General features: G+C 41.9%; 5 protein-coding genes across 5 annotated transcripts in view; 4 read left to right on the plus strand and 1 right to left on the minus strand.

Moving 5' to 3' along the window:
• The window catches only part of LOC308283650 (sarcalumenin-like), a 7,650-nt gene extending 6,925 nt beyond the window's left edge, over positions 1-725 (plus strand). Inside the window, exon 6 of the mRNA XM_080724118.1 lies at positions 1-725. This exon is cut by the window's left edge and continues 113 nt beyond it. Coding sequence (XP_080580244.1) covers positions 1-720 — 720 coding nt within the window. The 3' untranslated portion in view covers positions 721-725.
• Positions 726-4,351: 3,626 nt separating this feature from the next.
• Positions 4,352-16,280, plus strand: LOC308283651 (sarcalumenin-like). The gene is made up of 6 exons (XM_080724119.1): positions 4,352-4,563; positions 6,249-6,344; positions 7,016-7,102; positions 7,798-7,917; positions 14,667-14,900; positions 15,373-16,280. Exons 1-6 carry the CDS (start codon positions 4,506-4,508, stop codon positions 16,203-16,205), a joined length of 1,428 nt encoding a protein of 475 aa, XP_080580245.1. The 5' UTR covers positions 4,352-4,505; the 3' UTR covers positions 16,206-16,280.
• Positions 16,281-25,870: 9,590 nt separating this feature from the next.
• LOC308284101 (sarcalumenin-like) lies at positions 25,871-34,274 on the plus strand (the record flags this gene model as incomplete). Its single annotated transcript, XM_080724640.1, has 4 exons — positions 25,871-25,913; positions 27,782-27,901; positions 28,341-28,574; positions 33,466-34,274. 4 exons carry the CDS (start codon positions 25,871-25,873, stop codon positions 34,272-34,274), a joined length of 1,206 nt encoding a protein of 401 aa, XP_080580766.1.
• Positions 34,275-43,566: 9,292 nt separating this feature from the next.
• Positions 43,567-48,289, plus strand: LOC308282749 (sarcalumenin-like; the record flags this gene model as incomplete). The annotated part of the gene is made up of 6 exons (XM_080723137.1): positions 43,567-43,624; positions 44,494-44,589; positions 44,848-44,934; positions 45,963-46,082; positions 46,544-46,777; positions 47,457-48,289. 6 exons carry the CDS (start codon positions 43,567-43,569, stop codon positions 48,287-48,289), a joined length of 1,428 nt encoding a protein of 475 aa, XP_080579263.1.
• A 2,589-nt stretch (positions 48,290-50,878) lies between these two features.
• On the minus strand, positions 50,879-58,524 carry LOC308283694 (plasma kallikrein-like). The gene is made up of 9 exons (XM_080724162.1): positions 58,414-58,524; positions 58,048-58,204; positions 54,907-55,016; positions 54,046-54,208; positions 53,437-53,551; positions 53,096-53,239; positions 52,618-52,718; positions 52,017-52,176; positions 50,879-51,001 (listed from the first exon to the last, which is right to left on the minus strand). Exons 1-5 carry the CDS (start codon positions 58,472-58,474, stop codon positions 53,500-53,502), a joined length of 543 nt encoding a protein of 180 aa, XP_080580288.1. The 5' UTR covers positions 58,475-58,524; the 3' UTR covers positions 50,879-51,001; positions 52,017-52,176; positions 52,618-52,718; positions 53,096-53,239; positions 53,437-53,499.
• Between the last annotated feature and the right edge of the window lie 13,565 nt (positions 58,525-72,089).

A 72,089-nucleotide genomic window follows, 5' to 3' on the forward strand; every position in this document is an offset into this window, starting at 1 on the left:
AAGCAGCTGAAGGGCCACGAGTCCCAGATCCGCATCATCCTCAACAAGGCTGACACACTGGACACACAGGAATTGATGAGGGTTTATGGAGCCCTGTTCTGGAGCTTATCTCCCCACATCAAGGTGGTAGAGCCTCCCCGAGTCTACGTCGGCTCCTTCTGGCAGTACGCCTACCAACCTAACCCCAGCTCTGAGCTCTTCAAGCGGGAAGAAATCTCCCTGCTGGAGGACCTCAACAAGGTGATTGTAAACCGCCTGGAGAACAAGATCGCCTTCATCCGCCAGCATGGCATCCGCGTGCGCATCCATGCCCTCCTTGTCGACTGTTATATTAAAGCATTCAAAGAGAATAAGCCTGGTTTCTTTCGGAGTTTCTTCAGTGATCCCATGCTGGTCTTCAAGGAGATAGTGGATGACCCAGACAAGTTCTACATCTTCAAATCCATCCTGAGCATGACCAGTGTTAACCAATATGACCTACCCAACCGCAATACTTACCGTGATTTCTTCAGCATCAATCAGATCACTGATTTCAAAGCACTGAAGTCTCACTGCTCCTACTTTGGGGGAGACTGTCTAATGGAAAAGCTTGAGAAGGCAATCGCACATGAGCTACCTGACCTCCTCAGCAGCATCAAGGCTGACAAGCATTCTGGCCTGGGCTCCTGTGAGGTTAGCGGCTGTGGTGAGAAACTAAAGAACCACTATCAAAAAGGCTGAGCTGCTGACCAGATGCTTGCAATATCTTTGGTTCTAGCTGGAGTTATTGCACAGACGCGTTACCGCATCTTTGCCTTTAGCTCTATTATCTAACATATAATTTAGCGAATGTCTGTCTGAGTGAGTGTCTGAGTGAGTGTCTGTCTGTCACAGCGTTTCTCCTCAGTGGCTGGAGCAATTGATCTGAAATCGCATCACCAATAGCATATGAACACACCTGACATAACTGTGAAGCCCGTTTGTCACTTTCACAAATCATATGCTGTATATTAGCATTTTTATGGTGTATCTATATCTATTTAGCCTACAGTACCTTTTGTGACCACACATGTTAAGGGAGGGGCGCTGTTGTTCAGGCCATGCACAATCACACACAAACCCACACACACACACACACACACACACACACACACACACACACACACACACACACACACACACACACGGGGGGGGGGGGGGAGTGTGTGTGTGTGTGCAGGCGGTGGGGGGGGGGGGGGGGGGGGGGGGTTCTGGCCCTGTTACAGATGTTGTCCAAAAATCATGCAGATCGGTACACAGTATCTCTGTAGCCGTTAAATGGAACGGGTATTTCTTACATTGATGCTCCTACATATTAGCATGCAAGCACCTGTTAAAGTTACTTTCCATCCCTCATATACTGTGTGCACAGTGCACATCCCATAACCCACACACTGCACATCATTTCGGAGCTCATATCTTTGAACGGGTAAGGGCTAGTCTCTATTTATTTAGTCAAATCTGTGGGGAGTGTATTTGTTATGTTAGCTATCTTTTGAATACTAGATTCTCAGGACACCTTCCAATCTAGTCCTATATTGAGCTGATCAGTGCAATGGTCACCGAGTTAAGTTAAACACTGCTTTAATACTGCTGTAGTGCCCCATATGTGTGCAATTTAGATTTCTTTGGTGTGACAATTCTCATGTCAGAAGCTTGAACAGTGTTTCTGCCAAGATTGTTCACGGATTAGAGCATCCGTGCTTGGGACCCCCTTGAGGTCCTTGGGGGCCACACATGGCCACTTTGGCTCACCTGATTGGGCCCCTGGTGGCCACACATGGCCCCTGGTGTGGCTATTATCATGGCAGACCCCTGAACAGTGTTTGTGCCAAGTTCGGTGAGGCTCACAAACACGTTTGTGGCGTCGACCGTCGACCATCAGGCAATTTTAAAATAGGACGGTAATGCATGAATGAAAGATGAGGCAACTCAATGCTTAAGGATTAATATGAAGAGTGTGAAATGATTTGATGATATTTGATCTGCAGTATTTGACAGTCAACGACCAGCTTCTCCTGAAGATACGGCGAGCTCGAAAACCGGCATCGGCATAAGCTACGGCCGGCATCGACATATGCCACGGAATTCCAAAGAATAAGGCCTATTTACAACAGTGTATGTCAACTATCTTGACATGCAAACATGTTTGCCTACAACCTTCAACCTATTAGCTTATGTTACATTAATTACATTCATTTTAAGATTTTGCCTGGAAAACGACTATGTTGCAGTCTCAAAGCTACAAGCAACAGATTGCAAAAAAATTATAATAATCTTTCCACGCAAAATCAGGCACATGAACGAACTGTCAAGAACGAGAACGATCCAGGGAAAGGGGAACCGCTAGACCCCACCCACCCCACCCGTCCCTTTCTTGCACTAGTGTGCTTGAACTGCACATAGAATATACTGTGAAGTTGAATGTACTAACCTTTTGAACACAGAATACATTGTGAAGTTGTTTAGACAAAGTTAGGTAGTAACTGCTGGGGGGTAGAAAAATGGCCAAACATTTATACACATTTTATTATATTGTTATTCTTATTTGTTTCTGCTGTTGTTATTATTGTTATTATACATACTGCTACATTGCCTGAAGGAAGCCAAAAAGGTTTTACTCTTATGTACCTGTACACAAGATGTAACCATAAAGACTACCTTGAACCTTGAATGTTGTCTAATATAATGTCAGAATCTTAATGTTAATCAAGTCAGCAGAGACTTGCATACAGATACCTAGATGTAAGATACGTGTTGGTCTACCAGGTTGTTAACACATGCTGGGCTCACCACTGCACTCTTGCTTCTTAACAACACCCCCAAAAAGTTGATTTTAACATGTTTTATCTATGTCCCTAATTGTTTGTTTGATGTGGATTGCTCTGGAAAGCCTATCTGGAAAATATTATAAACAAAAGTAAACAAATATATGACAACCACAAGCTCACAAATGGTCTATTTTTTTCATGTGCTATATGGTTAATGATGTGCTTAAAATGTGGAACAAGAAACACTGTCTTCTAGCTCATTCATAGCCAGGCCCCCAGACTGCCATGGCCCAAGTTTCCCAAGTTTTCCTGCTTAAAAAATAAAAAATAATAAAAACATTTGCATGTTTAGCCCCATAACAAACACATCTTTCAAAATGGCAGCCATGTTTGTTTACATTTGAAGACTTTGAAGGCTTCTATCTCATGAATGCCTGAATTTCCAAGCAGATTTTTTTGTTTGAAAGCTGTGAAAATGTACTACACATATGGTGCATGATCTAGGCATGGGTGTGCACAATCCGTGAACTAGAAATTGATCCGTGCACTAGAAATTTAGGAACGTGGCAGTGAGGAACTTGGGGGCCATTTTGAAAAGGCAATGAATGAGCTGAACAGTGGTTCTCAACCTTTTCAGGCTGTGACCCCCAAAATAATCATATTTTAACTGGGGACCCCTCCACACTGACGAGCACTAAGGCTTTACATTTTGTATAACACGGCTCTATTGTGAAAATAGCAGATCTACATGCTCACAACGCCTCGCGTTCTGCCTCTAATATTGGACAATTTGGCCAAGGTTTAATTTGTCATTTTAGAGGTATTAAAAAGTCACTTTAGAAATGTGCATATACCTTCTATACACTTAATTTGTATGGTGGTTTGTTTACTGTTGAGTGAGAAAACACTGTTTCACATTAAGCTAATCATTTGGTTTTCTTTTGGTTTTGTGTATTTATGTCATTTCGATTGTCTTATTTGCTGTGTAGGATTAGGTTAGACTCTAACTCTAACCTAATCCTACACAGCACATAAGAACATCTAAATCTAAATAAAGGGCTTTAACGTTAGAGGCCCTTCATTAGGCCCTGAAGCCTAATCGCCTGCTAGACCCTTGGTCCCATTTTAGGATCTTGACTTCCCCTTTGTCTTCTTCTTACGTGTATCATCGTCCTTGATTGGTTGGCGACATTTTGTTTCACAAAATCTCTTGTATAATTAATAACCCCTCTTTCCCTTTGTATTTTAACCTGACTGAGTCCCTAGTATATGTTGAATAAACTTGACACTTTTGATTCGTCACATCAGCTTCTGGTTCTGTTCATTCTGTAGTGAACCTGTACCTAATTGGGGAACCTTTGTTCAGTTACATTGTCCAGAAAAGAACATTGTCTTCCTCCCCTCCTCCTCCTCCTCCCCCTTCTGTACATCATATAAACATGCTGAGCTTTACCGGAAATCAGGCCATTTCTCAGAAACGATCCCTGCACAACTGAAAGTGAAAGTATGCTGCAGTCTGATAACAGTGTCTCTGATGCTCAGAAGGCAGACTCAAAGCTGGTGGTAGACATCGACTAGCCTATGTGTTCATGTTCTGTGCATTAGTACGTCACACTGCCAGTATCAGAGGTTAATCTCTTTAGCTTTACAGCAGTATATTAGTCTGCGTCTGACAAGGCATACATACATGTCACAGTTCTCCTGAACTCAGCCATCATGAAAGGTTTCGTTTCAATCTGCTTTGTCTCCATGATGCTCTTGCAGGCCACAGAAGGTAAGGGGGCTGAAGTGTTTTAAGTTACCTGGGTTGGTATCTCTAGATTCTTTCTCACTACAGTGGACATCTGCACTCTACTTGCATTTATTGTATGTGTACTTACAGTAGATGGTGATATTGTAGAGACAGTGGCATGATATGTATCTTTATGGTTGGGTTAATATTAGTCTGGGATCACTTCACTTTCGTGAAGTGATACCAAAAATCGTTTGGTATATGCATTTTTTAGTCCAACTCGTAGCAACTGGCAAGACTACACTAGGATACTCAAGCATTTTAAGGGATTGGGGAAACAAAAGGAGGGAACCAAATCAAAGCGACGCCGCTTCTTCTAGTAGTTTCCGCGCTAGGCGGAAACCAACCGGCCTGTTGTGAACGAACACCAGGCTGGCGAGGTTAGGTTAATATAATACTGTACTGTGCTCAGGGATAGCAGTATTTCAGATCTGTTATTTGATAGTGTACAAAAGTGTCAGATTTGTTGCACAGGCATGGTTCAAAAATAATAATAAATTACAGTTTATCTAAACGTTACTAAACTAGTTTATCTTGAATTAAGCTGAAACATGTCATGTCTGCAAAAGGTTGAAATTGAATAGCAAAGGGTGATGGTATTGCCAAGCATCCGTCCGTATCAATTGTCTTTAATACAGATATTTGAAAAAGGTCATAAGCTTTCAACTTTTAACATTTTAATTGTCTCCACCAGCCGAAGGCAGGGGGAGAGTATGTTTTCGCCCCTGTCCGTCCGTGCGTCCATCCGTCCGTGCGTGTGTGCGTCCGTCCTCCGAGTTTGTTACCAGCTAATCTCCGGCGCCGTTGGCCCAGTCGCTGCCAAAATGAGCACACACTCTCCCTGGATGCCAATTCAGAACCTCTGCCCCACATTTTTCAAATGGCCCCGTTCTGCAAAACACATTTCTGTACACTACTCCTACAGATTTTGTCCAAAAATCACGCAAATCGGTAGACAGTATCTCTACAGTCATGTGATCAAAACGGATCTGTCTGATTGTCCATATTCCATCCTGATTGGCTGAGATTGGCTTTCAAAGTTGTAAGATTGGTCCATTTTGGACAAAATGCCTCAAATCACAAACGCAGAGTGTAATTAACATGAAATCGCGCACACACGTTCCCACTAGGCCGAGGAAGAAATGCCACTTCAAATTTTTTAAATCAGCCTCATGGTGGCGCTATAACAGGCCGATTCGTGCTTTTACCTATAACTCCACCGATCAGTTTCAAACTTTGTAAGCGCACTCCCTATAGGCCAAGGAAAAACCCTTTCCTTGCATTTTTCACATCAGCCTTTTATAGCGCCACCAGGAGGCCGACTTATGTAAGACACATTTTTGGATATTACCCCTTCAGATTTTACCCAAAATTAACACAAATCAGTACACAGTATATCTACAGTCATATGATCAAGACAGATCTGTCCCATATTAAATATTCCATCCTGATTGGCTAAGATTGGCCTCCAAACTTTGCAGGATTGATCTGTTTCGAACAAAATGCCTCAAATCAAACACACCGTGCAGTTGTAATGAAATTGTGCACGCACATTTGCAAAAGGCCAAGGAAGAAATTACACTACAAAATGTTCAAATCAGCCTCATGCCAAGCCTATTATAGCACCACCAGTTTCTAATGTGTTTTTTTTTCTTTTTTTTTAACAGAGAAGGAAAAAGATGCCCCCTCCATCCTCAGAGACAGATCTCACATTGATGAAATGCTGCAGTTGGATTATAAGGAGGACACACAATTCCATACAGGTTAGAATGAGATGTCTGAGTGTCTGAGATAGTGACCCTCCTGGGGGTCCCGGCCCACAGGTTGAGAACCACTGAGTTAGAGGGCCTGAACTGTTTGTTTATCTGATGGGTAGCAAACAGAATTTGTTATTATAATAATAATTATATCACACTTATATAGCGCTTTTCATAGGTTTAAGGTTCAAGGATGTACTTTATTGTTACGTCTTTTGTACAGGTACTGGTACATAAGAGTGAAATTCGTTTTTATTTGGCATCCTTCAGACAATGCAGTCGTATATCAAAAAACTATATAATAACAGGAAACCACATCTAAAAATAATAATAAAATAATCTAATGAGGTGTAAATAGTAGTAAGATGTAAAAAAAGATGACAAAATAAAGGAGTTCAAAAGGAAAAGAAAGGAGCATCCTCAGATGTACATGTGCAAAAGGTTTGGCATATTCTATACGCCAACAGCATATTTTTCCAGTAGTTGCTATTGTACTGTACTGTATCTTCACAGTGTGTTCTATGTGCAACAGATTAATAGGACCCAGTTGCTTTACAAAAGAGATCAAAATAAACAACTTTATTTTGCAGAAAGAAATAATAATAAAAACATATTCCAGCTGCCTCTTTCGGTCTCTAACATAATCGTATTTTCACTGCTTTTTCATTGTCATTTAGCCCTGGAGAAGTTGAAGGACATCTACGGCTCATCCATCTTGCCCCTGGAGCTGGCCTACAAGTACAACAATCAGGGACGGATCTCAGGTATGCTGGGGGTGCATTCTGCTTTTTATAAACACATCCTCAAGATAGATAGATAGATACCTTTAGTATCCCAAGGGGGAAAATCAGTTGCCCAGAGGCAGCACAGCAGTATAAGGTTATTTACAAAGTTACAGAGAAGTATGAAAAAGATAAAAGAAAAAACAAGAACAGAGTACAGAGTACAGTAAGAGCAAGTACAGTAAGAGCAAGGTACAACAAGAAAGGGAACAAATAATATATATAAATATATATACACAAAGTAAGCACAACTATCAATATAATACAGTGCCCAAATCAAAGTGACCATAACAGTCAATGCTAACTTGTTGCACTACAATGTTAGTGCAACAAGTATCTCTACATCATGTCAAACACAAGCAGAAATACAAAAAAAAACTACTAACACAACCTAATAGTACAGTGTCCAAAGTCAGAGCGATAAAAACAACTAGCAAAAGAAAAAAACAAGTGGGTGGAGTTAGCTGGTTTTACCAACTCCAGGCTCCACCCCCTTTTGACCTCCAACCTAATTGTGAGCTTGGAGGGAGGTCCATTCAGCTGTTCTTATCAATGATGGACAAAACTTCTTTTCCCCATTTCCAGAAAAATTAACATGAAGATAGCTGGTTTCTGCCCCACAGCTTATGCTTTTGTTAACTGGTTTTATTACAATTACTCCTGTTCTTGCCTTACAGAAAAGGTGATTACCTCCACCAAGCCCATGGTGCTCTTCCTGGGATCCTGGAGTGTAGGAAAGTCCTCAATGATCAACTATCTCCTGGGCCTGCAAGACGGTCCCTACCAGCTCCCCATAGGTTAGCCAACAGCTGATCTCCACCCTTTCTCCAGCAAGAGCCGTTGGCCGCCGCGTCCACGTCCATGGACGCGGCCGTGGACGCGTCCGTGGACGCGGACGCGAAAAAAACGTCCGTGGACGCGAGGCCGCGTCCACGGACGCAAACGGCCGGCCGTCCCGGCCGTGGACGCGGCCGTGGACGAGGCCGTGGACGCAGACGGCCGGGGACGCGGCCGTGGACGAGGCCGCGGACGTGGACGCAAACGGCCGGCCGTGGACGAGTCCATGGACGAGGCCGCGAAAAAAAGGCAGCGAAGAAAAAAAAAAAAAAAAGTGTCTATTGTATGTATTTTTTGATGGAGAATTCAAATATGACCTTCTTTTTTGCATAGGACAACTCTAACCTGCATCAATTGGTATTTTATAATTGCCAATTGTACCCTATCCATCTGAAAAACAAATTGGATGTCTATTGTATGTATTTTTTGATGGAGAATTCAAATATTACCTTCTTTTTGGGATAGGACAACTCTAACCTGCATCAATTGGTATTTTATAATTGCCAATTGTACCCTATCCATCTCAAAAACAAATTGGATGTCTATTGTATGTATTTTTTGATGGGGAATTCAAATGTTACCTTCTTTTTTAGATAGGACAACTCTAACCTGCATCAATTGGTGCATCAACCTACTATCTATCTATCTATCTATCTATCTATCTATCTATCCATCTATCCATCTATCCATCTATCTATCCATCTATCCATCTATTTATTTATACTTCACCTTTAGTCCAGAAGAGAGTTCAGCATCAGGAACTTGCACACATGTAACTGTGTCATGACTGTGTCATGGAGCTAAAACAGGGCTATGTTAAATACTCAAAATGACTCTGATGGACCAATCAGGGTGGTGGTGGGGGGAGGGATCAACAATAGACAGAAACTGGATAATGCTTTGTTAACTGTCCCACCTAAGTCCCTGCTAGTCTGAACAAACATCACCTTCCCTCTCATAACACTACTACTACTACATTTATATAAAGCTGCTCTTGCATTTGAATTCAAGTCTGACACAAGTTAAGGTTAACGTAGGTAGTATTTCATTTTGCTGGCTTTTAGGGTCTGTGTGTGAGTGTGTAGGCTCACAAATTATTATAATTGTCATTAAGTGACTCTATCTATCTATCTATCTATCTATCTATCTATCTATCTATCTATCTATCTATCTATCTATCTATCTATCTATCTATCTATCCATCTATCTATCTATCTATCCATCTATCCATCTATTTATTTATACTTACGGTTTACATTTTCTATAAATATTTATTTCTATATAAAACTCAGTTGTGTGGAGTTATTGTGTGCCTTTTCTTGTAGCTAAAGAGTCCATTTGTTCACTAGACATTAAGTCAAGGTTACTATTTTGAGTTGAAGCTAAGTGTTTTATTGCTTTGTGGTTTAACATGATTTAAAAGGCAAATTCATTGTTATGGTTACTTTAGAAGACTGCTTTTGCATTCATGAGTTAAAAAGAGAGCCAAGCTAATTCAAAGAGTTAAGTTAAAGGAACACAAAACATGACCTAACTCGCTGCCATTGGACAGACAGTTACAACATAGGCCTACTCTTATCTTTCACAGAACAGACAATTATCATTTGTTTTATCTATTTGAGACTATGTAGCTGCTCTATGGGAAATAGAGCATTATATCAGCCTATTCAATTGATAATGACCAATGGGTGCCAGTTTCTAAGTAGTTAACCATATTAACATAACAATATATGTGGCATAGACATGGATATTGCCCAATCAACTCGTAATCTACAGAAATGTCCACCACATCACACAGTATAAAACTTAGTAGGCTCAGTGGATTCACCTATGTTAAATCATGTCAGGTTAGTTTGGTTCAAGGTTCAAGTATAATAATTTATGAGACAAAAATGTAAACAGCACAAATGTACAATCACATCTCGGCTAGAATGATAACATAAAGTCCTGACTACTCCTTGTTATTGTGGTCCTAAATACTACAATGATTAGTTTGGATGCATTGCTTCTATCATGTCCAATTAAAAATAAATACATTACATACATACAGAAATCTGCCTTCTCCTGTATTGTATTAGTGACATTCATTATAAATAGTAAAATAACAGGACAGAGCAAAAAAGGCCTCTGTTGTGTCTTTATCTGATCACATGCAATCAGACACTCACACTGCACAGCAATATATAAACTTTATTACAGGCTCAAGGCCCACAGGGTAAGAAGACAATACATTACAAAGATAATAATAAAAAAAAAACAACAACAGAGAGTACATTCACAAAGCCCCACCGGAGCTAAAGAGGCACTCATGCCAGTGTCCTCTAACGGTAGACGTGTACCTGACAGAGCTTTCCCCACATTGGTTACAGATATAAGGTTTCTCTCCGGTGTGAATTTGTTGGTGTATTTTGATATGTTCCAGTCTAGGAAAGCTCTTTCCACACTGGTCACAGCAATAAGGTTTCTTTCCAGTGTGATTTTTCTGGTGTGCTTTGAGATGATGCATATCACTGAACCTTTTCTCACACTGGACACAGCAGTATATGGCTTCTCACCAGTGTGGATTTTCAGGTGTCTTTTCAGAGCCGTCTTCAGAGTGAACCTTTTCCCACATTGGTGACAGCAGTAAGGTCTCTCTCAAGTGTGAATCTTCTTGTGTTGTACGAGGCTAGATTTTACAGTGAAACGTTTGCCACAGTGTTCACAGCAGTAAGGCTTTTCTTCGGTGTGAAATCTCTGGTGTACTTTCAGAGCAGCCATTAAACTGAACTTTTCCCCACATTGGACACAGCTGTATGGTTTCTCTCCTGTGTGAATTCGTTCATGTATTTTGAGATAAGACAATCGAGTAAAGCTTTTCCCACACTGGTCACAGCAATAGGGCTTCTCTCTAGTGTGAATTCTCTGGTGTTCTTTTAAAATCCCCTTTTGAACAAATCTTTTCCCACACTGGTCACAACAATAAGGTTTCTCTCCAGTATGTGAACGCTTATGATCTTTTAATTGTCCAGACCGAGCAAAATACTTCCCACATTGTTCACAGCTGAATGGCTTCACTCCGGTATGAATTCTCTGGTCTACTTTGAGATAATAAATTGAGCTGAAGGCTTTTTCCACATTGGTCACAACAGCACTGTCTTGGTTTAACTGAGGACAGCACAGGACAGGGAGAGAAAACACACACCTGATAAGAGCCAGATTCACACATTGATCAGCATTTAAGTAACATCATCATTATTATTGTTGAGTCTGAAAAGAACAATACAATGTGATAGATCTTTACACATCTGACCCATAACATTATTAGCAATTCACATGGTTACTATAATAGGTGAGTCTTCTAGCTTTTTAAAAATGTAATATTTCATTAATTCTTTCTCTTACTAAGTGTAACATCCCACTTCTTAATTGTATATTATTTGGAAAGGGTTAGCAAAATGTTTGCCATAAATTCAATGCTGAGTTGCATTTGTTTTCCTACATTTTCCCCTTCAATGTATTATTACAATGTATTTACTATTTCTTACTTAGGTCTACTTAACTTTGTATTTTTACATTATTATATTGATCAACATTAACACATAGTGTGTGTTAGGTTAGGTTAGTTGCAGAGTGTCCACAACTGTCCAGAATACACTGTACATAATAGACTCCAGACTTCAAGTGAAGATGAAATCTCTAGACGGCACCAGCGGCAATTCTGATGAACGGGTGGAACCCAAAGACCATCAAGATCTCTGTAAGTCACAGACTGAGTAAGTCTCCAGATAAACTCACACACATCAAAGTGTTTAAACATTACTTTTATCATTCATGACATAATATCATGTTACTGTTACCTACATGCCTTTATATGGGGAGAACCAAGCAACTTTGACCCAGTTATGATTTTGCTTTTAATAGAAAGGAATCCCTTACATTGTTGTATGTTAAATTACTTTCTGATCTGTTTGTGTTCATTATAACAGCCACAGGAAAGATACATTGTTTCAGATTGTTCCAGAGACTGATGACAGACCCTGGATGTAGCTCTGTCAGGTACACGTCTACCATTAGTGGACACTGGCATGAGTGGCATGAGTGCCTCTTTAGCTCCGGTGGGGCTTTGTGAATGTACTCTCTGTTGTTCTTTTTTTAAATTATTATCTTTGTAATGTATTGTCTTCTTACCCTGTGGGCCTTGAGCCTGTAATAAAGTTTATATATTGCTGTGCAGTGTGAGTGTCTGATTGCATGTGATCAGATAAAGACACAACAGAGGCCTTTTTTGCTCTGTCCTGTTATTTTACTATTTATAATGAATGTCACTAATACAATACAGGAGAAGGCAGATTTCTGTATGTATGTAATGTATTTATTTTTAATTGGACATGATAGAAGCAATGCATCCAAACTAATCATTGTAGTATTTAGGACCACAATAACAAGGAGTAGTCAGGACTTTATGTTATCATTCTAGCCGAGATGTGATTGTACATTTGTGCTGTTTACATTTTTGTCTCATAAATTATTATACTTGAACCTTGAACCAAACTAACCTGACATGATTTAACATAGGTGAATCCACTGAGCCTACTAAGTTTTATACTGTGTGATGTGGTGGACATTTCTGTAGATTACGAGTTGATTGGGCAATATCCATGTCTAGGCCACATATATTGTTATGTTAATATGGTTAACTACTTAGAAACTGGCACCCATTGGTCATTATCAATTGAATAGGCTGATATAATGCTCTATTTCCCATAGAGCAGCTACATAGTCTCAAATAGATAAAACAAATGATAATTGTCTGTTCTGTGAAAGATAAGAGTAGGCCTATGTTGTAACTGTCTGTCCAATGGCAGCGAGTTAGGTCATGTTTTGTGTTCCTTTAACTTAACTCTTTAAATTAGCTTGGCTCTCTTTTTAACTCATGAATGCAAAAGCAGTCTTCTAAAGTAACCATAACAATGAATTTGCCTTTTAAATCATGTTAAACCACAAAGCAATAAAACACTTAGCTTCAACTCAAAATAGTAACCTTGACTTAATGTCTAGTGAACAAATGGACTCTTTAGCTACAAGAAAAGGCACACAATAACTCCACACAACTGAGTTTTATATAGAAATAAATATTTATAGAAAATGTAAACAGTAAGTATAAATAAATAGATGGATAGATGGATAGATGGATAGATAGATAGATAGATAGATAGATAGAGTCACTTAATGACAATTATAATAATTTGTGAGCCTACACACTCACACACAGACCCTAAAAGCCAGCAAAAGGAAATACTACCTAAGTTAACCTTAACTTGTGTCAGACTTGAATTCAAATGCAAGAGCAGCTTTATATAAATGTAGTAGTAGTAGTGTTATGAGAGGGAAGGTGATGTTTGTTCAGACTAGCAGGGACTTAGGTGGGACAGTTAACAAAGCATTATCCAGTTTCTGTCTATTGTTGATCCCTCCCCCCACCACCACCACCCTGATTGGTCCATCAGAGTCATTTTGAGTATTTAACATAGCCCTGTTTTAGCTCCATGACACAGTCATGACACAGTTCCATGTGTGCAAGTTCCTGATGCTGAACTCTCTTCTGGACTAAAGGTGAAGTATAAATAAATAGATGGATAGATAGATGGATAGATGGATAGATAGATAGATAGATAGATAGTAGGTTGATGCACCAATTGATGCAGGTTAGAGTTGTCCTATCTAGAAAAGAAGGTAACGTTTGAATTCCCCATCAAAAAATACATACAATAGACATCCAATTTGTTTTTGAGATGGATAGGGTACAATTGGCAATTATAAAATACCAATTGATGCAGGTTAGAGTTGTCCTATTCCAAAAAGAAGGTAATATTTGAATTCTCCATCAAAAAATACATACAATAGACATCCAATTTGTTTTTCAGATGGATAGGGTACAATTGGCAATTATAAAATACCAATTGATGCAGGTTAGAGTTGTCCTATGCAAAAAAGAAGGTCATATTTGAATTCTCCATCAAAAAATACATACAATAGACACCTTTTTTTTCTTTTTTCGCTGCCTTTTTTTCGCGGCCTCGTCCATGGACCGTCCGGCCGTTTGCGTCCACGTCCGCGGCCTCGTCCACGGCCGCGTCCCCGGCCGTCTGCGTCCACGGCCGCGTCCACGGCCGGGACGGCCGGCCGTTTGCGTCCGTGGACGCGGCCTCGCGTCCACGGACGTTTTTTTCGCGTCCGCGTCCATGGACGCGTCCACGGCCGCGTCCATGGACGTGGACGCGGCGGCCAGCGGCTGTCTCTCCCTTTCTGACCCAACCAGCTCCATGTCTCTGGTTTCCCTCATATTGTAATTAGTCAGGGACCCACAAGCCCAAAAGCTAAATTTCGGCATCCCAAAACTGTGAAAAGTGATATCACTTTTTTTCACTTTTCTTTTGATGACTCATCACTTTTCACAGTTTTGGGGGGCAGACATTTAGCCCAAGGGATGTTTTTCATGCAAAACAAATGCTTGCAATGGATTCAGAGTCAAGGGGACAGCGAATATACAAATGGTCATAACTTTTTTTCACAATGTTTTCAGGCAGAGCAGGCCTCTCATTCTGTGGACCTTAATGACAAAACGAATAGATAAAATAGAAATAAAAAGTACGGCAAGAAATCACAGGTCATCTCACATTTTGTGTGACTGGGTCCCCGGCTAAATTTGTTCAACATGTGTCCTCAGGTGCTCAACCCACTACCTCTGACTTTACTATAATCATGCACGGGGAGAAGGCCGGCAAAGTGGAGGGTATGGTCATGGCAGCAGACAGTTCCCGTCCTTTCTCGCATCTAGAGAAGTTTGGCCAGAACTTTCTGAAAAGGCTGACAGGTATTGAGCTGCCCCACAAGCTGCTGGAACATGTCACCTTTGTAGACACACCTGGAATTATAGAAAACCGCAAGCAGCAAGAGAGAGGTGAGACTCAATTTGAATTTGATTTTATTAAGGCCTTTGTCATTTGGGCCCTTGCGACCCCCCAATATACTGTAGACAACTAAAGCAGCTCATTTTAAAGAATGATGTTACTGTTAGTTATTTCTTCCCATTCTCTCTGTAGAGCCTTGCTTGCAGTCGTGAGTAGAGTATCATCCATACTAAGCAGATAGTAATTGTCTTCCTACCTTAACAATGGTGTTAGATCAGGCCCTCGCTGATGTGAACCAAGAGGAAGCTGAAGCAGGCGGCACCTCACCTTCCTGTGGCTATAATCCGTGGCTATAATCTGGGTCAGAATTGTATGCAAATTGAAAGGGGAAAGTAACCTGTTCACAGACCAGACCCATGAGAGATATGGCAATTGGATTACTGGCGTGCTGTGAGAACGTACAAACTCACAGGGCTCTCCAGTTCTAGCAGTGATATAGACTATTTCTCTTTGTTCATCCAGGCTACCCCTTCAACGATGTCTGCCAGTGGTTCATTGACCGTGCTGACCTGATCTTTATATTGTTTGACCCAACCAAGCTGGACGTGGGGCTGGAGCTGGAGATGCTCTTGGAGAAGCAGCTGAAGGGCCACGAGTCCCAGATCCGCATCATCCTCAACAAGGCTGACACACTGGACACACAGGAATTGATGAGGGTTTATGGAGCCCTGTTCTGGAGCTTATCTCCCCACATCAAGGTGGTAGAGCCTCCCCGAGTCTACGTCAGCTCCTTCTGGCAGTACGCCTACCAACCTAACACCAGCTCTGAGCTCTTCAAGCGGGAAGAAATCTCCCTGCTGGAGGACCTCAACAAGGTGATTGTAAACCGCCTGGAGAACAAGATCGCCTTCATCCGCCAGCATGGCATCCGTGTGCGCATCCATGCCCTCCTTGTTGACCGTTATATTAAAGCATTCGAAGATTATAAGCCTGGTTTCATTCTGAGTTTCTTCAGTGATCCCATGCTGGTCTTCAAGGAGATAGTGGATGACCCAGACAGGTTCGACATATTCAAATCCATCCTGAGAATGACCAATGTTAACCAATATGACCTACCCAACCACAATACTTACCGTGATTTCTTCAGCATCAATCAGATCACTGATTTCAAAGTACTGAAGTCTCACTGCTCCTACTTTGGGGGAGACTGTCTAATGGAAAAGCTTGAGAATGCAATCGCACATGAGCTATCTGACCTCCTCAGCAGCATCAAGGCTGACAAGCATTCCGGCCTGGGCTCCTGTGAGGTTACCGGCTGTGGTGAGAAACTAAAGAACCACTATCAAAAAAGCTGAGCTGCTGACCAGATGCTTGCAATATCTTTGGTTCTAGCTGGAGTTATTGCACAAACGCGTTACCGCATCTTTGCCTTTAGCTGGGGCGGCATAGCCCAGGGGTAGAGAAACCGTTATTACAGCACGAAGGGTTCCCGAAGGGTTCCCAGTTCGAATCCGGGCTCCCCCTGAGTTAATGTCGAAGGGTCCTTGGGCAAGACTCTGAACCCCACATTGCTCCCGGTGAGCTGGTTGGTGCCTTGCATGTTTTCCTCTGCCACCGGTGTATGAATGTGTGCGTGAATGGGTGAATGTAATGCACAATCTATGTAAAGCGCTTTGGATAAAAGCGCTATATAAATTTACCATTTACCATTTTAGCTCTATTATCTCTATTTATTTAGTCAAATCTGAGTAACATTTGAAATAGTGTGAAGTGGGGAGGAGTGTATTTGTTATGTTAGCTATCTTTTGAATACTAGATTCTCAGGACACCTTCCAATCTAGTCCTATATTGAGCTGATCAGTGCAATGGTCACCGAGCTAAGTTAAACGCTTTAATACTGCTGTAGTGCCCCATATGTGTGCAATTTAGATTTCTTTGGTGTGACAATTCTCATGTCAGAAGCCTGAACAGTGTTTCTGCCAAGATTGGTCACGGATTAGAGCATCCGTGCTTGGGACCCCCTTGAGGTCCTTGGGGGCCACACATGGCCACTTTGGCTCACCTGATTGGGCCCCTGGTGGCCACACATGGCCCCTGGTGTGGCTATTCTCATGGCAGACCCCTGAACAGTGTTTATGCCAAGTTCGGTGGGGCTCACAAACAGTCACGTTTGTGGCGTCGACCGTCGACCATCAGGCAATTTTAAAATAGGACGGTAATGCATGAATGAAAGATGAGGCAACTCAATGCTTAAGGATTGTGAAATGATTTGATGATATTTGATCTGCAGTATTTGACAGTCAATGACCAGCTTCTCCTGAAGATACAGCGAGCTCGAAAAACCGGCATTGGCATAAGCCACGGAATTCCAAGGAATAAGGCCTATTTACAACAGTGTATGTCAACTATCTTGACATGCAAACATGTATGCCTACAACCTTCAACCTACATTAGCTTATGTTACATTAATTACATTCATTTTAAGATTTTGCCTGGAAAACCACTATGTCGCAGCTACTAGCAACAGAATGCAAAAAAAAATCTTTCCACGCACAATCAGGCACATGAACGAACTGTCAAGAACGAGAACGATCCAGGGAAAGGGGAACTGCTACACCCCACCCGTCCCTTTCTTGCACTAGTGTGCTTGAACAGCACATATACTCTACATAGAATATCTAACATATAATTTAGCGAATGTCTGTCTGAGTGAGTGTCTGAGTGAGTGTCTGTCTGTCACAGCGTTTCTCCTCAGTGGCTGGAGCAATTGATCTGAAATCGCATCACCAATAGCATATGAACACACCTGACATAACTGTGAAGCCCGTTTGTCACTTTCACAAATCATATGCTGTATATTAGCATTTTTATGGTGTATCTATATCTATTTAGCCTACAGTACCTTTTGTGACCACACATGTTAAGGGAGGGGCGCTGTTGTTCAGGCCATGCACAATCACACACAAACCCACACACACACACACACACACACACACACACACACACACACACACACACACACACACACACACACGGGGGGGGGGGGAGTGTGTGTGTGTGTGTGTGCAGGGGGGGGGGGGGGGGGGGGGGGGTTCTGGCCCTGTACAGATGTTGTCCAAAAATCATGCAGATCGGTACACAGTATCTCTGTAGCCGTTAAATGGAACGGGTATTTCTTACATTGATGCTCCTACATATTAGCATGCAAGCACCAGTTAAAGTTACTTTCCATCCCTCATATACTGTGTGCACAGTGCACATCCCATAACCCACACACTGCACATCATTTCGGAGCTCATATCTTTGAACGGGTAAGGGCTAGTACTGTGAAGTTGAATGTACTAACCTGTTGAACACAGAATACACTGTGAAGTTGTTTAGACAAAGTTAGGTAGTAACTGCTGGGGGTAGAAAAATGCTATTTTTATGCACATTTTATTATATTGTTATTCTTATTTGTTTCTGCTGTTGTTATTATTGTTATTATACATACTGCTACATTGCCTGATGGAAGCCAAAAAGGTTTTACTCTTATGTACCTGTACACAAGATGTAACCATAAAGACTACCTTGAACCTTGAATGTTGTCTAATATAATGTGAGAATCGTAATGTTAATCATGTCAGCAGAGACTTGCATACAGATACCTGGTAGACCTGGTAGATGTAAGATACATGTTCTGTGGTCTACCAGGTTGTTAACACATGCTGGGCTCACCACTGCACTCTTGCTTCTTAACAACACCCCCAAAAAGTAGATTTTAACATGTTTTATCTATGTCCCTAATTGTTTGTTTGATGTGGATTGCTCTGAAAAGCCTATCTGTAAAATATTATAAACAAAAGTAAACAAATATATGACAACCACAAGCTCACAAATGGCCTATTGTTTTCATGTGCTCTATGGTTAATGATGTGCTTAAAATGTGGAACAAGAAAACACTGTCTTCTAGAACAGTGGTTCTCAACCTTTTCAGGCTGTGACCCCCAAAATAATCATATTTTAACTGGGGACCCCTCCACCCTGACAAGCACTAAGGCATTACATTTTGTATAACACGGCTCTATTGTGAAAATAGCAGATCTACATGCTCACAACGCCTCGCGTTCTGCCTCTAATATTGGACAATTTGGCCAAGGTTTAATTTGTCATTCTAGAGGTATTAAAAAGTCACTTTAGAAATGTGCATACCTTCTATACACTTAATTTGTATGGTGGTTTGTTTACTGTTGAGTGAGAAAACACCGTTTCACATTAAGCTAATCATTTGATTTTCTTTTGGTTTTGCGTCTTTATGTCATTTCAATTTTCTTATTTGCTGTGTAGGATTAGGTTAGACTCCAACCTAATCCTACACAGCAAATAAGACCATCTAAATAAAGGGCCTTTAACGTTAGAGGCCCTTTATTAGGCCCTGAAGCCTTATCGCCTGTTAGACCCTTGGTCCCATTTTAGGATCTTGACTTCCCGTTTATCTTCTTCTTTCGTGTATCATCGTCCTTGATGATTGGTTGGCGACATTTTATTTCACAAGATTTCTTGTAAAATAACCCCTCTTTCCCTTTGTATTTTTTTTTTTTTTTTTAAGATTTTTTTTTGGGCTTTTTATGCCTTTATTTGATAGAATAGTAGACTGACAAGAAATGGGGAGAGAGATGGGAATGACATGTGGCGATCTAGATCGGGAATCGAACCGGCGACACCAGCAGGCATCATAGCCTAGTATGTGGTATGCGCCTTGACCACTAGGCCAGCGGGCACCCTTTCCCTTTGTATTTTAACCTGACTGAGTCCCTAGTATATGTTGAATAAACTTGACACTTTTGATTCGTCACATCTGGTTCTGTTCATTCTGCAGTGAACCTGTACCTATTGGGGAACCTTTGTTCAGTTACATTGTCCAGAAAAGAACATTGTCTTCCTCCCCTCCTCCTCCTCCCCCTTTCTCAGAAACGATCCCTGCACAATAAATTGAAAGTGAAAGTATGCTGCGGTTCTCTGATGCTCAGAAGGCAGACTCAAAGCTGGTGGTAGACATGTTTTTCCTGTTCTGTGCATTAGTACGTCACACTGCTGGTATCAGAGGTTAATCTCTTTAGCTTTACAGCAGTATAATAGTCTGCGTCTGACAAGGCATACATACATGTCACAGTTCTCCTGAACTCAGCCATCATGAAAGGTTTCGTTTCAATCTGCTTTGTCTCCATGATGCTCTTGCAGGCCACAGAAGGTAAGTGTTTTAAGTTACCTGGGTTGGTATCTCTAGATGCTTTCTCACTACAGTGACATCTGCACTCTACTTGCATTTATTGTATGTGTACTTACAGTAGATGGTGATATTGTAGAGACAGTGGCATGATATGTATCTTTATGGTTGGGTTAATATTAGTCTGGGTCCTCTGGGATCACTTCACTTTCGTGAAGTGATACCAAAAATCGTTTGGTATATGCATCTTTTAGTCCAACTCGTAGCAACTGGCAAGACTACACTAGGATACTCGAGCATTTTAATAGGGATTGGGGAAACAAAAGGAGGGAACCAAATCAAAGCAACGTCGCTTCTTCTAGTAGTTTCCGCGCTAGGCGGAAACCAAACGGCCTGTTGTGAACACCAGGCTGGCGAGGTTAGGTTAAAGTTATACCATGTAACTTTTTTTATAAAACAAATCTTAAAATTGTCCTAACTATTAAATCGCTAAAGTTTTAGAACACCCACTCCGTTATTTTCAGCTTCTAAAGCCTTCTCTTTGTTTTCTATGATCCTGGCCGGGGTCCGGTTTTCGCGGAAAAATAACGTCACGTATACATTGTGTATACGTTGGCCAATCACATCGCGGATCATACACACATGATACACTACCGGCCAATCACAGCTTATCTGCTGTGTCTTCAGGAAGTAGCCTCGCTCAGCTACAGTGTTTACCATGGTGAAGGATTCTTAACCTCTTAATCCCCAAATCCTGGCCAGAAAATTACTTTCTACCATGCATTCTACCCCTCCACGGATTTGTATCGGTCGCGGTGGTTTGCGGCGCCGCTCCGGTGGTCCGCGGCGGTGGTCTGCGACGACTCCGGGCGAAAAACGGCTGAAAAAAGCAATACCGCTACTGACCACTAGTTTAGCAACTTACACAGTATAGCTTTAATATAATACTGTACTGTGCTCAGGGATAGCAGTATTTCAGATCTAGTATTTGATAGTGTACAAAAGTGTCAGATTTGTTGCACAGGCCTGGTTCAAAAAGAATAATAAATTACAGTTTATCTAAACGTTACTAAACTAGTTTATCTTGAATTAAGCTGAAACATGTCATGTCTGCAAAAAGGTTGAAATTGAATAGCAAAGGGTGATGGTATTGCCAAGCATCCGTCCGTATCAATTGTCTTTGATACAGATATTTGAAAAAGGTCATAAGCTTTCAACTTTTAACAAATTAATTGTCTCCACCAGCCGAAGGCAGGGGGAGAGTATGTTTTCGCCCCTGTCCGTCCGTCCGTCCGTGCGTCCGCCGTCCGTGCGTGCGTGCGTGCGTGCGTCCGTCCTCCGAGTTTGTTACCAGCTAATCTCCGGCGCCGTTGGCCTGGTCGCTGCCAAAATGAGCACACACACTCCCTGGATGCCAATTCAGAACCTCTGCCCCACATTTTTCAAATGGCCCTGTTCTAGCGCCACCATGAGGCCGATGTTTGCAAAACACATTTCTGTACACTACTCCTACAGATTTTGTCCAAAAATCACGCAAATCGGTAGACAGTATCTCTACAGTCATGTGATTGAAACAGATCTGTCTGATTGTCCATATTCCATCTTGATTGGCTGAGATTGGCTTTCAAAGTTGTAAGATTGGTCCATTTTGGACAAAATGCCTCAAATCACAAACGCAGAGTGCAATTAACATGAAATCGCGCACACGCGTTCCCACTAGCCCGAGGAAGAAATGCCACTTAAATTTTTAAATCAGCCTCATGGTGGCGCTATAACAGGCCGATTCGTACTTTTACCTATAACTCCACCGATCAGTTTCAAACTTTTTAAGCGCACTCCCTATAGACCAAGGAAAAACCCTTTCCTTGCATTTTTCACATCAGCCTTTTATAGCGCCACCAGGAGGCCGACTTATGTAGGACACATTTTTGGATATTACCCCTTCAGATTTTACCCAAAATTAACACAAATCAGTACACAGTATGTCTACAATCATATCATATGATCAAGACAGATCTGTCCCATATTAAATATTCCATCCTGATTGGCTAAGATTGGCCTCCAAACTTTGCAGGATTGATCCGTTTCGAACAAAATGCCTCAAATCAAACACAGAGTGCAGTTGTAATGAAATTGTGCACGCACATTCGCAAAAGGCCAAGGAAGAAATTACACTACAAAATGTTCAAATCAGCCTCATGCCAAGCCTATTATAGCACCACCAGGACGCCTGGCCTGGTGGAGACCTGTGCTCGGAAGAGCACTGCTTCTAGTTTCTAATGTGTTTTTTTTTTTTTCTTTTTTTTTTACAGAGAAGGAAAAAGATGCCCCCTCCATCCTCAGAGACAGATCTCACATTGATGAAATGCTGCAGTTGGATTATAAGGAGGACACACCATTCCATACAGGTTAGAATGAGATAGTGTCTGAGATAGTGACCCTCCTGGGGGTCCCGACCCACAGGTTGAGAACCACTGAGTTAGAGGGCCTGAACTGTTTGTTTATCTGATGGGTAGCTAACAGCATTTTTTATTATAATAATAATTACAGCACACTTATATAGCGCTTTTCATAGGTTCAAGGTTCAAGGTTGTACTTTATTGTTACGTCTTTTGTACAGGTAGGTACATAAGAGTAAAATTAGTTTTTGTTTGGCATCCTTCAGACAATGCAGTCGTATATAAAAAAACTATATAATAACAGCAAACCACATCTAAAAATAATAATAAAAATATAGTACATTTTACAAGCAAAAACAGCAGCACAAGATTTTCGTTTTTTTGTTATTCACTTTTATATACAATTCTGGCTGGTGACAAAAGTCGTGCAGGTTTTGTGCGGAGAACTTTTAACCCAAAGTCCACAGGGGTATTGTCAATGCAAAAATGCATTGAATGAGTAGTGCCCAGACGTGGGAACGAAATTCATTTTCTAAGCACTTTTCCTTATAATGCAATACGGCCTAACTGTTACCAAAGTTATTCACACTTATTTTTTAAAGATTATATTGTGAAATTATTATTGTGAACCAAATTATAGACAATATAAAATGTGCCACGGACACAGACAGGTCTTGCCACAGACATGTTTGTCCATGTACGGACATGTTGATGACCCCTGAACATCACACCCATGGGTTGCGGGCTGAAGGCTTGACATTATTGGACAGATTACCAAGGTGTGACTGAAAGCGGATGGTGGAAGGGGCAGAATAAAATGATCTCAGTTTTAGGGGACTTTTAAACAAGTTGCTCTGACTCCGCTAAACTATATACAGCGATATTGACTCACAGAGACGCGTATTTATGACCCAGTCCGCATCTTTTTTGGATACAGGTCCCAGGTTGAATGAATATCTGCATTTTCATATTGAGTTCGCAGCTGTGTAAAAAGACTAGAACGGAAAATAAAATAAAAAGTCAGCTTGTCAGCTTGTCAGAAGCTTGTCAAACTGACCGTGGTACGGGGCCGCTCACGGAAAATAGGCTAGGGGGCAGTCCTGAGACAGAGACAGGCATTAAATGTGGCATGGTCCAAGTATATTACATGTTTGGGATTTCAATAATTCAATAATTGAGTTTTATCAGTACCGACAGTGCTTCCATCTTACATTGCAGGAGCAAAAGGGCCACTTAGCTGCAAAGGGTATTATACTGCATATGTTTATTATTATTATATACAGTAGACAGGTGGCTTGGCTTTTCAGAGGACAGAGTTACTTGAGGACACACAGACATTAAGTTCTACCAGATAAACTAGTTTGTCAACGTATCTTTAATAGTTGTGGTTACGATGAAGGTGAACAGGTACATGTCGATGAGAACGAAGGTGTGCCAACAATGGAAAAGGCGTGTCAAAACAGATAATTATGTGCATGATGAGTGATTAATGAAGGGCATGACCGGACATGACAGGATTGAAAGGAATGCAGTGTCACAAAGTTTAATGCAGAGGAGGTCTGATGGAGAGGCTGCAGATCATGGATTATGATTAGTGTTATTATAATTTTGTTGTTATTGTTTTGTTACTATTGGACACTTTGAAACACTTTCTCTCAACTGACATAAGCTTTACTTGTCCAGTTCTGCCTTCCTTGGTTCTCTTTCTCAACAGATGCTATGTTTTTGCTCTTTTCCACAGGTCATGCTGTTGAGTTGACTCATATAGCCTAAATGGTACATGTATCACGTACAATACCACAAATCTCCTGCAACATATTAATGAGCATGTCACCCCAATACTGTTACCAAAGTCATTCAAACTTATTTTTTAAAGATTATATTGTGAAATTATTATTGTGAACGAAATTATAGACAATACTATCAGCAGTGCTCTTCCGAGCACAGGTCTCCACCAGGCCGTGCATCCTGGTGGTGCTACTGTATAATAGGCCAATGTAAAAAGGGTGGCATATGTTCTTCACCTTAGAGACCTTTCATGGCAATCGGACGCTGCATGCATGATTTGAAGCATTGTGTTCCAAAAAATGTATTTTGCTAAAGTCTACCTGCTGGTGGCGCTATAACAGGCCAATGTGAAAAGGGTAGCATTTGTTCCTTGACATAGTGGGAATATGTGTGGCAAATTTCACGGTAATTGCAAGCTGCGTTGATGATTTGAGGCATTTTGTTCAAAAACGGAGTAATCCTGCAAACTTTGGAAGCTAATATTAGCCAATCAGGATGGAATATGAAATATCAGATGGATCAGACTTGATCACATGACTATAGAGATACTGTGTACTGATTTGTGTTATTTTTGGAGAAAATCTGAAGGAGTAATATCCAAAAATGTGTTTTACATAAGTCGGCCCAAAGGTGGCGCTATAAAAGGCTGATGTGAGAAATGCAGGGCAAAGGTTTATCCTTGGCCTCTAGGGAGTGCGCTTACAAAGTTTGAAACTGATCGGTGGAGTTATAGGTAAAACCACAAATCGGCCTGTTATAGCGCCACCATGAGGCTGATTTCAAAAATTTGAAGTGGCATTTCTTCCTCGACCTAGTGGGAACGTGTGTGTGCAATTTCATGATAATTGCACTTTGCGTTTGGGATTTGAGACATTTTGTTCAAAACGGCTCAATCCTACAAATTTTGGAAGCCAATCTTGGCCAATCAGGATGGAATATGCAAAATTGGACAGATCCGTGTCAATCACATGACTGTCGAGATACTGCCTAACGATTTGTAGGATTTTTGGACAAAATCTGTAAGAGTAGTGCACAGAAATGTGTTTTGTGAACATCGGCCACTAGGTGGCGCTAGAAAAGGCCTATTTGAAAAAATTAAGGCAGAGGTTCTAGATTGGCAACCAGGGAATGTGTGTGCTCACTTTGGCAGCGACCGGGCCAACGGCGACTGAGATTTGGTGCACACAAACTGCGAGGACGCACGCACGGACGCACGGACGGACGCACGGACGGACGGACGCACGGACGGACGAAGGGGAAAACATACTCTCCCCCATGCCTTCGGCTGGTGGAGACAATAAAGGAGTTCAAAAGGCAAAAGAGCAACAGGAAAAGAAAGGAGCATCCCAGATGTACATGTGCAAAAAGTTTGGCATATTCTATACGCCAACAGCATATTTTTCCAGTAGTTGCTACTGTACTGTACTGTATCTTCACAGTGTGTCCGACCCAGTTGCTTTACAAAAGAGATCAAAATAAACAACTTTATTTTCCAGAAAGAAATAATAATAAAAACATATTCCAGCTGCCTCTTTCGGTCTCTGACATAATCGTATTTTCACTGCTTTTTCATTGTCATTTAGCCCTGGAGAAGTTGCAGGACATCTACCGCTCATCCATCTTGCCCATGGAGCTGGCCTACAAGTACAACGATCTGGGACGGATCTCAGGTATATATGCTGGGGGTGCATTCTGCATTTTATACACACATCCTCAAGATAGATAGATAGATACTTTTATTATCCCAAGGGGGAAAATCAGTTGCCCAGAGGCAGCACAGCAGTATAAAGTTATTTACAAAGTTACAGAGAAGTATGAACAAGATAAAAGAAAAAACAAGAACAGAGTACAGAGTACAGTAAGTACAGTAAGAGCAAGGTACAACAAGAAAGGGAACAAATAATATATATATATATATATATATATATATATATATATATATATACCAGTAAGACTCCCTAATCGGGAGATAAGCGACCGTTGGTCGCTTATATCCTGTCACACTGCTGACATCAGTATGACATCACACTGTACACAAATGACCCTTATATAAGACCGGCATTATCTACCGACAGATTAGTAACAAGATGTCAAAATCGTTGAAGGTTGAATCTCCAGATATGGAGATAACCAACACATCACTCCATATATGGAGATAACTGACGAATCTCACTAAGTCTGACCTCACAAGCCCCATATTTGGACACAAACAACATATAACTCCATATATAGAGACATAGCTGCTGACATCAGTATGACATCACACTGCTGACATCAGTATGACATCACACCGTACACAAATAACCCTTATATAAGACCGGCATTATCTACCGACAGATTAGATGCAAGCAGGATCTCGACTCTGACACAACTCATCGGCTCATAAGCTGGTTCTCCCTCCATATATGGAGATAACCGACGAATCTCACTAAGTCTGACCTCACAAGCCCCATATTTGGACACGAACAACATATAACTCCATATATAGAGACTGTTTACCCTAGCAACCAACTGTTTACCATAGCAACCATGTTTTTTACCTTAGCAACCAACTGGTTACCATAGCAACCACTGTTTTAGACCACTGTTTCTTGCCGGTCTTATATAAGGGTCATTTGTGTACGGTGTGATGTCATACTGATGTCAGCAGTGTGATGTCATACTGATGCGGAGATATGAGCAGGGCAAAGGTGTGACGTGTGACGGACGGACGGACGGACGGACGGCTGGTGGAGGTTTTGATACTAAACTGCGACCTAACGGTCGCAATAAATATATATACATAAAGTGTCTGATGCCGCAAGACGCACAAGAGCACCCTCCCTGGAAGGTCCTTGGAGGTCAGAGTCAGTGCAGATATAGTTCCAGAAACTTTTGTATACACACATATACTCACACCATGCTTTTGTATACACACTTTCCTTTTGTGTATACTTTTGTATACACACATATACTCACACAATGCTGCCAATTAACTAATATATGAAGCTGTTGGGGGGGGGGGGCGCTCTCCATTCCGACATGTCGCCACTCCGGCAGTGACTTCTTATTGTCGGAGTGGCAACACTTCCATAGAGGTTAGGTTTAGGGTTAGGGTAAGAGATAGGGTTAGTGTCGGAATGGAGACATGTCGTTAAGGAGACATGTCAGAATGGAGAGATGCACTCAAGCTGTTGTGTGTTTGTTTGTTTCTCAAAAGTCCTGCTTAAAATTTTAAGACTTCTGATGAAACCAGTTAACTCCATTGGATCCTCTCGAACTACCTGCTAAACCAGCTAACTCCACCAAAGGGGGGGGGGGGGGGGGGGGGGGGGGGGTGGAGTTAGCTGGTTTTACCAACTCCAGGCTCCACCCCCTTTTGACCTCCAACCTAATTGTGAGCTTGGAGGTCCATTCAGCTGTTCTTATCAATGATGGACAAAACCTCTTTTCCCCATTTCCAGAAAAATGAACATTTTGAAGATAGCTGGTTTCTGCCCCACAGCTTATGCTTTTGTTAACTGGTTTTATTACAATTACTCCTGTTCTTGCCTTACAGAAATGGTGATTGACTCCACCAAGCCCATGGTGCTTTTCCTGGGATCCTGGAGTGTAGGAAAGTCCTCAATGATCAACTATCTCCTGGGCCTGCAAGACAGTCCCTACCAGCTCCCCATAGGTTAGCCAACAGCTGATCTCCACCCCTTTCTGACCCAACCAGCTCCATGTCTCTGGTTTCCCTCATATTGTAATTAGTCAGGGACCCACAAGCCCAAAAGCTAAATTTCGGCCTCCCAAAACTGTGAAAAGTTATATCACTTTTTTCACTTTTCTTTTGATGACTCATCATCACTTTTCACAGTTTTGTGGGGCAGACATTTAGCCCAAGGGATGTTTTTCATGCAAAACAAATGCTTGCAATGGATTCAGAGTCAATGGGACAGCGAATATACAAATGGTCATAACATTTTCCGGCAGAGCAGGCCTCTCATTCTGTGGACCTTAATGTCAAAACGAATAGATAAAACAGAAATAAAAAGTACGGCAAGAAATCACAGGTCATCTCACATTTTGGGTGACTGGGTCCCCGGCTAAATTTGTTCAACATGTGTCCTCAGGTGCTCAACCCACTACCTGTGAGTTTACTATAATCACGCACGGGGAGAAGGCCGGCAAAGTGGAGGGTATGGTCATGGCAGCAGACAGTTCCCGTCCTTTCTCGCATCTAGAGAAGTTTGGCCAGAACTTTCTGAAAAGGCTGACGGGCATTGAGCTGCCCCACAAGCTGCTGGAACATGTCACCTTTGTAGACACACCTGGAATTATAGAAAACCGCAAGCAGCAAGAGAGAGGTGAGACTCAATTTGAATTTGATCTTATAAAGGCCTTTGTCATTTGGGCCCTTGCGACCCCCCCATATACTGTAGACATCTAAAGCAGCTCATTTTAAAGAATGCTGTTACTGTTAGTTTAGGCAGGAACATTCACGTCAAGAAGATTTAACCATTTATTGCATAAATTGAATACAGTCAAGCAGATTTAACCATTTATTGCATAAATGGAATACAGTTAATCTTGGCGTTTGAAGGGCTCCGCGTTCGGAGATGCTCCCTGAATTTTGTGCAGGCTTTTCTGAGCATGCTAAGCAAAATCAGGGAACGCATAACAATACCCCCCCCCCCATAGGGATAGAATAGCAAAATAATAGCAATAACCATGACGACATGTAACATAGTCAAATCACAGTATTGAGCTTAACAACATTGACATGAACTTAGAAAAAATCACAGTATTGAGCTGAACAACATTGACATGAACTTAGTCAAGATCACGGTACTTGCTTAACCACATTGACATGTAACTTAATCAGACAATCACAAGTATTTGAGCTTAGCCAGACTGATCGTGCAAAGGTGGAGGCTGGGGTGTATGGAGGACGAAAAATGACTTTATTCAAAATAAATACATTAATAAATAAATTAAATTATAAATAAAGAAATGCTAAAATAAATAAATAAATATGCAAAGAAATTTAAAAAAATATAGATAAATATATATATTTATGTGAAAATGTATTTATTTATATATATATTTATGTATTTGTGTATTTATTTATTCATTTATTTATTTATAATTTTATTTATTTATTTATTTGTGTATATATTTTATTATTTCTTTTTATGTATTTGTTTGCATATTTGCATATCCCCCCCCCCCCCCCCCCCCCCCCCGCCACTGCAGCACACATACAAATCTATAACTCGGGCTAGGAGCGACCGTTCGAGACGGGACCGGTATCCATGCGTCCGGCTCGGGGCCCCGGAGCCGGCCATGCGCAGACTGGCCGGAACTGGTGGAGGTGGGTGGGTGGAGGTGAGTGAAAGTGGGTGGAGGTGGGAGGAAGTGAGTGGAGAAGGGGGAAGGTGGTTGGAGGTGGGTGGGTGAACGTGGGTGAGGTAAAGTGGGTGGAGGTGGGTGAAAGTTAAAATAATTTAAATTTCGGAATGGTGGGGTTTCGGAATGGTGGGGTTTCGGAATGGAGGCCCGTCCCCCTTTTGGGCCTCTGACAAAGCCAGCCCGGCTGGTGAAGAATCTTGACAATAAACACTATTTTTTGCTTGCAACTATTAATTCGAAAGCTGAAAAAAAGGGGAGGGTACATTGTATCCTCGTCTTTTTCACAGGCCAGAGAGCGCTCCCGGCGAGGCTTTTCATGGCCTGGGGTTGGCCTGGGTGGTCCCCGGGGGTCCCCGACGGGGCCACTTGCTGCGGCGTTTTAAGTTTTCGAGCTTGGGGGTCTGCTACCACATGCTGTTTTTTGGCGTTATTTTTGGCCCTCGAGAAGAGGGGGCCCAGGGACCCCCGGGAGGGCCCGCGGAGTGGAGCTGGAGCTCGTAGATCGGCTACTTTTGGGTATTTTGGCTACGTAAGATACGTGTTGGTCTACCAAGGATGTATCCTTGAAGCTAATCTTTCCAGCGAAAAGATGACTTCTAAAGTAATAAATAAAATCAACCAACAAACTCGTTTCCTACAGAGGATCGCCCCAATGGTCAATTTCAACACACTGAAGACCATAGCTGGTGCAATAATCCAGCCCCTCTTTGACTATGGAGTCCACGTATGGTATCGTGACGCCACACAAGCCCTAAAAACTAAACTCCAAACAGCCCAAAATAAACTAATTAGGGTCCTGCTTAATCTTCCCTATCAGACTCACCTCACCGCTACTCACCAGTTAAGAGTGGGGTGGCTCAGAGTAGATGACAGAGTACAGCAACTTGCAATGGGCCTGGTGTACAAGATACACTACACCACTATGATACCCAAGTACCTGTCAAAATACTTTATAAACATTAAGGATGTCCATAATTACAACACCAGAGGCAGCGCCACAGATCACTTTCTACCCAGAGTCAAAACCATCAAAGGGTCAAACTCTTTTTTCTGCTATACCACCAAAATGTGGAAAGCCTTACCGAAGGCCATAAAGGAGTGTGGATCACTAGCATCCTTTAAAATTGCCCTGAAAAACCACTTACAGGCAGCAGCCGTTCGCAACTGGTAAAAAAACTAACCTAGCCCAACCCTACCCTCCCCTGCCCCTTCTTTGTATATACTTACTGTTTGTTTTGAATTACTGTTTTCCCCTTTTTTTTTGTTCTCTCATTTTTATTTGGCCGGAACTGCAGCTGGGAAAAAAGGCCGTAACTCGGCCCCCGAGCCACTGGGAGAGACGGGGCCGGTTCCGGGGGGGTCCCTGGAGGCAGGCCCACCCCGGGGGACCCCCGCAGAACCCTGCGCCGCCCCCAAAAAATAGGCCAAAATACCCAAATGTAGCCGATCTACGAGCTCCAGCTCCACTCCGCGGGCCCTCCCGGGGGTCCCTGGGCCCCCGCTTCTCAGGGGGGGTCCCTGGGGGCCAAAAATAATGCCAATTTTCACCCACCTCCATCCACTCCATCAACCTCCACCCACTTTTACCAACCCCCCCCCCCCCCCACCCACCTCTACCCACTTTCACCCAACTCCACCCACATCCACCCACTTTGCCCCCCCCCCCCCCCACCTCCACCCACTTTCACCCGACTCCAAGGGGCAGGAAAGTGGGTGGAGTTGGGTAAAAGTGGGTGGGCCTGGGTGAAAGTGGGTGGAGGTTAGGGGAAAGTGAATAGAGCTGGGTGAAAGTAGGTGGAGGTTGATGGAGTGGATGGAGGTGGGTGAAAATTTGCGTTATTTTTGGCCCCCGGGGAAAAATTGTGAAATTGGGTAGAGGTGGCTGGGTTAAAGTTGGTGGAGGTGGGTGGGTGGAGGTGAGTGAAAGTGGGTGGAGGTGGGAGGAAGTGAGTGGAGAAGGGGGAAGGTGGTTGGAGGTGGGTGGGTGAACGTGGGTGAGGTAAAGTGGGTGGAGGTGGGTGAAAGTTAAAATAATTTAAATTTCGGAATGGTGGGGTTTCGGAATGGTGGGGTTTCGGAATGGAGGCCCGTCCCCCTTTTGGGCCTCTGACAAAGCCAGCCTGGCTGGTGAAGAATCTTGACAATAAACACTATTTTTTGCTTGCAACTATTAATTCGAAAGCTGAAAAAAAGGGGAGGGTACATTGTATCCTCGTCTTTTTCACAGGCCAGAGAGCGCTCCCGGCGAGGCTTTTCATGGCCTGGGGTTGGCCTGGGTGGTCCCCGGGGGTCCCCGACGGGGCCACTTGCTGTGGCGTTTTAAGTTTTCGAGCTTGGGGGTCTGCTACCACATGCTGTTTTTTGGCGTTATCTTTGGCCCTCGAGAAGAGGGGGCCCAGGGACCCCCGGGAGGGCCCGCGGAGTGGAGCTGGAGCTCGTAGATCGGCTACTTTTGGGTATTTTGGCCTATTTTTTTGGGGCGGCGCAGGGGTCCGCGGGGGTGCGCTGCAGTGGCGGGGGGGCGCCACCAGGCGGCGCTGTCACTTTTGTCCCGGTCCCATTACCCATGGAGGGGGTCCGCACGGTCAAAGTCCCGAATTTCCCCAAAAAGTGGCGCACTTTTTTGCCACTTTTTAACCCCTTTGACGGCAGCGCCAGGGGGTCCGCGGGGGTCCCCGGAGCTCCAGGGGGTCCCTGGAGGTGGTCCCCGAGCGTGTGCCACTCTGCGATCCGAGGCCGAGGCCCCAGAGTCGAATGCGAATGGAAATCTGGCACTGAAATCTCCTCATAGCTATTGTGGCATGTGTGGCTTTGATCACTCTGGGTTTGATTGCTAAAGCCTGAAAGGCCATTAGCATACGGTTCAAGAAATACAGGAATAAATAAAAGAATAAATAAAAGAATAAATAAAAGAATACAAAAATAAAAGAATAAATAAATAAATGAGTAAAAAAATAAAAAAATAAGGAAATATGCAAACAAATACATACAAAAATAACTATATACACAAATAAATAAATAAATAAAAATATAAATAAATAAATGAATAAATAAATAAATACACAAATACATAAATATATATATAAATAAATACATTTTCACATAAATATATATATTTATCTATATTTTTTTACATTTCTTTGCATATTTATTTATTTATTTTTGCATTTCTTTATTTATAATTTCATTTATTTATTAATTTATTTATTTTGAATAAAGTCATTTTTCATCCTCCATAGAGGGGGTGGAGGAGGAAGCAAGCAGCAAATGATTCCGAAGCTCCGGAACCAAGCATTGGTAGAGAAAGCAAGCTCTATTTAAAGGAGCCTTCCCTACTGATTGAGAGCCTTGATTGGAGTATGGCAGTCATGTGACATAATGACCAGCAGATATGTTAATGAGGTATGAGAACAGAGCTGACTGACATCTGACTACAGCTGAGCAGCAACTTGACTCCCATGCCCTGTATAAACTTACGCTACACTTCATTTATTTCTTCCCCATTCTCTCTGCAGAGCCTTGGCTTGCAGTCGTGAGTAGAGTATCATCCATACTAAGCAGATAGTAATTGTCTTCCTACCTTAACAATGGTGTTAGATCAGGCCCTCGCTGATGTGACCCAAGAGGAAGCTGAAGCAGGCGGCGCCTCACCTTCCTGTGGCTATAATCCGTGGCTATAATCTGGGTCAGAATTGTATGCAAATTGAAAGGGGAAAGTAACCTGTTCACAGACCAGACCCATGAGAGATATGGCAATTGGATTACTGGCGTGCTGTGAGAATGTGCAAACTTAAAGGGACCTCCAGTTCTAGCTGTGATATAAACTATTTCTCTTTGTTCATCCAGGCTACCCCTTCAACGATGTTTGCCAGTGGTTCATTGACCGTGCTGACCTGATCTTTATATTGTTTGACCCAACCAAGCTGGACGTGGGGCTGGAGCTGGAGATGCTCTTGGAGAAGCAGCTGAAGGGCCACGAGTCCCGGATCCGCATCATCCTCAACAAGGCTGACACACTGGACACACAGGAATTGATGAGGGTTTATGGAGCCCTGTTCTGGACCTTATCTCCCCACATCAAGGTGGTAGAGCCTCCCCGAGTCTACGTCAGCTCCTTCTGGCAGTACGCCTACCAACCTAACACCAGCTCTGAGCTCTTCAAGCGGGAAGAAATCTCCCTTCTGGAGGACCTCAACCAGGTGATTGAGAACCGCCTGGAGAACAAGATCGCCTTCATCCGCCAGCAAGGCATCCGCGTGCGCATCCATGCCCTCCTTGTCGACCGCTATATTAAAGCATTCAAAGAGAATAAGCCGGGTTTCTTTCAGAGTTTCTACAGTGATTCCATGCTGGTCTTCAAGGAGATAGTGGATGACCCAGACAAGTTCTACATCTTCAAATCCATCCTGAGCATGACCAATGTTAACCAATATGACCTACCCAACCGCAATACTTACCGTGATTTCTTCAGCATCAATCAGATCACTGATTTCAAAGCACTGGAGTCTCACTGCCCCTACTTTAGGGGAGGCTGTCTAATGGAAAAGCTTGAGGAGGCAATCGCACATGAGCTATCTGACCTCCTCAGCAGCATCAAGGCTAACAAGCATGGCCTGGGCTCCTGTAAGGTTACCGGCTGTGGTTTGATTGATTGAAGAATTTATTAGAAGTTTGCAATAGAAAAAAGTACAGTTTCATGACAGTAGAAATCACTGGTACAAGGTCAACTAAAAGGAGATCCTAGAAAGCCGAGGCTTATTTCCACAGGAACCACACTTTAAGTATCTCATATAACATTGAAAGACAGACGGATAGAACATAGTACTTTATCTAGGATAATATCAGTTTCAAAAGCATAACATCAAAAACAAAAAAAGAGAAAAGGGGGGGGGGGGAGCATGGGGGCTTAGTCTATTTACAAGTCACGGGTAGCAGCTGTCTGAAGGTGACTTTTCATACCAATTTTGAAGGAGGCTAGGGATTTGCTCTCCTTTAGGGCTTGTGGAAGGGCGTTCCACATGTTGATGGTGTAGCAGGAGAACGAGTTAGAGCCTTGTTTAGTGTTAAATCTACGTTGATGATGATTAGTGGAGCTGCCTCTGGTGTTGTGATTGTGAACATCCTTGACCTTTAAGAAGTAGTTTGTCAGGTACATGGGAATCTTGGAGGTGTAGTGTATCTTGTACACCAGGCCCATTGCAAGATGCTGTACTCTGTCAGCTACTTTGAGCCATCCCACGCTTTCGTGGTGATGATCGGTAAGGTGGGTCTGAGGAGGGAGACCAAGCACAACCCTAATTAGTTTGTTTTGGGCTGTTTGGAGCTTTAACTTTAAGGCAGCTGGGGCGTCGCGATACCAGACAAGGACTCCGTAATCAATGAGGGGCCCAATAAGAGCACCTCCTAGTGTCTTTCGGGATTTAATATTGATCAGCGGGGCAACCCTTTGCAAGAAGCGAATTCGTTGGTTGACTTTATTGATTACCTTGGTGGTCATTTTTTCACTGGATAGGTTAGCCTCCAGGATGCAACCCAGGTAGCAGATGTAGTTTTTTCTTTCGATCACAGTGTCACCTACTTTAATTGTGAAGTTCTCAACTAGGCTAAGTTTCTGACTAGATCCAAAGAGGATACATTCAGTTTTGCCTAGGTGAATTGATAGTCTGTTGTCATTGAGCCAGGTGCAGATCTTATTAAGTTCACAGTTAAGGGCCTTTTCAACCTGCGATATGTCTCTGCCTGAGACTAGAGGCCACTTTTAACCGCACAGATTCGTCGACGATTCGGCGGCGGAAGGCGGCGGATAGCGTCGGTTGCCGAACGGGAGCTCATCGTCAGGTTTTCGGCAGCGGGTCGGGGACGTTATCGACCGAAAACTGGGAAACTGGACTTGCCCGGTTTTGTTGAGTCGGTCCCTTGCCCGTCGGCAGTGAAATGAGCCAACGAGAGCGGATAAAAGACAACACACAATCCGCTGGTAGCTATCTGTTTGGCATACATACTGTTTCCACACAGTCACAGAGGACACCGAGACAACACACTACACACAAATGAATAAAGTGGGCGCGAGTGAACTGCTTGCCTAGGGCGATGTAGTAGTTGCCCAATTGCTGCGCTCAGAGAGGTGCTTGATTGTATAATATCCACGTTTCAACTGGGTCCAGTTTGGTTTAGATTACCTCCTCTTTCAGCTGTGAAAAGCTGGATGTGTGCTTCAGCGTATGACGGTGCGTGTCGAGCATAGCAGACATACAAGCTCACAACGCTTCAAGTTCCGACATGTTGTGAGCTTGTAGCTCTGATATTTTCAATGCGCGACGTCACATGGAGGCAGAACGCTGAAGCAGCAACAAGCTGTTGTGAAAGTGTCAGATCATGATACAATTTTAAATGATTATGATTGGTTTTAAAGGTTGTTCTACTTTATCCAAATAATAATATAAATAATAGGCTTAATAACAGCATTTTCCGAAAGCGACGGCATGCAGGGACGATCAACTATGGAGTGAAAATAGCCTTTCAGACTACTGCCACCTCCTGGTTTGGAATGGTATTTCATGCGATCTCTCCGCGCATGCGCACAATTGCATACAGTAAGTACAGTCGGCATACAGTCGGCAGACGAAGTTCTGTGCAGTTCTTTGCAGTCCTTTGCAAGTTCTTTGCAGTTCTTTGCAGTCCTTTGCAAGTTCTTTGCAGTCCTTTGCAGACTTTTTGGTGTGGAGAGGCCTTAGGAGAGCCGAGTCGTCCGCGAACAGAAACAGATTGCAGTCACAAGCAGATGACATGTCGTTTACGTATATTAAGAACAACAGTGGTCCTAGTATACTCCCTTGAGGTACTCCACAGTTTACTGGGAGGGGGGGGGACAGGGTTCCGTTGACTTCCACCATCTGTTCCCTCCCCACCAAGTAAGAGTGCATCCATCTCACTGCTGTGCTATCAAGACCAATAGCTTTGAGTTTTTCAATCAGAATAGAATGATCGACGGTGTCAAATGCCTTCTGGAGGTCCAGCATGACCATGCCGCAATATTTGCCATCGTAAATTTCACGTTTGATGTAATCATTCAAATAGATGAGGCATGTATCTGTGGAATGGGACTCTCTGAAGCCAGACTGGAACTCGTAGATCAGTTTATTCTCTTCAAGATATTTAGCCACCTGTTCATAGACAATTTTTTCCATTACCTTAGAGATGGAACTAAGGATTGAGATTGGCCTGTAGTTGCCAGGGTCAAGTTTACTGCCTTTTTTGTGCAGGGGGGTTACCTTAGCTAATTTGAAGTCCTGGGGGACATAACCCTGCTTAGATTAATAATATGGGTAATGATTGGGGCAATGGTGGCAGCTGAGTCTATGAGAAATTTGGGGGCGATTTTGTCATGGCCAGCGGCCTTGAATTTAGGTAGGGTGCGCAGTTTTTTAAACACTTCATCAGTTGTCACCGTGGCAAGTTTAAAATTGTCTTTGCATACCCCAAGGTTCCTGTAGAATTTCAAGATGTGCCTAACACCAAACAGCCCAGATGGAGCGGGCAGTTTATTGACCAGATTTTTGGCCATGGAGGTGAAGTAGATGTTGAGATTTTTGGCTACATCAAGACTGTCAGTGAGGAGGGTTATGGGAGTTTGGATGGATATGTTGCTGGCTATGGATCTGAGTTTAGCACCACAGCCTAGCTGGGTTTTAAATAGCTTCCATAGATCTCGTGGTTTGTGGATGTTTTCCTCAACTTTCTCATCCAAGTAGTTTTTTTTGGCAGAAAGGATTAAGGAGGTTGTCCGATTTCTCAGTTTATTAGCCTCTAAACTGACTATTTCTAATTTGGCTTCAAGGTGTTTATTGGGGCCTTTTTTGAGTTTGTGATTATATTTGCGCTTCTCAGAGTATTTTTTGTCTCTGAGTTTCATTGATTCACAGATTTCCGAATTCCACCATGGCTGTGAGCGGGCTTTAACCCTGACCCTACGCAAAGGAGCCACTTCGTCTAGGGTAGTGTTGAAAATGGATTTAAAGCCCAGCCAGGCTTCATCGACCTGAGTACTAGCTAGTACTGGGGACCAGTCAGATTTCTCCAGTTTGTGATTAAAGGCTTCGCTAGAGTAGGTTTTGAGGTTTCTAGCTTCAACTGTTTTGTGGCCGTCAGCTTTGGACTTATGTATTTTACGGGTGCAGTAAATGATATCATGGTCGCTTAGGCCACCACATTCGATAGTCCCACTCGCGGAGACTTTAGATTTGTCTGTGGTTACAATGAGATCTATGGTTGTTTGAGAGTTATCTGTAACCCTAGTTGGCTTGGTGATGAGCTGAGTGAAACCCTGTTGATTACATAGCTTATTGAATTTTTTGAATAGAGGAGCTTCTTTACGAAGCATGTCTATGTTCCAATCTCCAATAATGTATTTTTCAACATTGTCCACCGGTGCAAGGCTCTCCTCCAGTAACTCACAGAAATCATTTTGGTCGGGCGGTCTATAGATGGCACCGATTAGTATGTTTTTAGCTTTCTTAAGAATCACTTCCACCCATACAGTTTCTAAAGAGCTGTGTTGTAGGTCAGGGCGGGGGATATACTTAATACTGTTATGAACATACATGCATACACCACCACCAAATCTGTTTCTATCATTTCTGATTACAGAGTAGTTGTCAATTTCGATCTGAGAGTCAGTGATAGAGGCATCAAGTTTAGTCTCTGAGAAGGTTAGAAAATGGACCTTACCTTCGAGAACCATATGCTTGATTTGTTCATATTTAGCAAACAAACTGTTAATGTTTAAGTGCATAATGTGAATTCCTCTTTTCACAAAATGCTGAGCTGCTGACTAGATGCTTGCAATATCTTTGGTTCTAGCTGGAGTTATTGCACAAACGCGTTTCCGCATCTTTGCCTTTAGCGTCTATTATCTCTATTTATTTAGTCAAATCTGAGTAACATTTGAAATAGTGAGAAGTGGGGAGGAGTGTATTTGTTATGTTAGCTATCTTTTGAATACTAGATTCTCAGGACACCTTCCAATCTAGTCCTATATTGAGCTGTTCAGTGCAATGGTCACCGAGCTATAGCCATATAGCCATTTTGTTAAACACTGCTTTAATACTGCTGTAGTGCCCCATATGTGTGCAATTTAGATTTCTTTGGTGTGACAATTCTCATGTCAGAAGCCTGAACAGTGTTTCTGCCAAGATTGGTCACGGATTAGAGCATCCGTGCTTGGGACCCCCTTGAGGTCCTTGGGGGCCACACATGGCCACTTTGGCTCACCTGATTGGGCCCCTGGTGGCCACACATGGCCCCTGGTGTGGCTATTATCATGGCAGACACCTGAACAGTGTTTATGCCAAGTTCGGTGGGGCTCACAAACAGTCACGCTTGTGGCGTCGACCGTCGACCATCAGGCAATTTTAAAATAGGACGGTAATGCATGAATGAAAGATGAGGCAACTCAATGCTTAAGGATTAATATGAAGAGTGTGAAATGATTTGATGATATTTGATCTGCAGTATTTGACAGTCAATGACCAGCTTCTCCTGAAGATACAGCGAGCTCGAAAAAACGGCATTGGCATAAGCCATGGAATTCCAAGGAATAAGGCCTATTTACAACAGTGTATGTCAACTATCTTGACATGCAAACATGTATGCCTACAACCTTCAACCTACATTAGCTTATGTTACATTAATTACATTCATTTTAAGATTTTGCCTGGAAAACGACTATGTCGCAGCTACTAGCAACAGATTGCAAAAAAAAAATCTTTCCACGCACAATCAGGCACATGAACAAACTGTCAAGAACGAGAACTATCCAGGGAAAGGGGAACCGCTAGACCCCACCCGTCGGTTTCTTGCACTAGTGTGCTTGAACTGCACATACTCTACATAGAATATCAGTAGCGCGGGAAGGGGGGGGGGGGGCTACGGGGGCTACAGCCCCCCCTGGTGGCTGGTCAGCCCCCCCTCCAGTCGCATGAGCAGACTCAGCGCCGTTACCGAGTTATAGAATAATAAAAACCTTCGTCCCCCCGACTTTCGGCACCTCCGCGCGGTCCAAGAGGATACAACCAAGCGCTCCCTACCTCCTTGCCCAGCCCTGGCCCCCACCGGTGTGCTTAGGTTGCTAGGGAAACGGCAGGTCTACCCGGAAGCAGTCTCCAGTTTCAATACACAACGCGCGGTGCACACAGTCTATGGCGGTGCAGGCATGTAACCAGGAACATGATTACTTTATGGTGGACTGTGTGTTTTGCTTCATTAATTTGCAACACATCACTTAAGGGACAGTTCATTCGCTATCAAGGATAAAGTGAGGTTTTAACAAGGTAAGAAGATTGACTTTATAATGTGCTCTCTCTCTCTCTCTCTCTCTCTTTATCTATCCTTATTTGCAAAACTGTCTGCCGCCGTGCAGACTAGTTCTTTTGTCAGTAATAGCCTATTGCTGTATACATTTTGAGCCTTGTTTCTAGTATGTGTTTGTTTCAGTTGTATACACAAAAATAGACCAGTGGATTATGTGGATGTAGATCCAGTTTGTTTTCTGATGTGGGTTTGGCGCTGTAGTTTATTATTCTGCATGGCTGGGGGTTTTATATTTTTGAAACACACTGTTGGTGAAACAGAACAGGGCATTGTAGTGTGTGTGTGTGTGTGTGTGTGTGTGTTGCCTGTCTGTCTTTGGCTCCGTGCTATACCATTGCGTGGGGGGAAATCACCGACCGAAACCGTAATAAAAGTCCCCCAAAACCGCAATAAAAATCACCCAAACCCGAAAAAAAAAAAAAAAAACGCAAAATTTCGCGCGGCCGCGCCACGGACACGAACACGCGTGCATGTCTCCAAGCTCAGCCCAGCCCACCCTAAGATTTATTAGTTCCCGTGCGCCTGTAGAATATACTGTGAAGTTGAATGTACTAACCTGTTGAACACAGAATGAGAATACACTGTGAAGTTGTTTAGACAAAGTTAGGTAGTAACTGCTGGGGGTAGAAAAATGCTGTTGGCCAAACTTTTATACACATTTTATTATATTGTTTTTCTTACTTGTTTCTGCTGTTGTTATTATTGTTATTATACATACTGACTGCTACATTGCCTGAAGGAAGCCAAAAAGGTTTTACTCTTATGTACATGTACACAAGATGTAACCATAAAAACTACCTTGAACCTTGAATGTTGTCTAATATAATGTGAGAATTGTAATGTTAATCAAGTCAGCAGAGACTTGCATACAGATACCTGGTAGACCTGGTAGATGTAAGATACGTGTTGGTCTACCAAGGATGTATCCTTGAAGCTAATCTTTCCAGCGAAAAGATGACTTCTAAAGTAATAAATAAAATCAACCAACGAACTCGTTTCCTACAGAGGATCGCTGGTGCAATAATCCAGCCCCTCTTTGACTACGGAGTCCACGTATGGTATCGTGACGCCCCACAAGCCCTAAAAACTAAACTCCAAACAGCCCAAAATAAACTAATTAGGGTCCTGCTTAACCTTCCCTATATATCAGACTCACCTCACCGCTACTCACCAGTTAAGAGTGGGGTGGCTCAGAGTAGATGACAGAGTACAGCAACTTGCAATGGGCCTGGTGTACAAGATACACTACACCACTATGATACCCAAGTACCTGTCAAAATACTTTATAAACATTAAGGATGTCCATAATTACAACAGAGGCAGGTCAAACTCTTTTTTCTGCTATACCACCAAAATGTGGAAAGCCTTACCGAAGGCCATAAAGGAGTGTGGATCACTAGCATCCTTTAAAATTGCCCTGAAAAACCACTTACAGGGAGCAGCCGTTCGCAACTGGTAAAAAAACTAACCTAGCCCAACCCTACCCTCCCCTGCCCCTTCTTTGTATATACTTAATGTTTGTTTTGAATTACTGTTTTCCCCTTTTTTTTTGTTCTCTCATTTTTATTTTTATTTACATATCTACTGCATAGTACTGTGTTCTATTCTGTCATTCAATGTTATATGAGATACTTTAATGGTTTCCTGTGGAAATAAGCTTAGTCTTTTCATGGATCTCCTTTTAGTAGACCTTGTACCAGTGAACTGTACCGTCATGAAACTGAACCTTTTCCTATGCAAACTTCTAATAAAGTCTTCAATCAATACCATGTTGTTAACACATGCTGGTCTCACCACTGCACTCTTGCTTCTTAACAACACCCCCAAAAAGTTGATTTTAACATGTTTTATCTATGTCCCTAATTGTTTGTTTGATGTGGATTGCTCTGAAAAGCCTATCTGTAAAATATTATAAACAAAGGTAAACAAATATATGACAACCACAAGCTCACATGGTCTATTTTTTTCATGTGCTATATGGTTAATGATGTGCTTAAAATGTGGAACAAGAAAACACTGTCTTCTAGAACAGTGGTTCTCAACCTTTTCAGGCTGTGACCCCCAAAATAATCATATTTTAACTGGGGACCCCTCCACCCTGACAAGCACTAAGGCATTACATTTTGTATAACACGGCTCTATTGTGAAAATAGCAGATCTACATGCTCACAACGCCTCGCGTTCTGCCTCTAATATTGGACAATTTGGCCAAGATTTAATTTGTCATTTTAGAGGTATTAAAAAGTCACTTTAGAAATGTGCATATACCTTCTATACACTTAATTTGTATGGTGGTTTGTTTACTGTTGAGGGAGATTTGGTTTTCTTTTGGTTTTGCGTATTTATGTCATTTCGATTGTCTTATTTGCTGTGTAGGATTAGGTTAGACTCTAACCTCATCCTACACAGCAAATAAGAACATCTAAATCTAAATAAAGGGCCTTTAACGTTAGAGGCCCTTCATTGGGCCCTGAAGCCTTATCGCCTGCTAGACCCTTGGTCCCATTTTAGTGTCTTGACTTCCCGTTTGGCTTCTTTCGTGTATCATCGTCCTTGATTGGTTGATTGATTTTATTTCACAAGATTTCTTGTATAATAACCCCTCTTTCCCTTTGTATTTTAACCTGACTGAGTGTTGAATAAACTTTTGATTCGTAACATCAGCCTCTGGTTCTGTTCATTCTGCAGTGAACCTGTACCTTAATTGGGGAACCTTTGTTCAGTTACATTGTCCAGAAAAGAACATCGTCTTCCTCCCCTCCTCCTCCTCCTCCCCCTTCTGTACATTATATAAACATGCTGAGCTTTACCGCAGATCAGGCCATTTCTCAGAAACGATCCCCGCACAATTGAAAAGTGATGAAAGTATGCTGCGGTCTGATAACAGTGTTATCTCTGATGCTCAGAAGGCAGACTCAAAGCTGGTGGTAGACACCGACTAGCCTATGTGTTCACAAGGGGTAGGAAAGTGGGACTGAGTTACTGGGGCCCAAGGTGGAGGGGCCCTTATAACTTTATCTATTGAAAAATAGCAGATATACAAGCTCACAGCGCGGCACCGAGTGCCGTGCTGCGAGCTTGTAGATCTGCTATTTTTGAAAAGTTGTGAAAATGTGTGAAAATCTTTGAATATATGTATTTTTTAAGCGAACATTTCCAACTCAAATTTTGCTTCTGGTGGTCCCTAGCTGGAACTAAATATTTTGAGATCGGGGTCCGTGGCCAAATACATATCATCTTGGGGGTCCTTGACATAGGTTTCTTGCACACATTTTCAAGATTTTTCAAAAATAGCAGATATACAAGCTCGCAGCGCGGCACTCGGTGCCGCGCTGTGAGCTTGTATATCTGCTATTTTTCAATAGTTAACATTCATGGGGGGCCCGCAGTGAATCCTTGTACCCAGGGCCCAGAATTTGGTGTGACGCCCCTGCCACTAGGGGGTGTTGTTGTGTTCGGTCTGGTTTTAACCAGGCATGGTATTAGAGGTTAATCTCTTTAGCTTTTCAGCATTATAATAGTCTGCGTCTGTAAGGCATACATACATGTCACACTACAGTTCTCCTGAACTCAGCCATCATGAAAGGTTTCGTTTCAATCTGCTTTGTCTCCATGATGCTCTTGCAGGCCACAGAAGGTAAGGGGGCTGAAGTGTTTTAAGTTACCTGGGTTGGTATCTCTAGATGCTTTCTCACTACAGTGGACATCTGCACTCTACTTGCATTTATTGTATGTGTACTTACAGTAGATGATGCTATTGTAGACACAGTGGCATGATATGTATGTTTATGGTTGGGTTAATATAATACTGTACTGTGCTCCGGGATATGGTATTTCAGTATTTCAGATCTGGTATTTGATAGTGTACAAAAAAACACACATATATATATATATATTTATTGTTCAGTATTTTAGAATTGTCATATATGGAAAATATTGGAAGCAAGTTCAAATTCATGGAACAGTATGACTAGAAAATTATAACATAATGTATAACTTGCAGGGTAACTTGAAGGATGAAGACAAATGTATACAAAAGTAGACAAATGTATACAAAAGTATACCTATTATACTATAGGTATCTTTATCAACTGAAGGGAAATGTAACCACAGTGTGAATCAATGTTTTTTATATAATGTTTTATATATAATGTAGACCTACTGTAGGCCTATATAGGCCTATATAGTATTATATTGACCAGTGTGTCAGATTTGTTTTCCCAGTAGGGGGACCCACAATTCCAAACAATTGCACAGGCCTGGTTCAAATGAATGACAGTTTATCCAAATGTCACTAAACTAGCTAGTTTATCTTGAATTAAGCTGAAACATGTCTGCAAAATGTTGAAATTGAATAGCAAAGGGTGACGGGATTGTCTTAAGTTAAAGAGCATCTCTCCCTATCAATTATCTTTGATACAGATGTCTGAAACTGTCAAAGGTCTATAGCTTTCAACTTTTAACAATTTAATTTCTAATGTGTGTGTTTTTTTGTTTTTTTAACAGAGAAGGAAAACAATGCCCCCTCCATCCTCAGAGACAGATCTCACATTGATGAAATGCTGCAGTTGGATTATAAGGAGGACACACAATTCCATACAGGTTAGAATGAGATAGAGTCTGGTGGTGGGCTAAGTTAGTGCAGTAGTTCTCAACCTTTTCAGGCCCTGACCCCCCCCAAATGATCATATTTGAACTGGGGACCCCCTCCTTCCTGACAAGCACTTGCAATGAATGTAAGAGTTGGGGCATTACATTTGACTCAGTTCCACAGCCTCACAAGCTCACAACTAGCCTCACAACTTGCCTCTCAATGCCTCGCATAATCTTATTCTCACTGCTTTTTCATTGTCATTTTAGCTCTGGAGAAGTTGCAGGACATCTACCACTCATCCATCTTGCCCCTGGAGCTGGCCTACAAGTACAACGATCTGGGACGGATCTCAGGTATGCTGGGGGTGCATTCTGCTTTTTATCCCTGCAAGGCCCAGCGTTGCTTTTTGGCAACATTTTTTAAATCATTTTTTTTTTTAATGTTATAGTTAGTTTTCCTGTTCTTTTTTCACATTAACATCACCATTAAATCCTATTGTTTAGTATTACAATGCCATTGGCCATGATATTTGCATATAAATACCCCCCACAGGAGCTGACATTCACACCTCCCAGAGAAGTTGAAATTCCAGCGTCTGGACGAACAACATCTCACTTTTTAACTGAGGCTATTCCTCACTAAAACATAAGTAAAATGCCTGTAATATATTTTTTTCGTGATCATTAGTCTAGAACATGTACATATGTTATTATTGTGAAAAATATCCCCAAAATGCAAATTAGAGCATGATTTATGATTTATGGCTATAAAACCTTACAAAAACATTATTAATTTTTTAACATTACATTTTCCTGTGATTAGGACTCCTACAACAGCATCTGATTTTTTTTTTTTAAATTGGCCAGTAGAAATTAATTCGGGTCTTGCAGGGTTATACACACATCCTCAAACTTTTGTATACACACATATACTCACACCATGCTGCCAATTAACTAATATATGAAGCTGTAGTGTGTATGTTTGTTTCTCAAAAGTCCTGCTTAAAACAACTGAAACTTCATTCTATATAATAATATATCGTCGCTGTCTGGCAGAAGCCAGCTAACATTTTGTTTAATAAATCAGTGCTATTGAACACCTTTGACGTGTGTTCGTTAAAGATATATTGAACCAATGAAAAGTAGTAAACAGGCTTCTGACAAAACCAGCTAACTAACTCCTAACTCCACCCCCTTTTGATCTCCGATGACGATCTAATTGTGAGCTTGGAGGTCCATTCAGCTGTTCTTATCAATGATGAACAAAACCCCTTAACATTTTGAAGTTAGCTGGTTTCTGCCCCACAGCTAAATTTGTGAGGTTGAGGGTCATGCTTTTGTTAACCGGTTGTATTACAATTACTCCTGTTCTTGCATTACAGAAAAGGTGATTACCTCCACCAAGCCCATGGTGTTGTTCCTAGGACCTTGGAGTGTAGGAAAGTCCTCAATGATTAACTATCTCCTGGGCCTGCAAGACTGTCCCTACCAGCTCCCCATAGGTCAGTGGTTCTCCGCGACCCCCAAAATAATCATATTTTAACCTGGGAAGAGTTGAGGCATTACATTTTGTATAACACGGTTCTATTGCAGAACTACGCTCACAATGCCTTGCAACGCAAGGCGTTGTGATCATGTAGATCTGCTATTTTCACAATTTCTCTAATATTTAACGATTTGGCCAATGTTTAATTTGTCATTTAAGAGGTATTAAAAAGTCCTTAAATTAACACTTTAGAAATGTGAAGATACCCTCTATACAGTTAAACTTTATGTTGTTTTGTTTACTGTGTGAGAAAACAAAGTTGCACTTAAGTTAATCGTCTGGGGACCCCCCAAAATCATTTGGGGGGTCCCTACCCACAGGTTGAGAACGACTGCCACAGGTTAACCAACAGCGGATCTCCTCCTCTTTCTGACCCAACCAGCTCCATGTCTCCATGTGTACAACGTGTGTCCTCAGGTGCTCATCCCACGACCTCTGAGTTTACTATAATCATGCACGGGAAGAAGGCCGGCAAAGTGGAGGGTATGGTCATGGCAGCAGACAGCTCCCGTCCTTTCTCCCATCTAGAGAAGTTTGGCCAGAACTTTCTGAAAAGGCTGACGGGTCTTGAGCTGCCCCACAAGCTGCTGGAACATGTCACCTTTGTAGACACACCTGGAATTATAGAAAACCGCAAGCAGCAAGAGAGAGGTGAGACTCAATTTGAATTTGACATTTGGGCCCTTGCTGATACGGCAAGCCCTCCCCCAGCTGTCAATTCAATTCAAAGGGCTCTATTGGCATGAGTAAACATACATTTACATTGCATGCCAAAGCAGAAGTGTACACAATACAATTTCTTTTTTATTCCTGAAAAGCAGAAGTAACTAGAAATGCTGTTCCTACGAAACAGTGTGGGCTCGCTTGTGACTATATTCTGCAGCGTGCTAACTGTCATGTGAAGCTCAACCAATACTCCAGCTAACACCACTCACAGATGTTTTTCCGCAACTCAATTGCACCTCCTTGGCTAAGGAAGCTGAAGCAGGCGGCACCTCGCTTTGTGTGTATCAAAACAACATCCCGGTTCCAACAATGGAACAAGGGCGGAGCGCCTAGCCTGTTTTCGGTGGAGATGACGGTCCCAATTATTAAGTAGAATACTTGACCTTATAAATATAGAATGTATAATGTGTTATGATTATTTCTTGTGTTATATGTTATGAAACATCGCATGTTGTAGGCCTATTATATTACCTATACACGAGTGAGCTCTCGGCAACCTCCGCGCGGTCCAGGCGAACACAAGCTCCGTGCTGTGAGAACGTACAAACTCACAGGGCTCTCCAGTTCTTGCAGTGATATAGACTATTTCTCTTTGTTCATCCAGGCTACCCCTTCAACGATGTCTGCCAGTGGTTCATTGACCGTGCTGACCTGATCTTTATATTGTTTGACCCAACCAAGCTGGACGTGGGGCTGGAGCTGGAGATGCTCTTGGAGAAGCAGCTGAAGGGCCACGAGTCCCAGATCCGCATCATCCTCAACAAGGCTGACACACTGGACACACAGGAATTGATGAGGGTTTATGGAGCCCTGTTCTGGAGCTTATCTCCCCACATCAAGGTGGTAGAGCCTCCCCGAGTCTACGTCAGCTCCTTCTGGCAGTATGCCTACCAACCTAACACCAGCTCTGAGCTCTTCAAGCGGGAAGAAATCTCCCTGCTGGAGGACCTCAACAAGGTGATTGTAAACCGCCTGGAGAACAAGATCGCCTTCATCCGCCAGCATGGCATCTGCGTGCGCATCCATGCCCTCCTTGTCGACCGCTATATTAAAGCATTCAAAGAGAATAAGCCGGGTTTCTTTCGGAGTTTCTTCAGTGATCCCATGCTGGTCTGCAAGGAGATAGTGGATGACCCAGACAAGTTCTACATCTTCAAATCCATCCTGAGCATGACCAGTGTTAACCAATATGACCTACCCAACCGCAATACTTACCGTGATTTCTTCAGCATCAATCAGATCACTGATTTCAAAGCACTGGAGTCTCACTGCTCCTACTTTTGGGGAGGCTGTCTAATGGAAAAGCTTGAGAAGGCAATCGCACATGAGCTACCTGACCTCCTCAGCAGCATCAAGGCTGACAAGCATATCGGCCTGGCCTCCTGTAAGGTTAGCGGCTGTGGTGAGAAACTAAAGAACCACTATCAAAAAAGCTGAGCTGCTGACCAGATGCTTGCAATCTCTATTTATTTAATGAAATCAGAGTATAATTTGAAATAGTGAGAAGTGGGGAGGAGTGTATTTGTTATGTTAGCTATCTTTTGAATACTAGATTCTCAGGACACCTTCCAATCTAGTCCTATATTGCGCTGATCAGTGCAATGGTCACCGAGCTATGGCCATTTTGAGTGTTAAACACTGCTTTAATACTGCTGTAGTGCCCCAACTCTCATGTCAGAAGCCTGAACAGTGTTTCTGCCAAGATTGGTCACAGATTAGAGCATCCGTGCTTGGGCCCCCCCTTGAGGTCCCTGGGGTCCAAACATGGCCCCTTTAGCTCACCTGATAGGGCCCCTGGTGGCCACACATGGCCCCTGGTGTGGCTATTATCATGGCAGACCCCTGAACAGTGTTTGTGTCAAGTTTGGTGGGGCTCACAAACAGTCACGTTTGTGGCGTCGACCGTTGACCCTCAGGCAATTTTAAAATATGACGGTAATGCATGAATGAAAGATGAGGCAGCTCAAGGCTTAAGGATTAATGTGAAGAGTGTGAAATGATTTGATGATATTTGACTATCTGCAGTATTTGACAGTCAACGACCAGCTTCTCCTGAAGATACGGCGAGCTCGAAAACCGGCATTGGCATAAGCTACGGCCGGCATCGACTTATGTCACGGAATTCCAAGGAATAAGGCCTATTTACAACAGTGTATGTCAACTATCTTGACATGCAAACATGTATGCCTACAACCTTCAACCTACATTAGCTTATGTTACATTAATTACATGCGTTTTAAGATGTTGCCTGGAAAACGACTATGTCGCAGTCTCAAAGCTACTAGCAACAGATTGCAAAAAAGCTTCTTTCCACACACAATCAGGCACATGAACCAACTGTCAAGTATGAGAACGATCCAGGGAAAAGGGAAGCGCTAGCCCCCCCCCCTGTCCCTTTCTTGCACTAGTATGCTTGAACTGCACATATACTCTACATAGAATATACTGTGAAGTTGATGTACTAACCTGTTGATATTGTGAAGTTGTTTAGACAAAGTTAGGTAGTAACTACTGGGGGTAGAAAAATGCTGTTGGCCAAACTTTTATGCACATGTACATTTGATGATGCGCTTTTATTATATTATTATTATATTGTTATTCTTATTTGTTTTTGCTGTTGTTGTTATTGTTATTATACATACTGCTACACTGCCTGAAGGAAGCCAAAAAGGTTTTACTCTTATGTACCTGTACACAAGATGTAACCATAAAAACTACCTTGAACCTTGAATGTTGTCTAATATAATGTGAGAATGGTAATGTTAATCAAGTCAGCAGAGACTTGCATACAGATACCTGGTAGACCTGGTAGATGTAAGATACGTGTTGGTCTACCAGGTTGTTAACACATGCTGGGCTCACCACTGCACCAATGAGACCACAGAATGCGTAGACCATAATTGGCTAATAATGAGCATTAGTCTGCATTATAATGCACTACAATGGATTATAACTGTGATTATAATACACTATAAAGTATTAATATATTACTATGATAATTAAAATACACCATAATAGATTATAACTGTGATTATAACACAATAGAATCTTATGTATTACAACTATATCTTGGTGGTCTAAATGAAAAGTCAGTGAGTGATCAGTCATTATGAATTGTTTGCCCCTGTTAGGCCTAGCGCAGACCTACTCTAGAGTGGATACTCTTTAGTACCACGTTTAGTACCACTTTCACACCACTCTGCCCAGGTCCTTGTAGTGGAATACCTGGCACAAGTGGGCGGTGTGGAGTGGTGTGGTGTTGGGCCATGTCAGTGGAAAAGGGGCAAGTCACACCAGAAAATGTACTTTCCAAGACTCAGTTTATTGCCATTTGGTCATTCGTCTCAGTATGCTCAGGCTAGGCTAGGTATAAAGACAGGTTTTATTATCACATTATTGGTGCCTGGCGTGATTATTACAGGTGTGAAGCTTGCTTGGCGCCCACGCAAAGTGTGCATTAAATCTAGTGTGTGTAGAATTACACTGCCAGGTAGGAGAAGTGTGAAAAGAATCTTGATTTAGAAATGGGACTGATGTCTCAGATTCAGATCTTCAGATTCAGATTTCTTTATTAACCATTGTGTAATACACATAGGAATTTGCTTTGGCATACTACATTTTGCATTCAAATCATTTTTTCACATATAACATAAAAACAAAAAACAGACAAACACCAAACAACCGACAGAACGCAACACGTAGTCACCACAGCAGCCATGGGCGGCGCTATCTTGGAAAACCTGCGCAACAATTCAGGGTGGTCAAACAAAAACAACAAACACAAGGAAAAACAGGTTGACAAACAAAACAAAACAAACAAAAACACAGGAGGGGAAACACTGAAGAGAAAAAGATTTGGATTTAGAGAGTAGAGGAGAGTGCTGGGTGTGAGGGGGGGGGGGGATTTGCAGGAATGCTTGGGCGATAAAAAAACACTGCTTCCATACAGCACCTCCAGGTTGGGGAGGAACTGCCTGGGGGGGGGGGGTTTGGGGGGGGGGGGGGGGGGGGGGGGGGGCGGGCGGCGGGGTCTCTTCTTCAGGGAGGAGTCTGACAATTCTTCAGGGAGAATCCAGACAAAACGTTATGCAGTTTGGTAACTCTGGGAGGAGCAGGCATGGTATTACCCTCTTCAGGTAGCAGCGACGCCTGAAATACAACATCAAACACAGTTTTAAATAATGCATAAACAATTGACAAAAATATTAGTTCCAGGTGCATATGGGTGTGTAATGTTAGCATACACAGGGATGGACAATATCGATAACATGATATGAGACTGAGGATTTTGGAAATCGTAATATTTCGATATGGCATATGTAATTCATATTTAATGGTGATGAAATTTCTATCTGAAACTTTTTCTAAACTTTTGTAAACTAAACATTTCTATTAAAATAAATAAATAAATAAATGTTGCTAATATACGGTAGCAACAGAAAAAAAATTATACAAATGCTGTAATGGATTGAAAGGTATAAACCGGTTTAAATGGGTTAAATTAGCAAGTTAACATGGTACAAAATGTATCATCAGAACTAGAGATTCTAACTAACTACTGTAACTTTTCAAACAAATAATTGTATCTGGGCAACATTTGGGGCGACATTGATATGTTTCAGACAATAACATTAAACCTATTTTATACTTTCATTTTTCAAAGATATACAAGCTCACAGTGCGGCACCAAGTGCCGCGCTGCGAGCTTGTAGATCTGCTATTTTTTGAAAAATTGTGAAAATCAGAATTTTGACCCGATTCTATAAGTGTCTTTTTGAAAAACCTATGTTTCTATGTCAGCAATCTGGCTAGCCATTGTCAAAGAAAAGGTCCTTTTCACTTAACTGGAGCTCAGTTAGTCTGTTCTTGAGAGACTACTATGTCAGTGGTTCTCAAACCTTTTCATGTGAAGGAACCCCAAACTGATATTTATTTGGCCACGGACCACCCATCTCAAAATATCTAGTTCCAGGGACCACCCCCAGAAGCAAAATTTGAGTTACAAACGTTCGCTTTAAAAATACATATATTCAAAGATTTGCACACATTTTCACAACTTTTTCAAAAATAGCAGATCTACAAGCTCACAGCGCGGCACCGTTAAAGCATTCAATAATTCTAGGCTGTATTTTTGTCTGTGTGTGTTTGTCCGTATAAAACATACCAATATCTTGAGTCAAAGAAGGCCTCATTGACGTAGGTGTAGAACTGACAGTTGTGGTCTTCAGTACAGTTTCTCTGGCAGGTGTCTGGATCGTCCAGTAACACATAACGCATATCAGATCCCTGGAAATCTACGCCTTCATACACCGCCTTCATCCAGCCTATAGAGAGAGCATGACAGAGACAGAATGATGTTGCTTGGGACAACTAAACAGGAAATAGGAAAATGAATGAATGATCTCATAGGCCTCTGCCAATACTGTACGTGTCTACCCTGGCTCGATATCAGTTCATCTGTGAGTCCAAGTGGACGTTTCATTTATATGCCAAAACAGCCAAATATCATGAAATCCCCTGGAGAGGTTCACAAGATGTCTCTTTCACAACGTTGGGATGAACATAGGGACGTACATATGGACAGGCCGACCGACAGATGGACAGATATACATGTATGGACATAAGAATGGACAGACGGAAGGACATATGGACACACCTTTTTCTTCATTTTTGCGGATACACCAAGTATTTATACTTATGAGTAGATTCCAATATTGGAATTAATTATTCAGTTGTTTTCTTTTTGCAGTTAGACAAGTACATACTGTTATCGGGCTGACAGGCGTGAGTTGGTATTCCAGAGACGGCTGCTTCATTAACTTTAGTCACCATATGATTTGCATTGTTCTTCAGGTAGCAACGGAACCTGGAATCATAATGCCAAGGACTTTTAGCTGCTGCAGACACAGCATGTGTATGTACCGGTATGTATGTTTTAGACAGAATGAAGTTATTATCTATCTTGATTAATTACATTACTGTTACATGAAGAATAATCCTGAAAGGCAAAACTGTGTCCACTCATTCAATGCAGAGGAACCATGTCCAGTCACCTCGGACTCGCCTGCCTCATTCAGAACAGCACAAAGATTAGCCTCAGAAAGATAGTCACTTTAACCTAAAATGGACGGATGCTTTCGCGACAATACAAGGTGCCAATGAAAGTTTTCAAGTATAATTAATGTTGTTGTTTTATCAACTGGCCCCATTTTTGCAATGTGGCCCACAGATTCAGCTATTCACCTTTTGTCAGTGTCATTGAAGTAGGTGAAGTAGGTGCAGAGTGGATGATTAGAACACAGGCTCTGGCGAGTGATCTGGTGATCAGTGATCTGGCGAGGTCATGTCCTTGGATAGCTGTGTTTGCAAACATCTTGGTCTGACATGCTGCAGTGCATGCACACACACACACACACACACACACACACACACACACACACACACACACACACACACACACACACACACACACACACACACACATTATGTTTGAACAATTTGAACAATTCCATACTTGTTTGATCAACAGTGAAGCAATAGCTGTGTTTGTGTATGTAGTGTACAGTATGTGCGTGTCAACATACGCATATTCTGGTGGGCTTGGTGCAATCTGTGGGAGAATCCTGAGACCACGCCAGCTTTTGCGTTTACATTGCAAGCTTGGGTACTGTCCAGCTGAATTTTAGATGGCACTTGTATCTACAAACAGAATTTCCACAATCTTCAGCAAGAATTATTTTAAATACAGACCTTTGCCTTTTTTTTTTACAATTACCATATACATTTTACCAGCGATTCAATTTTGACATAATTGTGTGCAAAACAAGATGGTATTTTGAACCAAGGCCAGCCAGGCTGTCAAGAAAGGGCACTTTTTCTTTGCAATGGCAGATTAGTCTGGCTATGCGAGGCTATAGGAAAGGACACCAGTTCAGGTTCATTGAAGTTGCACAGCAAATTCCACGTAAATCTAGCAAGTGGTTTGTTGGGACCAAAGTTGTGGATAGATGGATAGATTTACAGATCGCCATCCTTCAATACCCGCTGTTAGAGGAGCTAAAAGCCATTGAACCAAACACGTATTTTATAAATTATTATAATTCCACGGACACTTCTTAATGGATGTTGAGGTGATACCAAGGTTTTCCAAGTTAAAGGTCTACCATTTGAGAAAGGTGCATGTAATGATTTACCTGATATCCTCTCTACTGAAGAGTCCATTGACAAATGTGAAGAACTCACAGCCAGGGTCTTGGGTGCAGGATTTCTGGCACTGCTCATAGTCTGCTGTGAACAGAGCGCGGTAGTCTGCTCCGGGGAAGTCAATATTCTCATACGCCGGAGACAGACAGACATCTGGCAGACAGTAAAGTATAGAAGGGAGTTTTCACCGATTTTACATTACCTCAGCATGCATGATGAGGTACAGTGTCAACCCAATACAGAATTGTTGACAAAGCAGGCTACACAATTATACAGGACACATTTTGTGCAGAATAGGACCCTGAAAAATACAGCAGGTATTAATACTATAGCTTAGCCACTTAAACCATAATATTTTGTTGCACGACAAATAGCGAAAATAGATCATCTACACACTTACTTATGCCACAATCCGTTGTGAGGTTCAGTGTTGTGTAATAATAATCTAATCCAAATCTGAAAAGTAACTAGTATCTAATTCAATTTTTTTTAAATGCAATATACCGGTAGTAGAATGTATAAAGTATTTAAAAAAAGGTTGAACACTTGGGTAAAGTATAAATGCCTCAAACTGTTACATATTTACAAGACTATAGGAGATAAAGTAAAGCCCTGCTTCATCATACAAGTCACACACAAAACTAGTTAAAATAGCAGATAACAACGCCTCATGCTTGTAGATCAGCTATTCTATCTAGTTTAAATCATTTTTAAAATGATAAATACAAAACGAACGTTTTTGGAAGGTTTCCACCCAACAACAACGATATGTGGTCAAGATGGGGCTAGCCTCGGTACACAGGCTTTTATTTTCATTCAAGGTGGTGACAAACTCTTAGCTGACCACATACCAGGTTTAGGACTGCAAGGTTTCAGAGAGTAGCCAGAGGTCACACCAAGCAGTGGCGTCTGTACATTGGGCTGTCCAGTGGCAGTGTGCTTCAGGTAGCAGAAGAAATGCCTGGAGTATGAAAAACATTGGCAAATGCAAATCAAATGTCAAAGTCTCCGATGCTTGACTAAAATAAAGTCTGGGTGTGTAAATAGAACAGACTGCAATCGCAAACGGCCTATTGTGCAACAACTTGTACAGTAGATTTACAACAGAACAGAGTATCACAAACTGTAATGGCTGTAACATCTGCAGTAGTTCAAGTTAATGTATAACTGGCCTGCCGTAAATATGTATGGTTACCCTCTGGTTTCATTTCAAGTTTTTCCTCATTTTAGTAACAGTAAAAAACTTGAAAGCCTGATGAGACCGCCAAAACATCTACTATGTATCCCCAAGGACCAGGGTTGGGATTCAACTGAAAGCAGAATATCCTAATACGGAATGTAATCTGGGTGGTAGATGATTCAGGACAGCTCTTTAACATTTCTGTGCTCATAACTAGTGGTTCGCATCCAGCCACAAGCTGGTTTGTTATCTTCACTGCCAAGGACAGGCTGCAGACAGCAGTGGATAATTCGGTCAGCTGAGAGGGTCATCGGTTACAGGGTTTGATTGATTGATTGAAGACTTTATTAGAAGTTTGCATAGGAAAAGGTACAGTTTCATGACGGTACAGTTCACTGGTACAAGGTCTACTAAAAGGAGATCCATGAAAAGACTAAGCTTATTTCCACAGGAAACCATTTAAGTATCTCATATAACATTGAATGACAGACGAATAGAACACAGTACTATGCAGTAGATATGTAAAGAAAAGAAAAATGAGAGAACAAAAAAAAAGAGTCTAAACAGTAAGTAAGTAAGTATATACAAAGAAGGGGCAGGGGAGGGTAGGGTTGGGCTAGGTTAGTTTGTTTTACCAGTTGCGAACGGCTGCTGCCTGTAAGTGGTTTTTCAGGGCAGTTTTAAAGGATGCTAGTGATCCACACTCCTTTATGGCCTTCGGTAAGGCTTTCCACATTTTGGTGGTATAGCAGAAAAAAGAGTTTGACCCTTTGTTGGTTTTGACTCTGGGTTGAAAGTGATCTGTGGCGCTGCCTCTGGTGTTGTAATTATGGACATCCTTAATGTTTATAAAGTATTTCGACAGGTACTTGGGTATCATAGTGGTGTAGTGTATCTTGTACACCAGGCCCATTGCAAGTTGCTGTACTCTGTCATCTACTCTGAGCCACCCAACTCTTAACTGGTGAGTAGCGGTGAGGTGAGTCTGATAGGGAAGGTTAAGCAGTACCCTAATTAGTTTATTTTGGGCTGTTTGGAGTTTAGTTTTCAGGGCTTGTGGGGCATCACGATACCAAACGTGGACTCCGTAGTCAAAGAGGGGCTGGATTATTGCACCAGCTATGGTCTTCAGTGTGTTGAAATTGACCATTGGGGCGATCCTCTGTAGGAAACAAGTTCGTTGGTTGATTTTATTTATTACTTTAGAAGTCATCTTTTCACTGGAACACTTAAGTGCTCCAGGACCAGGAAGTGGGCTGGTCCACCTCCCTTTCCATACCTTTCAGCAAGTGGTACTGGTCTATTAAACCAGAACCTAATAATAATAACAACAATGTAGACTTCATTCAGCTGAAGAGAAAGCACCCTGGCCGGTGATTTATGCTATCTACACCATTAGTAAGGGGAACATAAGAAAATCTGCGAAGTAAATCGTTACCAAGAAATTTCTTCACCAATGTTTTTCTAAAGGTACGTAATAATAAGTACTAAAAGGTTGAAATTCAACTCCCGGGGGAAACCTCATAAAAAATGATTTGTGTTTGTGTCCCATTAACTTTACTATACAGGAAAACAATACAAAAATCACACCTTGTGAACTGAGTGGTGGTCAAATAAAAAGAGTCAAATACATGTATTGCAAGGTGTGTGTGTGTGTGTGTGTGTGTGTGTGTGTGTGTGTGTGTGTGTGTGTGTGTGTGTGTGTGTGTGTGTGTGTGTCTGCCTGCTCAATAGCGCCCCTCCTTTAACGTGTGTGTGTTTGTGGTCTGTGTGTCCCTCTCCTGGTCTGGAGAGGTATGGCAGATTGGCAGGCGACAGACATACACGGGCAGGCGACAGACATACACGGCCAGCCAGTAACATCGTGAAAGCGAATCACAGGAGTGGTGAGACCACCACTCAAAAATAAATATGCTTTAAGTAGCATGTGAGGGGTCAAACTAGGGGTTTTCATGATGCTGAATCCATTGCAAGCATTTGTTTTAGACAAAAAACATTCTGTGGGCTACAAATGGCCCCTACAAAATGGTGAAAAGTGAGGATTCATCACTAAACCATCGTTTTGTGGGTCCGTTTTTAGCCCAAGGAATGTTTTTCACGCAAAACAAATGCTTGCAATGGATTCAGCATCATGAAAAACCCCTAGTTTGACCCCTCACATGCTACTTAAAGCATAGTTATTTTTTTGTATTGTTTTCCTGTATAGTAAATTAATGGGACACAAACACAAATCATTTTTTTATGAGGTTTCCCCTGGGAGTTGAATTTCAACCTTTTAGTACATATTATTACACACCTTTAGAAACACATTATGTGAAGACATTTCTTGGTAACGATTTACTTCGCAGATTGGTCAAATATCTTATAAAATCCCCTTACTACATGTAACTCCAATAATTCTAGGACTAGGAAAAGACTGATTGAGACGTCTCAATCAGTCTATGAGTTATAAGTTAAGTGTACACTGATGTAATATAAACACAGGATTTGGGTGTACAGTATGTGCTGTTTACATTTCTAGTCAATTCAAAATCATGACAATTTAATTTGAGCTGTATTTAAGATTTGTTTTAGGGTTTTTATGCCTTTATTATGGATAGGACATAACAGCAGGCTGACAGGAAATGGGGAGAGAAAGATGGGGAGTGACACGCAGCAAAGGCCATCGGGATCGGGGCTCGAACCTGTGTCGCGCTGTCAAGCTGCATTCTTGCCTAGGTGCCTGGACCGCTGTGTCAGCGGCCCAGGCCTTTAAAACCATTCTACACAGAATAACATACTTCAAAGGAGGCATTACATTCCTGTAACTTACCTGCCGTCTCTGGTCCAGTCGGGTCGTAGAAAAGTGAAGAAGAGGCACTTTGGATGCTGAGTGCACATCATCTGGCAGTGTTCCACATCAGGAGAATACACATGTGTTATATCTGTTCCTGGGAAGTCAGTGTTCTCAAGGAGGTTTAGCTCACACCCTGGACAAATGGGAAAACAATGTGCGTACATGCACGCACGCACGCACGCACGCACGCACGCACGCACACACACACACACACACACACACACACACACACACACACACACACACACACACACACACACACACACACACACACACACACAGTACGTATTGGTAGCTTTTAAGGGGTAAATTTGCATGAATAGAGAAACAAACAGTTATTACCTTGACTGAGGGAGAGTCCACACAAACAGAGTAGACCCACTAGAACCCAGTAAGCCTCCATCCTGATTTCTGCTGAAGCTTGCTTCAAGCTCAGCTGTACTCAGTGTGTTGGTTCAGAGCAAATGATTATTCAGGGGGCAGAGTCCCTGGACTCTAGGATTTGCATATTGATCATGGTACTGATTGTTTTAGTAGAAGTATTTTTTTCCTCACACATTTTTCACCAAACATTTTAAATATTTTTTACAATTTTCAAAATGAGCAGGTCTACAAACTCACGACGCAATGCGTTGTGAGGTTGTAGGGGTCGCCTTTCTATTATCGGCATCACCTGTGCTTTATTGTACCGATGAACAGGTTTTACCGATGGCACAGCCCTATGGGCCAGCTATGGGCCAGCTCTGCCTTTACAATATGGACCTCACCCTCCACTATAAGGATTAGCCGGTGAGGTCCCAAACATTATGCTACATTATGTCCTTCACTAAAACATACGTACCGGTAAATCAAATAGGCCTACAGCAGGGGTGGGCAACTTTGATGATGGCGAGGGCCACTATATTTCCACCTTCACTCCAGAGGGCCACATTGCATATTGCATTTACGTTCTACTTTGTCATTCTAGTATCTTATACAAAAGAAGCAAAAATAGCAGATCTACAAGCTCAAAACGCATCGCGCTGCGATGCGTTTTGAGCTTGTAGATCGGCTATTTTTGCTTCTTTTGAATTGGAATCCTGAATACTTTTTTGTTATTTTTTAATTGGAATCCTGAAATCTAACATTTTGATTTAATTTCCAACGCATTTAGTTATATACTACAGTACTTATGTTAACGTTATGAACTTAAATACAAATACTTTGGACATACAAAAATAAAATACATTTTAATACTACCAGTCATTAAGCTACTAAGATAGTAGCAGGTCATGTTTGGAATTGTAACAGCTGAAATCAATGATATATCAGTATTCCGGTATTAAATTTGCCCATGTATGGCCTACAGTATAAGCTATGGCTCTTAACAGTAATCTATCGATGACTCACCCATGGAGACTTGAATTCACACAAATTAAACTCTTTGTGTCTCCTACTGGATAGGTAGATAGATAGATAGATAGATACCTTTATTATCCCAAGGGGGAAATTCAGTTGTCCAGAAGTAGCACAGCAGTATACAGTTATTTACAAAGTTACAGAGACGTAAGAAAAGATAGATAAGAGGGAAAAAAACAAAAACAAAGACAAGAGCAGTACAGTACCAATAAAGAGAAGGTGCATCAATAGAGGGGGCGAATAATATATAAGTATATATATATACATAAAGTGTCTTGCAAAAGAGACCATAGCAGTCAATGCTAGTTAGTGCAAACAAGTATCTCACTGTCATTGTTAAACAAAGCAAAAATACTCAGAAACTACCAACACTAACAACCTAATAGTGCAGTGTCAAAAATCAGTGCGAAAAAAGAAGAAACTAGGAAGCGTGTCACTGCAAGGCGCACATGAGCACTCTTCCTGGAGGGTCCTTAGAGGTCAAAGTCAATACAGCAATAGTTCCTTAGAGGTCAAAGTCAATACAGCAATGGTTCCATAAGTCTAAGTTAGGAAGGGAGACCTTTTCAAGCGTCCGTTATGTGTCTCGTTGTACAGCTTAAGGGCAGCCGGTACAAAAGATTTTCCTAATCTCTCACATCTCCGTACTGGGTAGGAAAAGCGGTCGTTTCCTCTCTTACTCCAGTAACTGGTGATCTCTAGATGGAGGGGGTGGGAGGAGTTCTCCAAGATGGAATCTAGCTTCTTCGCAGTGCGCACCCTGGTTACTTCCTCCACCCCCTGCACAGAGGACCCAACGACAGAGCCTGCTTTCTTCACCAGTCTGTTTAGGTTAAACGTGTCACCTTCTCTCCTGATCAAACATCTTGTATAATGACCTGAAAATGCTGGAGATCCCTGTTACTGAACAAACTCTTAGCAATGATTACTAAAAGAAACTAGAAAATATTGTTCCTTCGAAACAATTGTGGGCTCGCTTCAAGCCAGAAAACAATGGCTATGAAAGTGCAAAATGTCAAGATCGCAGGCAGTGCTCACTTTGACGTTACTGACGTCAAAGATTGTCCATTTTGTTCCAAAAATGTGTTATGCAAAAGTTGACCCGCTGGTGGCGCTATAACAGGCCAATGTGAGAAGGGTGGTATCTGTTCCTTGACATATTGGGAATGTGCTTGCAAAATTTCACACACACATTGCAGGCTGTGTTCATGATTTGAGGTGTTTTTGGCTTTGGCCACTTTATCGCTGCTTGCAGCTATATTGTTGTTTTTATAATCGCGAAGATATTTGAATGTTGGTGTTTTCTTTTTTTTTGCTTGCTATTTGTTATGTCCATGAATTGAATACCAAGGACTTCCGACGTGTGTGATTTATGGGCACAATTTGTAGGAGTAACATAAAAAAAAATTGTTTTGCAAGCCAAGGCCATTGTACCTCTAAATCAACACGTAATGCAAACACATTTTGCGTATGTTGTAACAACTTGAATTGGAACACTTTTATCTCTGGAACAGATCAGCAGGTTACAAATGTCTATTTTGATGCACCCTAATGTGAGGAGTCAAACCAAGAAACCAATGGTTTTTCATGATTTAGAATCCATTGCAAGCATTTGTTTTGCACGGGCTGGGCTAAAAGCATCCCCACAAAATTATGGTTTAGTAATGAGTCATCACTTCACAATCAAGATTTTTCAAAAAATAGCAGATCTACAAGCTTACAGTGTGGCACTCGGTGCCGCACTGTGAGCTTGTATATCTGCTGTTTTTCAACAGTTAAAGCATTAAATAATTCTAGGCCTAAAAGGCTTAAGAGTCAGTTTACCTGGTCTGGCAGTAACAGTCTGTACGAACAGAACCAGCAGAACTCCTGATAATCCCACCATGGTCCACATCTTGCAGATCAGACACTAACCTGTGAAAACAACCACAAAAAGGGTATTTAGACAGGTTACAGCAATGAGTAGAAAATAGAAACGGATGAATGCAACATTCATTCAACGTTCACAGACAAGCCCCCACACTTAAGAGATTCACAAATGATTTCCTGATACAAAAAGGTGGAGAAAGAAGCTCCTATAAACACATCAATTCCATCGGCCAACGCCTCTCTTACCTGGAGTAGGTTGTGTTTGAGTATCGACAGCCTGCAAGTGAGAGTTAGGATTAGGGTTAGGTTTAGGCACAATGGCCGCGTTATGCTTGGTATGGGAACCGTATTGACCTCAACCAAAGCAATGCAAAGGGTCGTACTGACAGCAGAGCCCATCAGTGGATCTGAGCTTCCCTACATTCAAAACATATGACAAATCTCACAGAAACACCAAAGATCGTAGTCATCCCAAACCACGGACTGTTTCAGATGCTGCCACATGGAAAGTGACTGCAGCGACAAGGTCACTGGCAGTAGATTTCTAATTCAACTTATAAGAGACTTCACCACACAAAATGAATGAAATTATATTTAATGATGAATACAGATATTGTTTGCAGGAGTGGCTCGGTTTGAACAAAATGCCTCAACATAAAAATGTCACATCACAAATGCAGCGCGCGATTGCTGAGAAACTTGTACGACGTGCATACTTTGTGCTCATTTCCAAACGATGAGGCAAATGCGATAATGTGAATGCAGTGAATGATTTACTCACTTACAGTTATCTCCTGAGTACCAGAACCAGTGTCCTCACAATATGGTTATCTTGTTGGAGTCTCCATCCTGTCTTATTGGTGTAGCCTTTTTAAAGAACCATTTAAGAAAAACATATCTTTCATGCAGGAAAAGGGTGCGTGTGTGTGTGTGTGTGTGTGCGTGTGTGCGTGCGTGCGTGCGTGCGTGCGTACGTGTGTGTGTGTGTGTACTGTTGTACCTCAAGGTTTTGAGGTTAGGTTTAAGCAACATTTCTGACAGTGTTAAAGTTTTAGGCTACCGACACACATTTAAAGTAGTTCACCCCCCAAAATTGATAACTAACGCCATGGAGACTTGAGTTCAATAATACTTTTTTGTATTTGTCGCATTCCCTAAGACAAACATTTGATTATAGTAAATTTACCCCCATTGATTCCGGATGGGGACCCAAATGCATTTGGGTTCCCATCCGGATTAATGTGTCTCGCTCACTGTCGTTTCATTTTCTCACTGTTTTCGTGCGTGCATGTGTGGCTTTGGGGTGAGGAGGGGTGAGCAAGAAAGCTTCTTTTTAAAACTCAATTGTTGTACACCACTTCCTGTGCTTCACTACCACCAACGGAAACTGTACATGGCACGTCACTGAAGTGAGAACAGAACGCTTCAGATAAGACTTGAGGTTGAGTTTGAAATGTGTAAACTGTAAAAATTTGCGATCATAAGTATTAATATAAATTCTAGTTTCTACAATAGGGAACACTGACACTTTTACTTAGGTAAAACATGTCAGAATATGTGTCTTTCAGTGTTGATTCCGACCTACATTTTCCCGGTCAAAATCTTTTGAATACAAATTGATTTGGTTTTAGTCACTTTTTAGTAATCTGAAAGGTTTTAGCATTAGTCTAGTTTTAGTCACTAAATATAAAGACGACTAATTGGATTTTCTCCACTTGTTCCTCCCTAACTTTTCAGTCTAGTTTTTAATTTGTTGACGAAGTTTTCAATATATTTAGTCTTAGTTTTTGTCATTGTAGCTTAGTTTTTATTTCATTTCTATTGAATGATTGATTGAATGAAGACTATCAGAAGTTTGCATAGGAAAGGTACAGTTTCATGACAGAACAAATCACTGGTACAAGGTCAACTAAAAAGAGATCCTAGTAAGCGTTTCTGCTTATTTACACAGGAACCACTGTATGTATCTCATATAACATTGAAAGACAGACAGATAGAACACAGTACTTTGCATAGGGAATTGTCAGTAACAAAAGGGGGACAATTAAAAAGCAGTCATAATCATCTTTATCTTACACAGACTTTAAAGAATGCTGAAGCCATCCTCTTGTTTTTATGCAACCATTTAAGTTGAGACTTGTTGTCCCTAGAAGAAACCTGGTCCTCAGGAATGTGCTGATCGGGAAGGAGGAGACTTCTTTTAGCAGGTAGACAGTTCATCCCAGGACACTACAGGAGTCAGTTTACTGCAATTTTCACTATATGTTTGAACTCCCCTTTCTAATGTAGTGGAGGTAAAAGTAGTACAATATATCCAAAGTAGATTTTCTCCACTTGTTCCTCCCTAACTTTCCAGTTTAGTTTTTAATTTGTTGACAAATATATATTTAATATATTTAGTCTTAGTTTTAGTCATCGTAGCTTAGTTTTTATTTAATTTCTATTGATTGATTGATTGAAGACTTTATCAGAAGTTTACTTGGGTACGGTTTCATGACAGAACAAATCACTGGTACAAGGTCAACTAAAAATAGATCCTTATAAGCTTTTCGGCTTATTTACACAGGAACCACTTTATGTATCGATCTCATCTAACATTGAAAGACGGATAGAACACAGGGAATTATTATACAAAAGGGGAACATTTTTAAAAAGCATGTCATAATCATAGTGTTTATCTTGCACAGCCACAGAGGTTAAAGAATGCTGCCTGCAGCCATCCTCTTGTTTTTATGCAACAATTTAAGTTGAGACTTGTTGTCCCTTGAATAAACCTGGTCCTCAGCAATGTGCTGAGGAGACTTCTTTTAGCAGGTAAACAGTTCACCCCAGGACACTACAGTCAGTTTACTGCACTTTTCACTACAGTATACTGTATGTTTGAAATCCCCTTTCTAGTGGAGGTAAAAGTAGTAATGTACAATACATCCAAAAATGCATACAAAATTGTGTTTTAAACAAACAAAAGAGACTTATAGGCCTACAGGACACAGGACTCACCCTAGGTGCAAACCCTAGCTAGGGTGAGTCAAAGTTGGCGGGCATACTCGGACACTGGGACATCGAATATCTGTGCCGTCAGATTTTCCGGCCATCGGTATAGCACTACACGCCTGTGATGTTCAGAGGTCATCAACATGTCCGTACATGGACGAACCATCTTTAAGCATGAGTGTGTGTGTAGCTTTGTTACTATGCGTTTCCTATGTAGCCTGAGCATGCTGCAATACCGAACTGAACTGAGAGCTTATAAGTTGCCGCATGGACAACAGACGCCATCTCATGACATGGCTACTTTAATTTGGTCTCTTTCAGAATTGGATTGGTAACCACAAGCGCACTCTGAAGCCCATCCAGTCCGACCATCCACCCAAGCCAAAATTCAAACAGTGGATTGGGACCCCAAATTATTTTGGGGGGGTCCCCAGATGATTAACTTAATATGCAACACTGTTTTCTCACTCAACAGTAAATAAACCTACATATAGCAGGGGTAAATGAAGTGCCATGTTTTTATTTTCTAGATAGTCAGTATGCCATGTCAACATTAATTTTAATGACACCCCATCAACATCCTGACATAATTGGATTGGCAGGACATTGTTATAATGATCATTAAACTCAGATCAATATTCCATCTGTGTCATGTCAATCCTACGACCGCCATGTTTCAGGCCTAACAAAATGTAATGCCTCAACTCTTAATGCTCGTCAGGGTGGGGGGGTTAAAATATGATTATTTTGTGCGTCGCGGCCAGAAAAGGTCTTTGGACTGTGGTCTAAAAGAACGTCCAAGAACCTTAATTGTCATGTAAAAAAAAAAAAAAAAAAAAAAAAACATTGCACATGGGCATATATGGCAGAGCAGATATAAAGGCAGAACATTGCCCATGCTGTGTGATGCATTGTTTTAGCGTACTGCGTAGTTTGTGAGCTTAGCAGTTAACGACTACAACAGACCAACCAACTTGCTACATACTTTTTAATAATAATAACACCATGACGATTTGTTAATTTTAAATGCTCCTTTCGGAAGCAGAAAACCTTCACTTTTTGGATAGAATGTTCACCAAAGCAAAGGTAAGAAGTGATCGCTAACGGCGGATCGTCCACCCAGCAGGTCGATTCTGGTAAAGGACGGGGAGGAACCTCAAATACATGTATACATAAGGGCTTTCCTTTGGCTTTGAGAAGTTACGATAAAGTAAACTTTGTTTGCAAGAAGACACAGTCAAGTTTGCGCGCGATCAAGTTGTTGATGTATCCAGTGTTCTCGCGTGGACCATTGAGATGAGAGGCCAGTTGAGGACACACGGATGCAGATCGCGTGAGCGGGAGCTGCTTGAGCGGGAGCTGATGTGTGAGCGTGCTATTGGTTGAACTAGTTGTCTGGCAAGCCTGCCTCCTTTTACCATACCGCTCCACCTACCATTTAGGGAGGAAGCTGCTGGCCGTTGAAACCAGACACACATTTCCTGCCAAATGTCTCTCTGACAACCACAACGCTGTCGTGCAAGTGCACTGAGACACAAATATAATACTCTGCAGACTGAAACAGATCTGCTATTTTTTTTAAATCAGGTCTTAATGGGTTGAATCTAATCTGCTTGTATTATTGCAAAAAGAAAAGGCGCGTATGGCACATATTTATACAAAGGAATGCTAAAAGGATAACCCAATAAACCCCAGGGTTTCCTGCAGCACTTTACAGGCCAGGCGCCCCGCCTGGCCTGTAATTTTTTTTTTTTTCAAAAATACCTTTTGGACCTCCAACAATGTACTAGGCATGATCGCGATCGCGAAATTGCATGTTTAACCCCCATACCAACCCTATCTTTCAAACATGGATGCAGCCATGTTTGTTTACATTTGAAGAAAACATAAGGGCTGGGCTGCTATCTCCTGAATGCCTGAACGGATTTCCAAGCGGATTTCTTTGTTTGAAAGCTGTGAAAAGCGTGTACATGCATAGTGCATCATATGTGCACGAATTCGTACACCAGTGTGCACACTATTTTTTTAACCCTTTGGTGGCGAACCGGCAATATAAGAGGTCCGACTTTACATATGGCACCGAAGAAGTTAAAGGACAACTTCTTTTTTTTTATGTATGTTAATGTATTAATGTATGTTTTATAGTATAAACATTTATATCTCCAAAGTAACAAGTAACTAAAGTTAACTTTGTAAGAGTAAAAGTAAAATATTTGGATCCCAGATGTAGTGGAGTAAATAAGTACTGAAAACAGGAAATACTCAAGTAAAGTACAAATACCTGAAAATCTCCTTTGTACAGTACTTAAGTAAATCTACTTAGTTACTTTACACCAATGTTTTTTTTTTTTTTTTACTGTGCTGTAGACTTCTATTTATAGGTCCTCGATGCACGTCCCACTGGGAGGAGACCCCGTGGCAGACCAAAGACCAGGTGGAGGGATTATATCTCCAGACTGGCTTGGGAACGCCTCGGTATACTCCCTGAGGGAGTGGAGGAAGTTGCTCGGGATAAGGAAATCTGGAGGTCTCAGTTGGAACTGTTACCCCCGCGACCCGATTCTGGATAAGCGGTTGAAGATGGATGGATGGATGGAGTGCTGGTTGATTAACCTGGGGAAAAAAAACAAGTTACACTGTCCTGTGAAAAACGTATTTATTCAATGTTGAATAAATGTGGATGATAGCATGTAGTTGTGTTTTCCGTGATCATGGGCACATTCATCTGTTTTTTATAGGGCGAAAATAAGAATTAATATTAAAAATTAAGTGAATTAATTACTCGAATTAATTAATGAATTATCAAAAATGTTCTGCGCACGCACAAGATCCCCCCCTGGTCAAGACTTTTTCCTGCAGGAAACCCTGAACCCAGGGCTTGTTTTTGTGTATTCAGTTCATCAAGACATTTAAAGACAAACGATAATACAGTAATATGCAGAAAACATCATACAGTATATGAATAAAGGTACAGAAACACTTGAGGGACGTCTATATGCATTCTGACAATGCAACGCTTATATTTACATGTATTTTTAATGTGGAAGTTATAGAATATAATGTTGCTGTCGGGCAGAAAACTATTTTTTCCCATATTTGAACTTTTGATGTGTGTGCAAACTGGCACTTGAGTCAGTAGCATTATAGATATTATAGAAAAAGCAGTGACAACACAGAAATTTGTGTGGGCCTGGGAGGAATCCATTGGCATAACGACTACATTGGGGAGAAAAAGGGGGTCCAAAAATAATGTTCATCACAGAACTAACCAGCGTTGCCAGGCCTGCTCATTATAAAGGGTTTCTAGGTAAAAACCATGTGTGTGTGTGTGTGTGTGTGTGTGTGTGTGTTTGATTGATTGATTGAAGACTTTATTAGAAGTTTGCATAGGAAAAGGTACAGTTTCATGACGGTACAGTTCACTGGTACAAGGTCTACTAAAAGGAGATCCATGAAAAGACTAAGCTTATTTCCACTGGAAACCATTTAAGTATCTCATATAACATTGAATGACAGACAAATAGAACACAGTACTATGCAGTAGATATGTAAAGAAAAACAAAAAAGAAAACAGTAAGTCTAAACAAACAGTATATACAAAGAAGGGGCAGGGGAGGGTAGGGTTGGGCTAGGTTCATTTTTTACCAGTTGCGAACGGCTGCTGCCTGTAAGTGGTTTTTTAGGGCAATTTTAAAGGATGCTAGTGATCCACACTCCTTTATGGCCTTCGGTAAGGCTTTCCACATTTTGGTGGTATAGCAGAAAAACGAGTTTGACCCTTTGTTGGTTTTGACTCTGGGTTGGAAGTGATCTGTGGCGCTGCCTCTGGTGTTGTAGTTATGGACATCCTTAATGTTTATAAAGTATTTTGACAGGTACTTGGGTATCATAGTGGTGTAGTGTATCTTGTACACCAGGCCCATTGCAAGTTGCTGTACTCTGTCATCTACTCTGAGCCACCCCACTCTTAACTGGTGAGTAGCGGTGAGGTGAGTCTGATAGGGAAGGGTAAGCAGGACCCTAATTAGTTTATTTTGGGCTGTTTGGAGTTTAGTTTTAAGGGCTTGTGGGGCGTCACGATACCATACGTGAACTCCGTAGTCAAATAGGGGCTGGATTATTGCACCAGCTATGGTCTTCAGTGTGTTGAAATTGACCATTGGGGCGATCCTCTGTAGGAAGCGAGTTCGTTGGTTGATTTTATTTATTACTTTAGAAGTCATCTTTTCGCTGGAAAGATTAGCTTCAAGGATACATCCTAAGTAAGAGATTTCGTTTTTTCGTGTTATGACCTTGTCACCCACTTTGATTGTGAAGTTATCGACTTTATTGAGGTTATGATTTGTTCCAAAGAGGATGGACTCAGTTTTTCCCAAGTGAATTGATAATGTATTATCGTTAAGCCATGTGCAGATCTTACTTAGTTCAGAGTTAAGTGTCTTTTCAACCTGCAAGTGGTCCTTGCCCGAGACTAGGAGAGCCGAGTCATCCGCGAACAGGAACAGATTGCAGTCGCAAGCAGATGCCATGTCGTTCACGTATATTAGGAACAACAGAGGCCCCAGTATGCTACCTTGAGGAACACCACAGCTTACTGGGAGGGGGGGGGACAGGGTACCGTTAATCTCCACCACCTGTTCCCTCCCCACCAGGTAAGATTGCATCCAACTCACTGCTGCGCTGTCAAGACCGATGGCTTTTAGTTTCTCAATCAGAATAGAATGATTTACGGTGTCAAATGCCTTCTGGAGGTCCATCATGACCATGCCGCTATATTTGCCGTCATCCGCTTCGCGTTTGATTTGGTCAGTCAAATAGAGAAGGCATGTGTCAGTGGAATGAGATTTTCTGAATCCAGATTGGAACTCGTAAATCAGATTATTCTCATCAAGATATTTTGCAATCTGTTCGTAGACTATTTTCTCCATGACTTTGGATATGGAGCTAAGAATGGACACGGGGCGGTAGTTTCCAGGGTCTAGTTTGCTACCTTTTTTATGCAGGGGGGTTACTTTTGCTAGTTTGAAGTCCTGGGGGACATGACCCTGTTCAATGGAAAGGTTAATTATGTGGGTAATGATTGGAGCAATGGTGGCGGCTGAATCTCTGAGAAATCTAGCTGGAATTTTATCAAGGCCAGTGGCCTTGTGTTGAGGTAGGGCACTCAGTTTCTTAAACACTTCATCAGTTGTCACTGTGGCAAGTTTAAAACAGTTTTTTCTGACGCCCAGTTTTTTGTAGAATTTTTTAACAAATTTTACACCATACCGCCCAGATGGGGCAACCAGTCTTTCGACCAGTTTACGGGCTGTGGTGGTAAAGGTTTTGTTAAGATGGGTAGCCACTTCACATTTGTCAGAAATGAGAGCTGCGTCCGTTTTGATGTTTATGTTGTGGCAAATGGTTTTAGGTTTTAAGCCTAATTGGTTGTTAAGCAACTTCCATAGGTCTCGTGGTTTGTTTTTGTATTCGTCGATTTTTTCGTCGATGTAGTTTTTTTGGGCGGATTTGACTAGGGCGGTTGTCTGGTTTCTAAGCTTCTTGCACTGAGCAGTAAGATGTTTGATTTGTTTATTGAGGTCATGGTTGAATTTTTTTCTGAGCTTTTTGCAGCACTTTCGTTTTTCATCGTACTTTTTGTCTCTGAGTTTAGCTGATTCGGCAATATCTGAGTTATACCATGGCTGTTGGCGGGCTTTAACCCTGGTGGTATTCAAGGGGGCCACGTCGTCTAGAGCATCGGTTAATTTGGTTTTAAAACCACACCGTGTGTGTGCGTGCGTGTGTGCGTTTGTGCGAGTGTGCGTGCGTGTGTGCGCGCGCGTGTGTGTGTGTGTGTGTGTGTGTGTGTGTGTGTGTGTGTGTGTGGTTCATTTCAAGGAAAGGCAGCAGGGCTTTCACAGTAGCATCAGGAAACAGAAAACAACCCACACTTGAGTCTGTCAAAGTAACAGGCATGGATAATACTGGTCAAAGTAAAAGTTGCACATTTGTACTTCAGTTAAAGTATGCTACTTTCCTTAAATACATACTTAGGTAAAAACTACACTATGTAACTTTTATAGTGAATACATTAGTATTTTGACCAATAGACTAACTAACTAACTAACTGACTGACTGACTGACTGACTGACTGACTGACTAAAACAACTACAGTGGCTGTGTTACAGTAGATGTTTAGGGGTATAAGGGACGCAACAGGTCTAATTAAATGCTATTAAATGTTTAATGGTTAAATAAAATAAAAGGTACAAAAGCTTGGCACATTTAACTAAACACATAACTGTAACTTTTTATACACAAAGTGTCCACAAGAACTATAGGAAATAGGAATATTGTAACAAATCGACCAAAGACAGAACAAAGGGCGAGGTTACGGTTGCACAGGAACAAACAAAACACAACTGACCCTACAAAGGTGTGTGTGTGCACGCACGCGCGTGTGTGTGTGTGTGTGTGTGTGTGTGTGTGTGTGTGTGTGTGTGTGTGTGTGTGTGTGTGTGTGTGTGTGTGTGTGTGTGTGTGTGTGTGTGTGCAGGAGACTGGAAAAGAGCTCTTGGTTAAGAAAGAACAACAGCGCTACTGACAGGCCAGGGTGTGACATGACAGCTTTTACCTTAATGTAGCCTCCTTTATCATGAAATATTGTTGGTGAGTTTCCCAAGTTCACCCCCAAATCTTTTACTAATGATTACTCATGCCATGGAGACTTGAGTTCAATAATTTTATATTTGTTGCAAAAATGTAATTATAGTAAATTTACCCTCATTGATTCCCGGACCCAAATGCATTTGGGTCCCCATTCGGAATCAATGGGGCTAAATTGATTGTAATAAATTTTTTTGCCTTAAGAACAAAAAACAAAAAGTATTATTTAAAGCTATACTGTGTAAGTTGCTCAACTAGTGGTCAGTAGCTCTATAGCAAACCGCGGTCGCGTCCGCGTCTTTCGGCCGTTTTTCGCCACGGACCGGGCCTCACAACTCCGCGTCTGCCTCCACCTCGCCGAGATCTATCTTTAGAGGGGTCCCTGGTTCCTGTGCGTTCAGACATTCCGGAGAAACGGACTCCTTCACCCATGCTTCACCCGAGTATAGAGACACACGGGCGCCTACAAATATGGCCGCCCTATTGTGATAGCGACCCCACTTCAAGATGCGCTGTGATTGGCCGGCAGTGTTTAACCCTCGCTGTGATTGGCCGGTAGTGTATGATGACGTAATTTTTCCGCGAAAACCGGGGCCCGGTCAGGATCATAGAAAACATATAAAGAGAAGGCTTTAGAAGCTGAAAATAACGGAGTGGGTGTTCTAAAACTTTAGTGATTTAACAGTTAGGACAATTTTAAGATTTGTTTTATAAAAAAAGTTACATGGTATAACTTTAGCAATTAAAGGTCTCTATGGCATGGGTCCGAGATCCGAAAATACCCACTAGTGTGTGTGCCGGGTCCCGGTTCTCTGGCCGCTAGAACAGCGGTTCCATGATACCCGAATGGACCCGACGATTGGCTGTTACAGTATCATCCCCGCACCCCCCTTTTTTCTCCTCCGGTCAATCCTATTGGCTGCCTTGCTGCGTCACATGACTTGTCCGGAACTATGTTGGCACTGCTTTTAATGATAAACAATTATGCTTTGCTGCGACATAAATTAACAGTGGATTATAATTAACAATGGCTAAGAAGAAGGATTACACCACATCTAAAGAAAACGTGAATTTATTGTTCCTGTCCGCATTGATTGACTGCAATACGT

This window comes from Nannobrachium achirus, assembly GCF_963921795.1.
Source record: "Nannobrachium achirus genome assembly, chromosome: 4".
NCBI lineage: Eukaryota > Metazoa > Chordata > Actinopteri > Myctophiformes > Myctophidae > Nannobrachium > Nannobrachium achirus.

Excerpts from the sequence above, each read along its gene's own strand:
- LOC308283651 (XM_080724119.1), top strand. The coding sequence starts at position 4,506 with ATGAAAGGTTTCGTTTCAATCTGCTTTGTCTCCATGATGCTCTTGCAG. Across the intron at positions 7,103-7,797 it reads CAATCAGGGACGGATCTCAG|AAAAGGTGATTACCTCCACC; the intron begins GTATGCTGGGGG and ends CTTGCCTTACAG. Across the intron at positions 14,901-15,372 it reads CCGCAAGCAGCAAGAGAGAG|GCTACCCCTTCAACGATGTC; the intron begins GTGAGACTCAAT and ends TTGTTCATCCAG.
- LOC308283694 (XM_080724162.1), bottom strand. The coding sequence starts at position 58,474 with ATGGAGGCTTACTGGGTTCTAGTGGGTCTACTCTGTTTGTGTGGACTC. Across the intron at positions 58,205-58,413 it reads TGGACTCTCCCTCAGTCAAG|GGTGTGAGCTAAACCTCCTT; the intron begins GTAATAACTGTT and ends CCATTTGTCCAG. Across the intron at positions 53,552-54,045 it reads TTCAGTAGAGAGGATATCAG|ATACAAGTGCCATCTAAAAT; the intron begins GTAAATCATTAC and ends TTCTGTTTGTAG.